This window comes from Narcine bancroftii, chromosome 9 (genome assembly GCF_036971445.1).
Source record: "Narcine bancroftii isolate sNarBan1 chromosome 9, sNarBan1.hap1, whole genome shotgun sequence".
In the NCBI taxonomy this organism is placed as follows: Eukaryota; Metazoa; Chordata; class Chondrichthyes; order Torpediniformes; family Narcinidae; genus Narcine; species Narcine bancroftii.
The window spans coordinates 57,933,242-58,005,330 of record NC_091477.1 but is presented as its reverse complement, the minus strand read 5'-3'; the positions used below and the strand labels follow the sequence as shown (position 1 = coordinate 58,005,330).

General features: G+C 45.4%; 1 long non-coding RNA gene across 2 annotated transcripts; it reads left to right on the top strand.

Annotated features, from left to right (window-relative positions):
• The first annotated feature begins 40,381 nt into the window (after positions 1-40,381).
• LOC138742951 (uncharacterized) lies at positions 40,382-66,188 on the top strand. 2 transcript variants are annotated; one of them, XR_011344538.1, is made up of 3 exons: positions 40,382-40,491; positions 61,309-61,490; positions 66,029-66,188. It is a non-coding gene; the product is annotated as an uncharacterized lncRNA (long non-coding RNA). The 2 variants fall into 2 exon arrangements; XR_011344537.1 differs by lacking the exon at positions 61,309-61,490.
• The last annotated feature ends 5,901 nt before the right edge of the window (positions 66,189-72,089 follow it).

Below are 72,089 nucleotides of genomic sequence, written 5' to 3'. Positions count from 1 at the left end.
TGAGTAGCAGTGAGTAGAAAGTAGCGCAGGTACCAGTTCCCTAGTGGTGGATGGGAAGCAAAGGAACCAGGGATAGAGTGAGTAGAAGGAAAGGAGAGGAACCAAAGTCCCAGTGAGTAGAAGGGAAGTAAAGAAACCAATGTACCTGTGATTAGAAGGGAAGGACAGGGACGAGGGTCCCAGTGAGTAGAAGGGAGCGCAGTGTCCAGGGTTCCAGTGTGTTGCAGGGAAGCACAGCATCCAGGTTCTCAGTGAGTAGAGGTAGGCACAGGGACCAGGGTACCAGTGAGTAGAAGGTAGCGCAGGAACCAGGTTTCTAGTGAGTGCAAGGGAAGTAAAAATATCAGGTTTGCAGTGAGTAGAAGGGAAGCACAAGGACCATGGATCTAGTGAGTAGAAGAGAAGCACAGGGACCAGGGTCGATGTGAGTAGACGGGGAGCACAGAAACCAGGGACAGAGTGAGTAGAAGGAAAGAACAGGACCGAAAGTCCCAGTGAGTAGAAGGGAAGTACAGAAACCAGTGTACCTGTGAGTAGAAGGGAAGGACAGTCACACGGGGCCCCATGAGTAGAAGGGAGCGCAGGTTCAAAGGTTCCAGTGAGAAGAAGGGAACGAACCAACCACATTCGCAGTAAGTCGAAGAGAAGCACAGCAACCAGGGGCCGAGTGAATAAAAGTGAGCACTGGGACTAGTCTATCAGTGAGTAGAAGTGGAGCACAAGGAGCAGGGATACAGTGAGCAGAAGGGAAGCATCGGGACCAGGGAACCATTGAGTAGAAGGGAACCACAGACACATGGGGCCTCATGGATAGAAGGGAGCGCAGGGACCAATGTCCCGGTGAGTAGAAGGGGACACAGGGACTAGTGCCCACAGTGAGTAGCAGTGAGTAGAAAGTAGCGCAGGTACCAGTTCCCTAGTGGTGGATGGGAAGCACAGGAACCAGGGATCGAGTGAGTAGAAGGAAAGGAGAGGAACCAAAGTCCCAGAGAGTAGAAGAGAAGTAAAGAAACCAATGTACCTGTGAGTAGAGGGAAGGACAGGGACGAGGGTCCCAGTGAGTAGAAGGGAGCGCAGGGTCCAGGGTTCCAGTGTGTTGCAGGGAAGCACAGCATCCAGGTTCTCAGTGAGTAGAAGTAGGCACAGGGACCAGGGTACCAGTGAGTAGAAGGGAAGCACAAAAATCAGGGATAGAGTGAGTAGAAGGAAAGCACAGGAACAAGAGTCCCTGTGAGTTGAAGGGAGGTATAGGAATCAGGGTGACAGTGAGTAGAAATGAAGCACAGGAACCAGGCTCCCAGTGAGAAGAAGTGGGTACAGGGAACAGTATTCCAGTGAGTAGATGGCAGCACAAGAGTCAGGGTCCAAGTGAGTGGTAGGGAAGTAAAAACGCCAGGTTTGCGTTGAGCAGAAGGGAAGCATAGGAAACAGGGTCCCAGTGAGTAGAAGGGAAGTACAGCGACCAGGCTCCCAGTTATTAGAAGCGGGCACAGGGACCTGGGTACCAGTGAGTAGAAGGTAGCACAGGAAATAGGGTCTGAGTGAGTGGAAGGTAAGTACAAATATCAGGTTCAAAGTGAGTAGAAGGGAAGCACAGGAACCATGGACCCAGTGAGTAGAAGGCAAGCACACAGACCAGTGTCCCAATGAAGAGAAGGGAAGCACACAATCCAGGGTGATTGTGAGTAGAAGGGAAGATCATGGACCAAGGTCCCAGTGAAAAGAAAGGAAGTACAGGAAATAGGATGCCAGTGAATAGAAGGGAAGCCCAGAAACAAGTCTCCCAGTGAGTAGATGCGGGCACAAGGACCAGGATCCTAGTGAGTAGAAGGGAAGTACAGAAACCAGGGTACCTGTGAGTAGAAGGGAAGCACTGGCACAGTAATCCACTGAGTAAAATGGATGCACTGTGACCAGGGTCCAACTGAGTAGAAGGAAATCAAAGGGACCAGGTTACCAGTCAGTAGAAGGGAAGCACAGGGATCATGGTCCCTGTGAGTAGAAGGGAAGCACAGAAATCAGGGACGGAGTGAAAAAAATGGAGCACAGGGAACATTGTCCCACTGAGAAGAAGTGGAGCACATGGAGCAGGGATACAGTGGGCAGAAGGGAAGCATAGGGACCAGGGAACCAGTGAGTAGAAGGGAACCACAGGCACATGGGGCCTCATGGATAGAAGGGAGCGCAGGGACCAATGTCCCGGTGAGTAGAAGGGGACACAGGGACTAGTGCCCACAGTGAGTAGCAGTGAGTAGAAAGTAGCGCAGGTACCAGTTCCCTAGTGGTGGATGGGAAGCACAGGAACCAGGGATAGAGTGAGTAGAAGGAAAGGAGAGGAACCAAAGTCCCAGTGAGTAGAAGGGAATTAAAGAAACCAATGTACCTGTGAGAAGAAGGGAAGGACAGGGACGAGGGTCCCAGTGAGTACAAGGGAGCGCAGGGTCCAGGGTTCCAGTGTGTTGCAGGGAAGCACAGCATCCAGGTTCTCAGTGAGTAGAAGTAGGCACAGGGACCAGGGTACCAGTGAGTAGAAGGTAGCGCAGGAACCAGGTTTCTAGTGAGTGGAAGGGAAGTAAAAATACCAGGTTTGCAGTGAGTAGAAGGGAAGCATAAGGACCATGGACCTAGTGAGTAGAAGGGAAGCACAGGGACCAGGGTCCATGTGAGTAGACGGGGAGCACAGGAACCAGGGACAGAGTGAGTAGAAGGAAAGCACAGGACCGAAAGTCCCAGTGAGTAGAAGGGAAGTACAGAAACCAGTGTACCTGTGAGTAGAAGGGAAGGACAGTCACACGGGGCCGCATGAGTAGAAGGGAGCGCAGGTTCAAAGGTTCCAGTGAGAAGAAGGGAACGAACCAACCACATTCCCAGTAAATCAGAGAGGCACAGCAACCAGGGGCTGAGTGAATAAAAGGGAGCACGGAGACCAGTGTACCAGTGAGTAGAAGTGGAGCACAAGGAGCAGGGATACAGTGAGCAGAAGGGAAGCATCGGGACCAGGGAACCATTGAGTAGAAGGGAACTACAAACACATGGGGCCTCATGGACAGAAGGGAGTGCAGGGACCAGGGTCCCGGTGAGTAGAAGGGGACACAGGGACTAGTGCCCAAAGTGAGTAGCAGTGAGTAGAATGTCGAGCAGGTACCAAATCTCTAGTGTTGGATGGGAAGCACAGGAAGCAGGGTCGGAGTGAGTAGACAGGAAGCATAGGTACCGGGTCCCAGTGTGAACAAGGGAAGCATAGGCACCGTGTTCCTAGTGAAAGGAAGTGAAGCGCAGGAACCAGAGTTCCAGTGTGTTGCAGGGAAGCACAGCAACCAGGCTCCCAGTGAGGAGAAGTGGGCGCAGGGACCAGGTTAACAGTGAGTAGAAGGTAGTGCAGGAGCCAAGGTCTTAGTGAGTGAAAGGGAAGCACAGGAACCATAGACCGAATGAATAAAAGGGAGCACAGGGACCAGTATCCCAGTTAGTAGAAGAAAAGCACCGGAACGAGAGTCACAGTGAGTAGAAGGAACGGACAGGTAGCAGGGACCCAGTGAGTAGAAGGCAAGTAAAGAAACCAATCTGCCTGTGAGTAGAAGGGAAGGACAGGGACTAGGGTCCCAGTGAGTAGAAGGCAGCGCAGGAACCAGGGTTCCAATGTCTTGCAGGAAAGCACAGCATCCAGGCTCTCAGTGAGTAGAAGTGGGCTCAGGGACCAGGGTACCAGTGTGTAGAAGGTAGCGCAGGACCCAGGGACCTAGTGAGTGGAAGGGAAGTAAAAATACCAGGTTCACAGTGAGTAGAAGGGAAGCACAAGGACCAGAGACCGAGTGAATAAATGGGAGCACAGGGACCAGTGTCCCAGTGAGTAGAAGGGAAGCACAAAAATCAGGGATAGAGTGAGTAGAAGGAAAGCACAGGAACGAGAGTCCCTGTGAGTTGAAGGGAGGTATAGGAATCAGGGTGACAGTGAGTAGAAATGAAGCACAGGAACCCGGCTCCCAGTGAGAAGAAGTGGGTACAGGGAACAGTATTCCAGTGAGTAGATGGCAGCACAAGAGTCAGGGTCCAAGTGAGTGGTAGGGAAGTAAAAACGCCAGGTTTGCGTTGAGCAGAAGGGAAGCATAGGAAACAGGGTCCCAGTGAGTAGAAGGGAAGTACAGCGACCAGGCTCCCAGTTATTAGAAGCGGGCACAGGGACCTGGGTACCAGTCAGTAGAAGGTAGCACAGGAAATAGGGTCTGAGTGAATGGAAGCGAAGTAAAAATACCAGGTTCAAAGTGAGTAGAAGGGAAGCATAGGAACCATGGACCCAGTGAGTAGAAGGCAAGCACACAGACCAGTGTCCCAATGAAGAGAAGGGAAGCACACAATCCAGGGTGATTGTGAGTAGAAGGGAAGAGCATGGACCAAGGGCCCAGTGAAAAGAATGGAAGTACAGGAAATAGGATGCCAGTGAATAGAAGGGATGCACAGAAACAAGTTTCCCAGTGAGTAGATGCGTGCACAAGGACCAGGATCCTAGTGAGTAGAAGGGAAGTTCAGAAACCAGGGTACCTGTGAGTAGAAGGGAAACACAGGCACAGTAATCCACTGAGTAAAATGGATGCACTGTGACCAGGGTCCAACTGAGTAGAAGGAAATCAAAGGGACCAGGTTACCAGTCAGTAGAAGGGAAGCACAGGGATCATGGTCCCAGTGAGTAGAAGGGAAGCACAATGACCAGCGTCCAAGTGAGTGGAAGGGAAGTACAGAATCCAGGGTACCTGTGAGTAGAAGGGAAGGACAGGCAGAGTAACCCAGTCAGTAAAATTGATGCACTGTGACCAGGGTACAACTGAGTAGATGGAAATCACAGTGACCAGATTACCAGTCATTAGCAGGGAAGAACAAGGACAAGGGTCCCATTGAGTAGAAGGGAACAACAGAGACCAGAGTCCCTGTGAGTGGAAGGGTAGCATAGGAGCCAGGATCCCAGTGAGTAGAAGGAGCAAAGCAAACAGAGTCCCAGTGAGTAGAAGGGAAGCACAGAAATCAGGGACAGAGTGAAAAAAATGGAGCACAGGGAACAGTGTCCCACTAAGAAGAAGTGAAGCACAGGGAGCAGGACCCAGTGCGTAGAAGGGAAGCATAGGGACCAGGGAACCAGTAAGTAGAAGGGAACCACAGGCACATGGGGCCTCATGAATAGAAGGGAGTGCTGGAACCAGGTTCCCGGTGAGTAGAAGAAGGCACAGGGACTAGAGTAGCAGTGAGTAGAATGTAGCGCAGGTACCAGTTCTCTAGTGAGTGGAAGGGAAGCACAGGAAGCAGTGTGGGAGTGAGTTGACGGGAAGCACAGGTACGGGGTCCCAGTGTGAACAAGGGAAGCATAGGCACCGGGTTCCCATTGAAAGGAAGTGAAGCACTGGAACCAGAGTCGCATTGAGTGGAAGGAAAGGACAGGAATCAAGGGCTCAGTGAGTAGAAGGGAACTACAGAATCCTGTGTACCTGTGAGTAGAAGGGAAGGACAGTCACACGGGGCCCCATGAGTAGAAGGGAGCGCAGTTTCAAAGGTTCCAGTGAGAAGAAGGGAATGAAGCAACCACATTCCCAGTAAGTCGAAGAGAGGCACAGCAACCAGGGGCCGAGTGAATAAAAGGGAGCACAGGGACCAGTGTCCCAGTGAGTAGAAAGGAAGCATAGGAACCAGAGATTGTGTGAGTAGAAGGAAAGCACAGGAACGAGAGTCACAGTGAGTAGAAGTAACGGACAGGTATCAGGGACCCAGTGAGTAGAAGGCAAGTAAAGAAACCAATCTGCCTGTGAGTAGAAGGGAAGGACAGGGACGAGGGTCCCAGTGAGTAGAAGGGAGCGCAGGGACCAGGGTTCCAGTGTGTTGCAGGGAAGCACAGCATCCAGGCTCTCAGTGAGTAGAAGTGGGCTCAGCGACCAGGGTACCAGTGTGTAGAAGGTAGCGCAGGACCCAGGGACCTAGAGAGTGAAAGGGAAGTAAAAATACCAGGTTCGCAGTGAGTAGAAGGGAAGCACAAGGACCAGAGACCGAGTAAATAAATGGGAGCACAGGGACCAGGGTACCAGTGAGTAGAAAGTAGCGCAGGAACCAGGTTTCTAGTGAGTGGAATGGAAGTAAAAATACCAGATTTGCAGTGAGTAGAAGGGAAGCACAAGGACCATGGACCTAGTGAGTAGAAGGGAAGCACAGGGACCAGGATCCATGTGGGTAGAAAGGAAGCACCGGAACCAGGGACAGAGTGAGTAGTAGGAAAGCACAGGACCGAAAATCCCAGTGAGTAGAAGGGAAGTATAGAAACCAGTGTACCTGTGAGTAGAAGGGAAGGACAGTAACACGGGGCCCCATGAGTAGAAGGGAGCGCAGGTTCAAAAGTTCCAGTGAGAAAAAGGGAACGAAGCTACCAGGTTCCCAGTGAGTCGAAGAGAGGCACAGCAAACAGGGGCCGAGTGAATAAAAAGGAGCACGGGGACCAGTGTCCCAGTGAGTAGATGTGGAGCACAAGGAGCAGGGATACAGTGAGCAGAAGGGAAGCATCGGGACCAAGGAACCATTGAGTAGAAGGAAACCACAGACACATGGGGCCTCATGGATAGAAGGGATTGCAGGGACCAGGGTCCCGGTGAGTAGAAGGGGCCCAAAGTGAGTAGCAGTGAGTAGAATGTCGCGCAGGTACCAATTCTCTAGTGTTGGATGGGAAGCAAAGGAAGCAGAGTCGGAGTGAGTAGACAGGAAGCATAGGTACCGGGTCCCAGTGTGAACAAGGGAAGCATAGGCACCGGGTTCCTAGTGAAAGGAAGTGAAACACAGAAACCAGAGTTCCAGTGTGTAGAAGGAAAGGACAGGAACCAAGGGCCCAGTGAGTAGAAGGGAAGTACAGGGACCTGCGTCCCAGTGAGTAGAAGGGAGCGCAGGGACCAGGGTTCCAGTGTGTTGCAGGGAAGCACAGCAACCAGGCTCCCAGTGAGGAGAAGTGGGCGCAGGGACCAGGGTACCAGTGAGTTGAAGGTAGCACAGGAACCAGGGTGCTAGTGAATGGAAGTAAAAATACCAGGTTCGCAGTGAGTAGAAGGGAAGCACAAGGACCAGGGTCCCAGTGAGTAGAAGGGAAGCACAGGAACCATGGATCGAGTGAGTAGAAGTAAAGCAAAGGAATGAGAGCCACAGTGAGTAGAAGGAAAGGACAGGAACCAGTGTCCCAGTGAGTAGAAGGGAAGTAAAGAAATCAATGTACCTGTGAGAGAAGGGAAGGACAGGAACCAGGGTCCAAGTGAGTTAAAGGGAGCGCAGGGTCCAGGGTTCCAGTGTGTTACAGGGAATCACAGCATCCAGGTTCTAAGTGAGTAGAGGTAGGCACAGGGTCCAGGGTACCAGTGAGTAGAAGGAAGCGCAGGAACCAGGTTTCTCGTGAGTGGAAGGGAAGTAAAAATACCAGGTTTGCAGTGAGTAGAAGGGAAGCACAAGGACCATGGAACTAGTGAGTAGAAGGGAAGCACAGGGACCAGGATCCATGTGAGTAGAAAGGAAGCACCGGAACCAGGGACAGAGTGAGTAGTATGAAAGCACAGGACCGAAAGTCCCAGTGAGTAGAAGGGAAGTACAGAAACCAGTGTACCTGTGAGTAGAAGGGAAGGACAGTCACACGGGGCCCCATGAGTAGAAGGGAGCGCAGGTTCAAAGGTTCCAGTGAGAAGAAGGGAACGAAGCAACCAGGTTCCCAGTGAGTCGAAGAGAGGCACACCAAACATGGGCCGAGTGAATAAAAGGGAGCACGGGGACCAGTGTCCCAGTGAGTAGAAGTGGAGCACAAGGAGCAGGGATACAGTGAGCAGAAGGGAAGCATAGGGACCAGGGAACCATTGAGTAGAAGGGAACCACAGACACATGGGGCCTCATGGGTAGAAGGCAGTGCAGGGACCAGGGTTCCAGTGTGTTGCAGGGAAGCACAGCAACCAGGCTCCCAGTGAGGAGAAGTGGGCGCAGGGACCAGGTTACCAGTGAGTAGAAGGTAGTGCAAGAGCCAAGGTCTTAGTAAGTGAAAGGGAAGCACAGGAACCAGAGACCGAATGAATAAAAGGGAGCACAGGGACCAGTATCCCAGTTAGTAAAAGGAAACCACAGAAACAAGAGTCACAGTGAGTAGAAGGAAAGGACAGGTAGCAGGGACCCAGTGAGTAGAAGGGAAGTAAAGAAACCAATCTACCTGTGAGTAGAAGGGAAGGACAGGGACTATGGTCCCAGAGAGTAGAAGAGAGGGCAGGAACTAGGGTTCCAGTGTGTCGCAGGGAAGCACAGCATCCAGGCTCTCAGTGAGTAGTAGTGGGCTCAGGGACCAGGGTACCAGTGTGCAGAAGGTAGCGCAGGACCCAGGGACCTAGTGAGTGGAATGGAAGTAAAAATACCAGGTTCGCAGTGAGTAGAAGGAAAGCACAGGAACGAGAGTCCCAGTGAGTTGAAGGGAAGTATAGGAATCAGGGTGACATTGAGTAGAAAGGAAGAACAGGAACCAGGCTCCCACTTATTAGAAGCGGGCACAGGGACCTGGGTACCAGTGATTAGAAGGTAGCACAGGAAATAGGGTCTAAGTGAATGGAAGCGAAGTAAAACTACCAGGTTCAAAGTGAGTAGAAGGGAGTAGATGGCAGCACAAGGGTGTAAGGTAAAACATCATGAGATGGGAATGTGTAAGGAGTTACCCTGTACAGGGCTGTAACAAGATGTGAATGCATCCTTGTACTTACAAGATAAGAGAGACATTGATGGATTGAGAGGCAGGAAGCTAGCAGGGAAAGGATAGCAACAGTTTTAGTCATTGGACAAGTAATGATATGATGATGTTCTAAGCATGTATCCAAGGGTATAAAAAATCACCATTTTGCTGATAACGGCAGAATGCATTCTCCGACTAACATGGTTAGTTGCAAGTGTTACAATCCGGTAATAAAGAACAAAGAACCCTGATTTCGACTCAGTCTGGTGTTTGTCTCACTCATTCATGAACAAAGCAGACCTAACAAGGGTCAGGGTCCAAGTGAGTGGTAGGGAAGTAAAAACGCCAGGTTTGCGTTGAGCAGAATGGAAGCATAGGAACCAGGGTCCCTGTGAGTAGAAGGGAAGTACACAGACCAGTGTCCCAATGAAGAGAAGGGAAGCACACAATCCAGGGTGATTGTGAGTAGAAGGGAAGAGCATGGACCAAGGGCCCAGTGAAAAGAATGGAAGTACAGGAAATCGGATGCCAGTGAATAGAAGGGATGCAGAGAAACAAGTCTCCCAGTGAGTAGATGCGGGCACAAGGACCAGGATCCTAGTGAGTAGAAGGGAAGTTCAGAAACCAGGGTACCTGTGAGTAGAAGGGAAGCACAGGCACAGTAATCCACTGAGTAAAATGGATGCACTGTGACCAGGGTCCAACCGAGTAGAAGGAAATCAAAGGGACCAGGTTACTGGTCAGTAGAAGGGAAGCACAGGGATCATGGTCCCAGTGTGTAGAAAGGAAGCACAATGACCAGTGTCCCAGTGAGTGGAAGGTAAGTACAGAAACCAGGGTACCTGTGAGTAGAAGGGAAGGTCAGGCAGAGTAACCCAGTCAGTAAAATGGATGCACTGTGACCAGGGTACAACTGAGTAGATGGAAATCACAGTGACCAGGTTACCAGTAATTAGCAGGGAAGAACAAGGACAAGGGTCCCATTGAGTAGAAGGGAACAACAGAGACCAGGGTCCCAGTGAGTGTAAGGGTAGCATAGGAGCCAGGATCCCAGTGAGTAGAAGGAAAAAGCAACCAGAGTCTCAGTGAGTAGAAGGGAAGCACAGAAATCAGGGATGGAGTGAAAAAAATGGAGCACAGGGAACAGTGTCCCACTAAGAAGAAGTGAAGCACAGGGAGCAGGACCCAGTGCGTAGAAGGGAAGCATAGGGACCAGGGCACCAGGAAGTAGAAGGGAACCACAGGCACATGGGGCCTCATGAATAGAAGGGAGTGCTGGAACCAGGTTCCCGGTGAGTAGAAGAAGGCACAGGGACTAGAGTAGCAGTGAGTAGAAGGTAGCGCAGGTACCAGTTCTCTAGTGAGTGGATGGGAAGCACAGGAAGCAGTGTGGGAGTGAGTAGATGGGAAGCACAGGTACCGGGACCCAGTGTGAACAATGGAAGCATAGGCACCGGGTTCCCATTGAAAGGAAGTGAAGCACTGGAACCAGAGTCCCATTGAGTGGAAGGAAAGGACAGGAACCAAGGGCTCAGTGAGTAGAAGGGAACTACAGAAACCTGTGTACCTGTGAGTAGAAGGGAAGGACAGTCACACGGGGCCCCATGAGTAGAAGGGAGCGCAGTTTCAAAGGTTCCAGGGAGGAGAAGGGAACGAAGCAGCATGTTCCGAGTTAGTCGAAGAGAAACACAGCAACCAGGGGCCGAGTGAATAAAAGGGAGCACAGGGACCAATGTCCCAGTGAGTAGAAGAGGAGCACATGGAGCAGGGATACATTGAGCAGAAGGGAAGCATAGGGATCAGGGAACCAGTGAGTAGAAGGGAACTACAGGCACATGGGGCCTCATGAAAAGAAGGGAGTGCAGGGACCAGGTTCCCGGTGAGTAGAAGAAGGCACAAGGACTAGAGTAGCAGTGAGTAGAATGTAGCGCAGGTACCAGTTCTCTAGTGTTGGATGGGATGCACAGGAAGCAGGGTTGGAGTGAGTAGACAGGAAGCATAGGTACCGGGTCCCTGTGTGAACAAGGGAAACATAGGCACCGGGTTCCTAGTGAAAGGAAGTGAAGCACAGGAACCAAGGGCCCAATGAGTAGAAGGGAAGTACAGGGACCAGCGTCCCAGTGAGTAGAAGGGAGTGCAGGGTCCAGGGTTCCAGTGTGTTGCAGGGAACCACAGCAACCAGGCTCCCAGTGAGGTAAGTGGGCACAGGGACCAGGGAACCAGTGAGTAGAAGGTAGTGCAGGAGCCAGGGTCTTAGTGAGTGAAAGGGAAGCACAGGAACCAGAGACCGAGTGAATAAAAGGGAGCACAGGGACCAGTGTCCCAGTGAGTAGAAGGGAAGCATAGGAACCAGGGATAGAGTGAGTAGAAGGAAAGCACAGGATCGAGAGTCACAGTGAGTAGAAGGAACGGACATGTAGCAGGGATCCAGTGAGTCGAAGGGAAGTAAAGAAACCAATGTACCTGTGAGTAGAAGGGAAGGACAGGAACCAGGGTCCAAGTGAGTGAAAGGGAGCGCAGGGTCCAGGGTTCCAGTGTTTTGCAGGGAAGCACAGCATCCTGATTCTCAGTGACTAGAGGTAGGCACAGGGACCAGGGTACCAGTGAGTAGAAGGAAGCGCAGGAACCAGGTTTCTAGTGAGTGGAAGTGAAGTAAAAATACCAGGTTTGCAGTGAGTAGAAGGGAAGCACAAGGACAATTGACCTAGTGAGTAGAAGGGAAGCACAGGGACCAGGGTCCATGTGAGTAGAAGGGGAGCACAGGAACCAGGGACAGAGTGAGTAGAAGGAAAGCACAGGACCGAAAGTCCCAGTGAGTAGAAGGGAATTACAGAAACCAGTGTACCTGTGAGTAGAAGGGAAGGACAGTCACACGGGGCCCCATGAGTAGAAGGGAGCGCAGGTTCAAAGGTTCCAGTGAGAAGAAGGGAATGAAGCAACCACATTCCCAGTAAGTCGAAGAGAGGCACAGCAACCAGGGGCCGAGTGAATAAAAGGGAGCACGGGGACCAGTGTCCCAGTGAGTAGAAGTGGAGCACAAGGAACAGGGATACAGTGAGCAGAAGGGAAGCATAGGGACCAGGGAACCATTGAGTAGAAGGGACCCACAGACACATGGGGCCTCATGGATAGAAGGGAGTGCAGGGACCAGGGTCCTGGTGAGTAGAAGGGGACACAGGGACTAGTGCCCAAAGTGAGTAGCAATGAGTAGAATGTCGCGCAGGTACCAGTTCTCTAGTGTTGGATGGGAAGCACAGGAAGCAGGGTCGGAGTGAGTAGACAGGAAGCATAGGTACCGGATCCCAGTGTGAACAAGGGAAGCATAGGTACCGTGTTCCTAGTGAAAGGAAGTGAAGCGCAGGAACCAGAGTTCCAGTGTGTAGAAGGAAAGTACAGGAACCAAGGGCCCAGTGAGTTGAAGGGAAGTACAGGGACCAGCGTCCCAGTGAGTAGAAGGGAGCGCAGGGACCAGGGTTCCAGTGTGTTGCAGGGAAGCACAGCAACCAGGCTCCCAGTGAGGAGAAATGGGCACAGGGACCAGGTTACCAGTGAGTAGAAGGTAGTGCAAGAGCCAAGGTCTTAGTAAGTGAAAGGGAAGCACAGGAACCAGAGACCGAATGAATAAAAGGGAGCACAGGGACCAGTATCCCAGTTAGTAGAAGGAAAACACAGAAACGAGAGTCACAGTGAGTAGAAGGAAAGGACAGGTAGCAGGGATCCAGTGAGTAGAAGGGAAGTAAAGAAACCAATCTACCTGTGAGTAGAAGGGAAGGACAGGGACGAGGGTCCCAGTGAGTAGAAGAGAGCGCAGGAACTAGGGTTCCAGTGTGTTGCAGGGAAGCACAGCAACCAGGCTCCCAGTGAGGAGAAGTGGGCGCAGGGACAAGGATACCAGTGAGTAGAAGGTAGTGCAGGACCCAGGGTCTTAGTGAGTGAAAGGGAAGCACAGCAACCAGAGACCGAGTGAATAAAAGGGAGCACAGGGACCAGTGTCCCAGTGAGTAGAAGGGAAGCATAGGAACCAGGGATAGAGTGAGTAGAAGGAAGGCACAGGAACGAGAGTCACAGTGAGAAGAAGGAACGGACAGGTAGCAGGGACCCAGTGAATAGAAGGCAAGTAAAGAAACCAATCTGCCTGTGAGTAGAAGGGAAGGACAGGGACGAGGGTCCCAGTGAGTAGAAGGCAGCGCAGGAACCAGGGTTCCAGTGTGTTGCAGGAAAGCACAGCATCCAGGCTCTCAGTGAGTAGAAGAGGGCTCAGGGACTTGGGTACCAGTTTGTAGAAGGTAGTGCATGACCCAGCAACTTAGTGAGTGAAAGGGAAGTAAAAATACCAGGTTCTCAGTGAGTAGAAGGGAAGCACAAGGACCAGAGACCGAGTGAATAAATGGGAGCACAGGGACCAGTGTCCCAGTGAGTAGAAGGGAAGCACAAAAATCAGGGATAGAGTGATTAGAAGGAAAGCACAGGAACGAGAGTCCCTGTGAGTTGAAGGTATAGGAATCAGGGTGACAGTAAGTAGAAAGGAAGCACAGGAACCAGGCTCCCAGTGAGAAGAAGTGGGCACAGGGAACAGTATTCCAGTGAGTAGATGGCAGCACAAGGGTCAGGGTCCAAGTGAGTGGTAGGGAAGTAAAAACGCCAGGTTGGCGTTGAGCAGAAGCGAAGCTTAGGAAACAGGGTCCCAGTGAGTAGAAGGGAAGTACAGCGACCAGGCTCCCAGTTATTAGAAGCGGGCACAGGGACCTGGGTACCAGTCAGTAGAAGGTAGCACAGGAAATAGGGTCTGAGTGAATGGAAGGTAAGTACAAATACCAGGTTCAAAGTGAGTAGAAGGGAAGCACAGGAACCATGGACCCGGTGAGTAGAAGGCAAGAACACAGACCACTGTCCCAATGAAGAGAAGGGAAGCACACAATCCAGGGTGATTGTGAGTAGAAGGGAAGATCATGGACCAAGGTCCCAGTGAAAAGAAAGGAAGTACAGGAAATAGGATGCCAGTGAATAGAAGGGATGCCCAGAAACAAGTCTCCCAGTGAGTAGATGCGGGCACAAGGACCAGGATCCTGGTGAATAGAAGGGAAGTTCAGAAACCAGGGTACCTGTGAGTAGAAGGGAAGCACAGGCACAGTAATCCACTGAGTAAAATGGATGCACTGTGACCAGGGTCCAACCGAGTAGAAGGAAATCAAAGGGACCAGGTTACTGGTCAGTAGAAGGGAAGCACAGGGATCATGGTCCCAGTGAGTAGAAAGGAAGCACAATGACCAGCGTCCCAGTGAGTGGAAGGTAAGTACAGAAACCAGGGTACCTGTGAGTAGAAGGGAAGGTCAGGCAGAGTAACCCAGTCAGTAAAATGGATGCACTGTGACCAGGGTACAAATGAGTAGATGGAAATCACAGTGACCAGGTTACCAGTAATTAGCAGGGAAGAACAAGGACAAGGGTCCCATTGAGTAGAAGGGAACAACAGAGACCAGGGTCCCAGTGAGTGTAAGGGTAGCATAGGAGCCAGGATCCCAGTGAGTAGAAGGAAAAAGCAACCAGAGTCTCAGTGAGTAGAAGGGAAGCACAGAAATCAGGGATGGAGTGAAAAAAATGGAGCACAGGGAACAGTGTCCCACTAAGAAGAAGTGAAGCACAGGGAGCAGGACCCAGTGCGTAGAAGGGAAGCATAGGGACCAGGGCACCAGGAAGTAGAAGGGAACCACAGGCACATGGGGCCTCATGAATAGAAGGGAGTGCTGGAACCAGGTTCCCGGTGAGTAGAAGAAGGCACAGGGACTAGAGTAGCAGTGAGTAGAAGGTAGCGCAGGTACCAGTTCTCTAGTGAGTGGATGGGAAGCACAGGAAGCAGTGTGGGAGTGAGTAGATGGGAAGCACAGGTACCGGGACCCAGTGTGAACAATGGAAGGATAGGCACCGGGTTCCCATTGAAAGGATGTGAAGCACTGGAACCAGAGTCCCATTGAGTGGAAGGAAAGGACAGGAACCAAGGGCTCAGTGAGTAGAAGGGAACTACAGAAACCTGTGTACCTGTGAGTAGAAGGGAAGGACAGTCACACGGGGCCCCATGAGTAGAAGGGAGCGCAGTTTCAAAGGTTCCAGGGAGGAGAAGGGAACGAAGCAGCATGTTCCGAGTAAGTCGAAGAGAAACACAGCAACCAGGGGCCGAGTGAATAAAAGGGAGCACAGGGACCAATGTCCCAGTGAGTAGAAGAGGAGCACATGGAGCAGGGATACATTGAGCAGAAGGGAAGCATAGGGATCAGGGAACCAGTGAGTAGAAGGGAACTACAGGCACATGGGGCCTCATGAAAAGAAGGGAGTGCAGGGACCAGGTTCCCGGTGAGTAGAAGAAGGCACAAGGACTAGAGTAGCAGTGAGTAGAATGTAGCGCAGGTACCAGTTCTCTAGTGTTGGAAGGGAAGCACAGGAAGCAGGGTTGGAGTGAGTAGACAGGAAGCATAGGTACCGGGTCCCTGTGTGAACAAGGGAAACATAGGCACCGGGTTCCTAGTGAAAGGAAGTGAAGCACAGGAACCAAGGGCCCAATGACTAGAAGGGAAGTACAGGGACCAGCGTCCCAGTGAGTAGAAGGGAGTGCAGGGTCCAGGGTTCCAGTGTGTTGCAGGGAACCACAGCAACCAGGCTCCCAGTGAGGTAAGTGGGCACAGGGACCAGGGAACCAGTGAGTAGAAGGTAGTGCAGGAGCCAGGGTCTTAGTGAGTGAAAGGGAAGCACAGGAACCAGAGACCGAGTGAATAAAAGGGAGCACAGGGACCAGTGTCCCAGTGAGTAGAAGGGAAGCATAGGAACCAGGGATAGAGTGAGTAGAAGGAAAGCACAGGAACGAGAGTCACAGTGAGTAGAAGGAACGGACATGTAGCAGGGATCCAGTGAGTCGAAGGGAAGTAAAGAAACCAATGTACCTGTGAGTAGAAGGGAAGGACAGGAACCAGGGTCCAAGTGAGTGAAAGGGAGCGCAGGGTCCAGGGTTCCAGTGTTTTGCAGGGAAGCACAGCATCCTGATTCTCAGTGACTAGAGGTAGGCACAGGGACCAGGGTACCAGTGAGTAGAAGGAAGCGCAGGAACCAGGTTTCTAGTGAGTGGAAGTGAAATAAAAATACCAGGTTTGCAGTGAGTAGAAGGGAAGCACAAGGACAATTGACCTAGTGAGTAGAAGGGAAGCACAGGGACCAGGGTCCATGTGAGTAGAAGGGGAGCACAGGAACCAGGGACAGAGTGAGTAGAAGGAAAGCACAGGACCGAAAGTCCCAGTGAGTAGAAGGGAATTACAGAAACCAGTGTACCTGTGAGTAGAAGGGAAGGACAGTCACACGGGGCCCCATGAGTAGAAGGGAGCGCAGGTTCAAAGGTTCCAGTGAGAAGAAGGGAATGAAGCAACCACATTCCCAGTAAGTCGAAGAGAGGCACAGCAACCAGGGGCCGAGTGAATAAAAGGGAGCACGGGGACCAGTGTCCCAGTGAGTAGAAGTGGAGCACAAGGAACAGGGATACAGTGAGCAGAAGGGAAGCATAGGGACCAGGGAACCATTGAGTAGAAGGGACCCACAGACACATGGGGCCTCATGGATAGAAGGGAGTGCAGGGACCAGGGTCCTGGTGAGTAGAAGGGGACACAGGGACTAGTGCCCAAAGTGAGTAGCAATGAGTAGAATGTCGCGCAGGTACCAGTTCTCTAGTGTTGGATGGGAAGCACAGGAAGCAGGGTCGGAGTGAGTAGACAGGAAGCATAGGTACCGGATCCCAGTGTGAACAAGGGAAGCATAGGTACCGTGTTCCTAGTGAAAGGAAGTGAAGCGCAGGAACCAGAGTTCCAGTGTGTAGAAGTAAAGGACAGGAACCAAGGGCCCAGTGAGTAGAAGGGAAGTACAGGGACCAGCGTCCCAGTGAGTAGAAGGGAGCGCAGGGACCAGGGTTCCAGTGTGTTGCAGGGAAGCACAGCAACTAGGCTCCCAGTGAGGAGAAATGGGCACAAGGACCAGGTTACCAGTGAGTAGAAGGTAGTGCAAGAGCCAAGGTCTTAGTAAGTGAAAGGGAAGCACAGGAACCAGAGACCGAATGAATAAAAGGGAGCACAGGGACCAGTATCCCAGTTAGTAGAAGGAAAACACAGAAACGAGAGTCACAGTGAGTAGAAGGAAAGGACAGGTAGCAGGGATCCAGTGAGTAGAAGGGAAGTAAAGAAACCAATCTACCTGTGAGTAGAAGGGAAGGACAGGGACGAGGGTCCCAGTGAGTAGAAGAGAGCGCAGGAACTAGGGTTCCAGTGTGTTGCAGGGAAGCACAGCAACCAGGCTCCCAGTGAGGAGAAGTGGGCGCAGGGACAAGGATACCAGTGAGTAGAAGGTAGTGCAGGACCCAGGGTCTTAGTGAGTGAAAGGGAAGCACAGCAACCAGAGACCGAGTGAATAAAAGGGAGCACAGGGACCAGTGTCCCAGTGAGTAGAAGGGAAGCATAGGAACCAGGGATAGAGTGAGTAGAAGGAAGGCACAGGAACGAGAGTCACAGTGAATAGAAGGAACGGACAGGTAGCAGGGACCCAGTGAATAGAAGGCAAGTAAAGAAACCAATCTGCCTGTGAGTAGAAGGGAAGGACAGGGACGAGGGTCCCAGTGAGTAGAAGGCAGCACAGGAACCAGGTTTCCAGTGTGTTGCAGGAAAGCACAGTATCCAGGCTCTCAGTGAGTAGAAGAGGGCTCAGGGACTTGGGTACCAGTTTGTAGAAGGTAGTGCATGACCCAGCAACTTAGTGAGTGAAAGGGAAGTAAAAATACCAGGTTCTCAGTGAGTAGAAGGGAAGCACAAGGACCAGAGACCGAGTGAATAAATGGGAGCACAGGGACCAGTGTCCCAGTGAGTAGAAGGGAAGCACAAAAATCAGGGATAGAGTGATTAGAAGGAAAGCACAGGAACGAGAGTCCCTGTGAGTTGAAGGTATAGGAATCAGGGTGACAGTAAGTAGAAAGGAAGCACAGGAACCAGGCTCCCAGTGAGAAGAAGTGGGCACAGGGAACAGTATTCCAGTGAGTAGATGGCAGCACAAGGGTCAGGGTCCAAGTGAGTGGTAGGGAAGTAAAAACGCCAGGTTGGCGTTGAGCAGAAGCGAAGCTTGGGAAACAGGGTCCCAGTGAGTAGAAGGGAAGTACAGCGACCAGGCTCCCAGTTATTAGAAGCGGGCACAGGGACCTGGGTACCAGTCAGTAGAAGGTAGCACAGGAAATAGGGTCTGAGTGAATGGAAGGTAAGTACAAATACCAGGTTCAAAGTGAGTAGAAGGGAAGCACAGGAACCATGGACCCAGTGAGTAGAAGGCAAGAACACAGACCAGTGTCCCAATGAAGAGAAGGGAAGCACACAATCCAGGGTGATTGTGAGTAGAAGGGAAGATCATGGACCAAGGTCCCAGTGAAAAGAAAGGAAGTACAGGAAATAGGATGCCAGTGAATAGAAGGGATGCCCAGAAACAAGTCTCCCAGTGAGTAGATGCGGGCACAAGGACCAGGATCCTAGTGAGTAGAAGGGAAGTACAGAAACCAGGGTACCTGTGAGTAGAAGGGAAGCACAGGCACAGTAATCCACTGAGTAAAATGGATGCACTGTGACCAGGGTCCAACTAAGTAGAAGGAAATCAAAGGGACCAGGTTACCAGTCAGTAGAAGGGAAGCACAGGGATCATGGTCCCAGTGAGTAGAAGGGAAGCACAATGACCAGCGTCCCAGTGAGTAGAAGGGAAGTATAGAAACCAGGGTACCTGTGAGTAGAAGGGAAGGACAGGCAGAGTAACCCAGTCAGTAAAATGGATGCACAGTGACCAGGGTACAACTGAGTAGATGGAAAACACAGTGACCAGGTTACCAGTAATTAGCAGGGAAGAACAAGGACAAGGGTCCCATTGAGTAGAGGGGAATCACAGAGACCAGGGTCCCAGTGAGTGGAAGGGTAGCATAGGAGCCAGGATCCCAGTGAGTAGAAGGGAGCAAAGCAACCAGAGTCCGAGTGAGTAGAAGGGAAGCACAGGAACCATGGGTAGAGTGGGTAGAAGTAAAGCAAAGGAATGAAAGCCACAGTGAGTAGAAAGAAGGGATAGGAACCAGAGTCCCAGTGAGTGGAAGGGTAGTAAAGAAACCAATGTACCTGTGAGTAGAAGTGAAGGAAAGGAACCAGGGTCCCAGTGAGTGAAAGGGAGCGCAGGGTCCAGGGTTCCAGTGTGTTGCCGGGAAGCACAGCATCCAGGTTCTCAGTGAGTAGAGGTAGGCACAGGGACCAGGGTACCAGTGAGAGGAAGGTAGCGCAGGAACCAGGTTTCTAGTGAGTGGAATGGAAGTAAAAATACCAGGTTTGCAGTGTGTAGAAGGGAAGCAGAAGGACCATGGACCCAGTGAGTAGAAGGGAAGCACAATGACCAGCGTCCCAGTGAGTAGAAGGGAAGTATAGAAACCAGGGTACCTGTGAGTAGAAGGGAAGGACAGGCAGAGTAACCCAGTCAGTAAAATGGATGCACAGTGACCAGGGTACAACTGAGTAGATGGAAAACACAGTGACCAGGTTACCAGTAATTAGCAGGGAAGAACAAGGACAAGGGTCCCATTGAGTAGAGGGGAAGCACAGAGACCAGGGTCCCAGTGAGTGGAAGGGTAGCATAGGAGCCAGGATCCCAGTGAGTAGAAAGGAGCAAAGCAACCAGAGTCCGAGTGAGTAGAAGGGAGCAAAGCAACCAGAGTCCGTGTGAGTAGAAGGGAAGCACAGGAACCATGGGTAGAGTGGGTAGAAGTAAAGCAAAGGAATGAAAGCCACAGTGAGTAGAAAGAAGGGATAGGAACCAGAGTCCCAGTGAGTGGAAGGGTAGTAAAGAAACCAATGTACCTGTGAGTAGAAGTGAAGGAAAGGAACCAGGGTCCCAGTGAGTGAAAGGGAGCGCAGGGTCCAGGGTTCCAGTGTGTTGCCGGGAAGCACAGCATCCAGGTTCTCAGTGAGTAGAGGTAGGCACAGGGACCAGGGTACCAGTGAGAGGAAGGTAGCGCAGGAACCAGGTTTCTAGTGAGTGGAATGGAAGTAAAAATACCAGGTTTGCAGTGTGTAGAAGGGAAGCAGGACCATGGACCCAGTGAGTAGAAGGGAAGCACAGGGACCAGGGTCCCAGTGAGTAGAATGGAAGCATAGGAACCAGGGACAGAGTGTGTAGAAGGAAAGCACAGGAACGAGAGTCCCAATGTGTAGAAGGGAAGTACAGGAACCTGGGTGTCAGTCAGTAGAATGGAAGCACAGGAACCTAGCTCCCAGTGAAAAGAAGCGGGCACAGTGAACCATATTCCAGTGAGTAGATGGCAGCGCAGGAGCCAGGGTCCGATTGAGAGGTTAGGAAGTAAAAATGCCAGGTTTGCATTGCAGAAGGGAAGCACTGGATCCAGGGTCCCAGTGAGTAGAAGGGAAGTTCAGAAACCAGGGTACCTGTGAGTAGAAGGGAAAACAGGCAGAGAATCCCAGTGAGTAAAATGGATGCACTGTGACCAGGGTACACCTGAGTAGAAGGAAATCACAGGGACCAGGTTACCAGTCAGTAGCAGGGAAGCACAGGGATCAGGGTCCCAGTGAGTAGAAGGGATCGCAGGGACCAGGGTTCCTTTGTGTTGCAGGGAAGCACCACAACCAGGCTCCGAGTGAGGTGAAGAGGGCACAGGGACCAGAGTACCAGTGAGTAGGAGGTAGCACAGGAACCAGGGTTCTAGTGACTGGAAGGGAAGTAAAAATACCAGGTTCGCAGTGAGTAGAAGGGAAGCACAAGGACCATGGACCGAGTGAGTAGAAGGGAAGCACAGGAACGAGCGTCCCAGTGAGTAGAAGGATAGTAGAGGAACCAGGGTGCCAGTGAGTAGAAAGGAATCACAGGAACCAGGCTCCTAGTGAGAAGAAGCGGGCACAGGGAACAGTAATCCAGTGAGTAGAAGGCAGTGCAAGAGTCAGTGTCCGAGTGAGTGGTAGGGAAGTAAAAATGCCAGGTTTGCATTGAGCAGAAGGGAAGCACAGGAACCAGGGTCTCAGTGAGTAGAAGGAAAGTACAGAAACCAGGGTACCTGTGAGTAGAAGGGAAGCACAGGCACAGTAACCCAGTGAGTAAAATAGATGCACTGTGACCAGGGTCCAACTGAGTAGAAAGGAATTACAGGGACCAGGTTAACAGTCAGTAGAAGGTAAGCACAGAGTCCAGGGTCCCAATGAGTGGAAGGGTAGCATAGGAGCCAGGATCCCAGTGAGTAGAAGGGAACAAAGCAACCAGGGTCCCAGTGAATAGAAGGGAAGCACAGGAATCAGGGTCGGAGTGAATAAAATTGAGCACAAGGACTAGTGTCCCACTGAGAAGAAGTGAAGCACATGGAGCAGGGACCCAGTGCGTAGAAGGGATGCATAGGGACCAGGGAACCAGTGAGTAGAAGGGAAGCACAGGCACACGGGGCTCCATGAGTAGAAGGGAGCGCAGGTTCAAAGGTTCCAGTGAGTGGAAGGGAACGAAGCAACCAGAGACACAGTGAGTAGAAGGAAAGGACAGGAACCAAGGTCCCAGTCAGTGGAAAGGAAGTACAGAAACCAGTGTACCTGTGAGTAGAGGGAAGGACAGGGACCAGACTCCCAGTGAGTAGAAGAAGGCACAGGGACCAGAGTAGCAGTGAGTAGAATGTAGCGCTGGAACCAGGGCCCGAGTGAGTAGACGGGAAGTGCAGTAACCAGGAACCAGTGAGTAGAAGGGAAGTACAGGAATCAGGTTGCAAGTGATTAGAAGGAATGCACAGGAACCAGGCTCCCAGTGATTAGAATGGGGCACAGGGACTAGAGTATCAATGAGTAGAATGTAGCGCAGGTTCCAGTGCTCTAGTGAGTGGATGGGAAGCAGAGGAACCACAGTCGGAGAGAGTAAACGGGAAGTACAGGAACCGGGGTCCCAGGGAGTAGAAGGGAAGAACGGGGATAAGGGTCCCTGTGAGTAAAAGGGAAGCAGAGGGCCAAGGTTCCAGTGAATAGAAGGGAGCACAGAGATCAGGGTCCCAGTGAGTAGAAAGGAAGCACAGGAATAAGGCTCCCAGTGAGAAGAGCGGGCACAGGGACCAGTATTCCAGTGAGTAGATGGTAGCGCAGGAGCCAGGGTCCTAATGATTGGTAGTGAAGTACAACTACCAGGTTCACAGTGAGTAGAAGGGAAGTACAAGTACCAGGCTCGCAGTGAGTAGAAGGGAAGTACAAGTACCAGGCTCGCAGTGAGTAGAAGGGAAGCATAGGGACCAGGCTCCCAGTGAGTAGAATCGAAGCACAGGAACCATGGTCCCAGTGTGTTGCAGGGAAGCACAGGATCCAGGGACCCAGTGAGAACAAGGGAAGCACAGGGACCAGGGTCCAAGAGTGCAGAAGTGAGTGCAGGAACCAGGGTCACAGTGAGTAGAAGGGAGGCACACCATCAATGCTCCCAGTGAGAAGAAGCGGGCACTGGGACCAGGGTACCAGTGAGTAGAATGTAACGCAGGAACCAGCGTCCTAGTGAGTGGAAGGGAAGTACAAATACCAGGTTCGTAGTGAGTAGAAGGGAAGTACAAGAACCATGGACGCAGTGAGTAGAAGGGAAGCACAGGAACCAAGGCTGCATGAGTAGAAGGAAAGCACAGGAATGAGAGTCCCAGTGACTAGAAAGAAAATACAGTAACCAGGGTGCCAGTGAATAGAAATAAAGCACAGGAACCAGGATCCCTGTGAGAAGAAGCGGGCACAGGGACCAGTATTCCAATGAGTAGATGCTAGCGCAGCAACCATGGAACCAGTGTGTTGGTTGGAAGCATAGGATCCAGGGTCCCAGTGAGAAGAAGGGAAGCACAGACACCAGGCTCCCTGTGAGAAGAAGCGGGCACAGGGACCAGTATTCCAGTGAATAGATGGTAGCACAGGGACCAGGGCAATAGTGAGTGGAAGGGAAGTACAAATACCAGGTTCGCAGTGAGTAGAAGCGAAGCACAAGAACCTTGGAGGCAGTGAGTAGAAGGGAAGCACAGGGACCAGAGACCCAGTGAGTAGAAGGGAAGAATGGGGATAAGGGTCTCTGTGAGTAGAAGGAAAGCACAGTGAGCAGCATCCCAGTAAGAAGAAGGGATGCACTGTGACCAGGGTCCAACTGAGTAGAAGGGAAGCAGAGGGAACAGATTACCAGTCAGTAGAGCAGCGTCCCATTGAGCAGAAGGGAAACACAGGGAACAGGTTACCAGTGAGTAGAAGGGAAGCACAGGGACCAGGATCCCAGTGTGTAGGAGGGAAGCACAGGAACCAGGGTCCTAGTGAATAGAAGGGAAGGACCAGGCGATCAGTGAGTACAAGGGGGAAAAGTGACCAGTGTCCAAATGAATAGAAGGGTAGCAGAGGAACCAGTGTCCCAGTGAGTGGAACGGAAGCACAGTGACCAGTGTACCAGTGAGGAGAAGGGAAGTACGGAAACCAAGGTACCTGTGAGTAAAAGGGAGCAGAGGGACCAGTGTCCCAGTGAGTAGAAGTGAATCACATGCAGCATGGTCCCAGTGCGTAGAAGGGATGCATAGGGACCGGTGTAACAGTGAGTGGAAGCAAAGCACAGGAACCATGGACCTCGTGGGTAGAAGGTAAGCACAGGGACTAGAGTCCCAGTGAGTAGAAGGGAAGAATGGGGATAAGGGTCTCTGCGAGTAGAAGGAAAGCAGAGTGAGCAGCGTCCCATTGAGCAGAAGGGAAACACAGGGAACAGGTTACCAGTGAGTAGAAGGGTACCACAGGGACCAGGGTCCCAGTGTGTAGGAGGGAAGCATAGAGACCAGGGTCCCAGTGAGTAGAAGTGTAGCATAGGAGCCAGGATCCCAGTGAACAGAAGGGAAGCACAGGAACTAGGGTCCCAGTGAGTCGAAAGATAGCACAGGAAGCAGGGACGCAGTGAGCAGAAGGGAAGCACAGGTGCGTGGGTCCAGAGTTAGTAGAAGGGAGCAAAGCAACCAGGGTCCCAGTGAGTAGAAGGAAAGCACAGGAACAAGAGTCCCAGTGAGTCGAAGGGAAGCACAGAGCCGAGGGTCCCAGTGAGTAGAAAGGAGCAAAGCAACCAGGGTCCCAATAAGTAGAAGGAAAGCACAGGAACAAGAGTCCCAGTGAGTAGAAGGGAAGCACAGAGCTGAGGGGCCCAGTGAGTCAAAGGGAGCGAAGCAACCAGGATCCCAGTGAGTAGAAGGGAAGCACAGGAACCAGAAACCAAGTGAATATAAGGAAGCACAGGGACCAGGGTCCCAGTGAGTAAAAGTGAAGCACAAGGAGCAGGGACATATTGAGCAGAAGGAAAGCATAGGGACCAGGCTCCCAGTGAGTAGAATCGAAGCACAGGAACCATGGTCCCAGTGTGTTGCAGGGAAGCACAGGATCCAGGGTCCCAATGAGAACAAGGGAAGCTCACGGACCAGGGTCCAAGTGAGCAGAAGTGAGTGCAGGAACCAGGGTCACAGTGAGTAGCAGGGAGGCACACCAACCATGCTCCCAGTGAGAAAAAGCAGGCACAGGGACCAAAGTACCAGTGAGTAGAACGTAACGCAAGAACCAGCATCCTAGTGAGTGGAAGGGAAGTACAAATACCAGGTTCGTAGTGAGTAGAAGGGAAGTACAAGAACCATGGATGCAGTGAGTAGAAGGGAAGCACAGGGACTAGGGTGCCAGTGAGTAGAAGGGAAGCACAGGAACCAAGGCTGCGTGAGTAGAAGGAAAGCACAGGAACGAGAGTCCCAGTGAGTAGAAGGAAATTACAGGAACCAGGGTGCCAGTGAATAGAAATAAAGCACAGGAACCAGGATCCCTGTGAGAAGAAGCGGGCACAGGGACCAGTATTCCAATGAGTAGATGCTAGCGCAGCAACCATGGAACCAGTGTGTTGCATGGAAGCACAGGATCCAGGGTCCCAGTGAGAAGAAGAGAAGCACAGACACCAGGCTCCCTGTGAGAAGAAGCGGGCACAGGGACCAGTATTCCAGTGAATAGATGGTAGCACAGGAACGAGGCAATCAGTGAGTACAAGGGGGAAAAGTGACCAGTGTCCAAATGAGTAGAAGGGTAGCAGAGGAACCAGGGTCCCAGAGTGGAAGTGAAGCACAGTGACCAGGGACCACTTTGGAGAAGGGAAGTACAGATACCAGGGTACCTGTGAGTAGAAAGGAGCAGAGGGACCAGTGTCCCAGTGAGTAGAAGTGAAGCACATGCAGCAGGTTCCCAGTGTGTAGAAGGGATGCATAGGAACCATGGACCCAGTGTGTTGCACGGAAGAACAGGATCCAGGGTCCCAGTGAGAAGAATGGAAGCACAGGCACCAGGGACCAAGTGAGTAGAAGTGAGTGCAAGAACCAGGGTTACATTGTGTAGAAGGGAAGCACAGCAAACATGCTCCCAGTGAAAAGAAGCGGGCATAGAGACCAGGGTACCAGTGAGTATAATGTAACAGTGGAACCAGGGTCCAAGTGAGTGGAAGGGAAGTACAAACACAAGGTTCGCAGTGAGTAGAAGGGAAGGACAAGGACCATGGATGCAGTGAGTAGAAGGGAAGCACAGGGACCAGGGTCCCAGTGAGTAGAAGTGAAGCACAGCAACCAGGGATGGAGTGAGGAGAAGGAAAGCACAGGAACGAAGGTCCCAGTGAGTAGAAGGAAAGTACAGGAACCAAGGTGGGAGTGAATAGAAAGGAAGCACAGGGACCAGGCTCCCTGTGAGAAGAAGCGGGTACAGGGACCAGTATTCATGGAGTAGATGGTAGCGCAGGAACCAGGGTAATAGTGAGTGGAAGGTAAGTACAAATACCAGGTTCTCAGTGAGTAGAAGGGAAGCACAAGAACCATGGACGCAGTGAGTAGAAGGGAAGCACAGGGACCAGGTTCCTAGTGAGTAGAAGGGAAGTACAGGAACCAGGGACCGATCAGTAGAAGGAAAGCACAGGAACAAGAGTCCGAGTGAGTAGAAGAGAGGTATGGGAACCAGGGTGCCAGTGAATAGAAAGGAAGCACAGGAACCAGGCTCCCTGTGAGAAGAAGAGGGCAAAGGGAACAGTATTCCAGTGAGTAGATGGTAGCGCAGGAACCAGGGTCATAGTGAGAGGAAGGGAAGTACAAGTTCCAGTCTGCCAGTGTGTAGAAGGGAAGTACAGGAACCAAGGCTGAGTGAGTAGAAGGAAATCACAGGAACGAGAGTCCCAGTGAGTAGAAGGAAATTACAGGAACCAGGGTGCCAGTGAATAGAAATAAAGCACAGGAACCAGGATCCCTGTGAGAAGAAGCGGGCACAGGGACCAGTATTCCAATGAGTAGATGCTAGCGCAGCAACCATGGAACCAGTGTGTTGCATGGAAGCACAAGATCCAGGGTCCCAGTGAGAAGAAGAGAAGCACAGACACCAGGCTCCCTGTGAGAAGAAGCGGGCACAGGGACCAGTATTCCAGTGAATAGATGGTAGCACAGGAACGAGGCAATCAGTGAGTACAAGGGGGAAAAGTGACCAGTGTCCAAATGAGTAGAAGGGTAGCAGAGGAACCAGGGTCCCAGTGAGTGGAAGTGAAGCACAGTGACCAGGGACTAGTTTGGAGAAGGGAAGTACAGATACCAGGGTACCTGTGAGTAGAAAGGAGCAGAGGGACCAGTGTCCCAGTGAGTAGAAGTGAAGCACATGCAGCAGGTTCCCAGTGCGTAGAAGGGATACATAGGGAAGAACAGGATCCAGGGTCCCAGTGAGAAGAATGGAAGCACAGGGACCAGGGACCAAGTGAGTAGAAGTGAGTGCAGGATCCAGGGTCACATTGTGTAGAAGGGAAGCACAGCAAACATGCTCCCAGTGAAAAGAAGAGGGCATAGATCCAGGGTACCAGAGTAACAGTGGAACCAGGGTCCAAGTGAGTGGAAGGGAAGCACAAGAACCATGGACGCAGTGAGTAGAAGGGAAGCACAGGGACCAGGGTCCCAGTGAGTAGAAGGGAAGTACAGGAACCAGGCTCCCTGTGAGAAGAAGCGGGCAAAGGGATCAGTATTCCAGTGAGTAGATGGTAGCGCAGGAACCAGGGTCATAGTGAGAGGAAGGGAAGTACAATTTCCAGTCTGCCAGTGTGTAGAAGGGAAGTACAGGAACGGTAGACGCGTGTGTTCCAATGAATCACAGGATCCAGGGTCCCAGTGAGAAGAAGGGAAGCACAGGGACCAGGGTCCAAGAGAGTAGAAGTGAGTGCAGGAACCAGGGTCTCAGTGAGTGGAAGGGAAGCACAGTAACCATTGTCCCAGTGAGAAGAAGCAGGCACAGGTACCAGGGTACTAGTGAGTAGAAGGTAGCGCAGGTACCAGGGGCTTAGTGAGTGGAAGGGAATTACAAATACGAGGTTCGCAGTGAGTAGAAGGAAGCACAAAGAACCATGTACCAAGTGAGTAGAAGGGAAGCACAGGGACCAGGGTCCCAGTGAGTAGAAGGGAAGCACAGGAACCAGGGACTGAGTGAGTAGAACGAAAGCACAGGAACGAGAGTCCCAGTGAGTAGAAGGGAAGTACAGGAACCATGGAGCCAGTGAGTAGAATGGAAGCACAGTAACCAAGCTCGCAGTGAGTAGAAGCGGACACAGGGACCAGTATTCCAGTGCGTAGATGGTAGCGCAGTAGCCAGGGTCCTAGTGAGTATAGGGAAGTACAAATACCAGGTTTGCAGCGAGTAGAAGGAAAGCACGGGAACCAGGGTCCCAGTGAGTAGATGTAGGCACAGGGACCGGTATTCGAGTGAGTAGATTGTGGCGCAGGAACCAGTGTCATGGTGAGTGGAAGGGAAGTACAAGTACACGGCTCCCGGTGTGTAGAGGGGAAGCACAGGAACCAGGGTCCCAGTGAGTAGAAGCGAAGCACATTGACCAAGCGATCAGTGAGTACAAGTGGGAAAAGTGACGAGTGTCCAAATGAGTAGAAGGGTAGCAGAGGAACCAGGGTCCCAGTGAGTGGAAGGGAAGCACAATGACCAGTGTACCAGTGAGGAGAAGGGAATACCCCCTCACCTGCCTGACTCACACTGCTGGTTTCCCCCCCTCACCTGCCCGATTCACACTGCTGGTCTCTCGCTTGCCAAACTCGCACTTCCGGTCTCTCCCCCTCGCCCGCCCGACTCGCGCTGCCAGCAGCGCCAGTTGGGCGGGCGAAGGGGGAGACCGGCAGCACAAGTTGAATGGGCAATGGGGTGAGACCAGAAGCGCGAGCTGGGCGAGCGAGAGACCAGCAGCACGAGTCGGGCAGGCGAGAGACCGGCAGCACGTTGAGTGGGCAAAAAGGGGATACATACCGGCAGTGCAAGTAGGGTGGGTGAGGATGGGAGACACCGGCAGTGTGAGTCGGGCGAGCGACGGGAAGTGGAGGAGGGAGAGAGACGGTAGCACAATTCTGGTGGGCTTAAATTTGGCTTTCTGAAATCCGGGAAAATCCAAGATTTGGAACACACTGTCCCCCAAAGGATCTAGATAAAGAATTGTGTAACTGTAATACCTTCATTATTGTTATACAGACAAAGAACATTCTTTTAGAAGCATTTACGACTAATAAGTTTCTTTTTCCTGTGAAACATTTGCATCTGGAAAGGCAATCAGCAATCACATTATCTTTGCCTTTAATATAAGTTATATTAAATTATATTCTTGCAGAATTAAACTCCAGTTTAATAATCTTCAATTTTTGTTTTTCATCTTACTGAAGAATACCAAGTATACCATCAGTCTACATAATAATTGATCCCTGAGCTGTGCAGATATAAGCATCGAACTGATGCAAAGCCAGTACAAGGGACAATAGTATGGTTGAATAAATTTTTTTGATGATCAATACAATCACAATCATTCTTCTGGAATAACACTACTACTTCCACAGCCTCTTCACTTGCATCCACAGCTAAAGAAAATGGTTTGTCCAAATCAGGAGATTTTAAAACAGGGTTATGGCACAATATCTCCTTTAAATTTTCTAAAGCTCTCTGACAAGATTTTGTCCACACAAATTTCTCCCCTTCATAAGCCTGGTTAAAGGAAGTCCAATTTCAGCAAAATTCTTGCAAAATTTCCTATAATATCCAGTCATTCCTAAAAACCTTCTCACTGTTTTCTTGTCATTGGGAATAGGGAATTCAGAAATCACCTGAACTTTCACTTGAATAGGTGCAACTTTGCCCTGACCAACTATATGTCCTAGATATGTCACAGTAGCATGTCCAAATTCACTTTTAGCTAAATTAACAGTTAAATTTGCTTTGGATAATTTTGCAAACAATTTTTTAAATTCCATCAGATATTCTTCCCATGTGTAACTTTTAGTGACCTGGTCGTCAATATATATATCTCTATATATATAGAGATATATATATCTTTTCTTTGGCTTGGCTTCGCGGACGAAGATTTATGGAGGGGGTAAAAGTCCACGTCAGCTGCAGGCTCGTTTGTGGCTGACCAGTCCGATGCGGGACAGGCAGACACGGTTGCAGCGGCTGCAGGGGAAAATTGGTTGGTTGGGGTTGGGTGTTGGGTTTTTCCTCCTTTGCCTTTTGTCAGTGAGGTGGGCTCTGCGGTCTTCTTCAAAGGAGGTTACTGCCCGCCAAATTGTGAGGCGCCAAGATGCACGGTATCAGCCCACTGGCGGTGGTCAATGTGGCAGGCACCAAGAGATTTCTTTAGGCAGTCCTTGTACCTTTTCTTTGGTGCACCTCTGTCACGGTGGCCAGTGGAGAGCTCGCCATATAACACGATCTTGGGAAGGCGATGGTCCTCCATTCTGGAGACGTGACCCACCCAGCGCAGCTGGATCTTCAGCAGCGTGGACTCGATGCTGTCGACCACTGCCATCTCGAGTACTTCGACGTTAGGGATGAAAGCGCTCCAATGGATGTTGAGGATGGAGCGGAGACAACGCTGGTGGAAGCGTTCTAGGAGCCATAGGTGATGCCGGTAGAGGACCCTTGATTCGGAGCCGAACAGGAGTGTGGGTATGACAACGGCTCTGTATATGCTTATCTTTGTGAGGTTTTTCAGTTGGGTGTTTTTCCAGACTCTTTTGTGTAGTCTTCCAAAGGCGCTATTTGCCTTGGCGAGTCTGTTGTCTATCTCATTGTCGATCCTTGCATCTGATGAAATGGTGCAGCCGAGATAGGTAAACTGGTTGACCGTTTTGAGTTTTGTGTGCCCGATGGAGATGTGGGGGGGCTGGTAGTCATGGTGGGGAGCTGGCTGATGGAGGACCTCAGTTTTCTTCAGGCTGACTTCCAGGCCAAACATTTTGGCAGATTCCGCAAAGCAGGACATCAAGCGCTGAAGAGCTGGCTCTGAATGGTCAACTAAAGCGGCGTCGTCTGCAAAGAGTAGTTCACGGACAAGTTTCTCTTTTGTCTTGGTGTGAGCTTGCAGGCGCCTCAGATATATATATAGATATATATAAACTCCGGAAGATCCAAAATGAGTGGTGGACTAGCCTCGCCAAACGAACCCAGCTCAGCGCGGACATTGGCGACTTCAGGGGTTTTTACGAGGCTCTAAAGGCTGTGTACGGCCCCTCACCCCAAGTCCAAAGCCCGCTGCGCAGCTCAGATGGCAAATTCCTCCTCAGTGACAAGATCTCCATCCTCAACCGATGGTCAGAACACTTCCAATCTCTTTTCAGTGCCAACCACTCAGTCCAAGAATCTGCTCAGTCCAAGAATCCGCCCTGATCCAGCTCCCTCAACAGCCCTTAAGGCTAGAGCTGGATGAGGTCCTCACCCGGAAAGAGACATATAAGGCAATTGAACAACTGAAAAGTGGCAAAGCAGCAGGTATGGATGGAATTCCCCCAGAGGTCTGGAAGGCTGGCGGCAAAACTCTGCAAGCCAAACTGCATGAGTTTTTCAAGCTCTGCTGGGACCAAGGAAAGCTGCCTCAGGATCTTCGTGATTCCATCATCATCACCCTGTACAAAAACAAAGGCGAGAAATCAGACTGCTCAAACTACAGGGGAATCACGCTGCTCTCCATTGCAAGCAAAATCTTCGCTAGGATTCTCCTAAATAGAATAATACCTAATGTTGCCGAAAATGTTCTCCCAGAATCACAGTGCGGCTTTCGCGCAAACAGAGGAACTACTGACATGGTCTTTGCCCTCAGACAACTCCAAGAAAAGTGCAGAGAACAAAACAAAGGACTCTACATCACCTTTGTTGACCTCACCAAAGCCTTCGACCGTGAGTAGGAAAGGGCTTTGGCAAATACTAGAGCACCTCGATGCCCCCCAAAGTTCCTCAACATGGTTATCCAACTGCACGAAAACCAACAAGGTCGGGTCAGATACAGCAATGAGCTCTCTGAACCCTTCTCCATTAACAATGGCGTGAAGCAAGGCTGCGTTCTCGCACCAACCCTCTTTTCAATCTTCTTCAGCATGATGCTGAACCTAGCCATGAAAGACCTCAACAATGAAGACGCTGTTTACATCCGGTACCGCACGGATGGCAGTCTCTTCAATCTGAGGCGCCTGCAAGCTCACACCAAGACACAAGAGCAACTTGTCCGTGAACTACTCTTTGAAGACGATGCCACTTTAGTTGCCCATTCAGAGCCAGCTCTTCAGCGCTTGACATCCTGTTTTGCGGAAACTGCCAAAATGTTTGGCCTGGAAGTCAGCTTGAAGAAAACTGAGCTCCTCCATCAGCCAGCTCCCCACCATGACTACCATCCCCCCCACATATCCATCAGGCACACAAAACTCAAAACGGTCAACCAGTTTACCTATTTCGGCTGCACCATTTCATCGGATGCAAGGATTGACAACGAGATAGACAACAGACTTGCCAAGTCAAATAGCGCCTTTGGAAGACTACACAAAATAGTCTGGAAAAACAACCAACTGAAAAACCTCACAAAGATTAGCATATACAGAGCCGTTGTCATACCCACACTCCTGTTAGGCTCCGAATCATGGGTCCTTTACCGGCATCACCTATGGCTCCTAGAACGCTTCCACCAGCATTGTCTCCGTTCCATCCTCAACATTCATTGGAGCGACTTCATCTCCAACACTGAAGTACTCGAGATGTCAGAAGCCGACAGCATCGAATCCATGCTGCTGATAATCCAACTGTGCTGGGTAGGTCATGTCTCCAGAATGGAGGACCATCGCCTTCCCAAGATCGTGTTATATGGCAAGCTCTCCACTGGCCACCGAGACAGAGGTGCACAAAAGAAAAGGTACAAGGACTGCCTAAAGAAAGCTCTTGGTGCCTGCCACATTGACCACTGCCAGTGGGCTGATATCACCTCAAACCGTGCATCTTGGTGCCTCACAGTTTGGCGGGCAGCAACCTCCTTGTAAGAAGACCGCAGAGCCCACCTCACTGTCAAAAGACAAAGGAGGAAAAACCTAACACCCAACCCCAACCAACCAATTTTCCCTTGCAACCGCTGCAACCGTGTCTGCCTGTCCCGCATCGGACTTGTCAGCCACAAATGAGCCTGCAGCTGACGTGGACTTTACCTTCTCCATAAATCTTCGTCCGCGAAGCCAAGCCAAAGAAAAGAATATATATATATATATATATATGTTTTAAACCTTGGATTATAAAACTTATCATCCTTTAGAACATCACTGAGGCATTTTTCATACCAAAAGGTAGCACATTATATTCGTAAAAAGTCTGATAGTGCTACAAATGTGGAAATATCCCTTTCTCTTTTGATTAGTGGCACACACCAGTAACTCTTCTACAGATCCACCTTCATAAGAAATTTAGCTTTCCCAATTTTATCAATATAATCATCAATTCTAGGAATGGGATAAGCATCTATTTTGGTTACTGCATTAACCTTTCTGTAATCAAATTGAACAGTTCTTCCACCTTGTGATCCATTATTTTACTCTTTTCAATGTTTATTCGATAGGGATGTTGTTTTATTGGACTTCCTTCTACATCCATGTCCTGACAAATCACCCATGTTCTTGGAGATACATCTGGAAACAATTTTAAAAGTAGCTGTTTCAATTGTTCCTTTACCTGGGGCTGGAGATGATCTAACATCATCCAGATTCTGGAAAATGGTCAAATTAGACAATTGAACTGGAACAATGTTTTGTTTAAAGTGACCCTCACTAGAGTCAGCTTGTACATGATCCATAGATTCCTTAATCTTGTCAACAACCAATAACTGTGGGGAAGATTGTTCCTTACTAACATCTGAAGTCCAAAAATATGGCTTCAACATACTTACGTGACAATTTTGTGTTTCTGATTAGGTGTTTTAACTACATAATCCACTTTATCAATCTTTGATTCTATTTCACACAGTCCTGAAAATCTAGTCCAAAGTGGATGAGAGTTTGTCTATTTATATCCCTTATTAAATTCCTCACTCTAGTTTTCCTATCATACCAGGTTTTCATCTTTCCTTGAGCCATCTTCAAATTTTTGTAGTAATCTCATAACCAAACTCTAAAACACTGTTCAACACAAGTGCCTGGGTAGCCACAATATCTCAAAGTATGTTCACTGGCACTTATGATGTTCCTTCCTTTACCGAAACCAAATCTGTATTTAAACTCATCCCTAATGTTGTCAGCAGATCTGAAACTTTCTTTGTTTCCAGGTCTCTCATCTTCTTGAATACCAGCATCTGGTGCTGCCTCTTTCTTTTTCTTCAGCTTATAATAATTTTCCACCACATGACCAGAATTTCAACAATAATGACAAAAGGGACCAAAAGGTTTTTCCCTTTCCTGCTTCCCTTCATCTTTAATTCTCATATTATTTCCTGATTTATTTTCAAATTTACTGGAATAAACCACATTAACCTTTTTAAAGGTCTCATTGGGTATAAATTTAACCTTGTGGGTCAGAACATACTCATCAGCTAACTTAGCAGATTCTTGCCAAGTTCCTACTTCTCTTTCATCTAAATATAATTTTATATCATTAAGAACACATCTTTTGATTTCTTCAATTAACATCAGTTCTCTTAATCCATTATAATCATTCTTTATTTCTTTTGACATGCACCATTGGTCAAAACACACAGCGTTTTCATAGGCAAAATCCATACAAGATTGATTCATTGATTTCCTCAAAGTCCTGAATTTTTGTCTATGAGCTCAGGAACCAATTCTTGAGTGTTAAGCATGACTTTCTTTACTCTCTCATAATGACCAGCTTGTTCTGCAGTAAGGGCAGAGTGTAAAGGTTAAAACCTTGTGCTTTTGATTCTTAGTTAATTTTGTGCTTGTCTCTTTAAGAAGGAGTATTGTTTGTAGTGTCACCATAGTGACTATGACATAATATGTCATAATATCCATGCAGACTAGGAGCTTGCATCTCATTCTTCAATGAACCTATAAGGGAACATGAGCTCGAGATAATTTTCTTTGAATTTGTCTTATTTCTTCTTGTGCATCTCTTTAAACTAGAATATCATTATATTTTTAAGTTCAGTAAATGCATTGTTTATTCATCATTATGAAAATATTAATGCGAAGTTATGCAAAATGTTTATCCGTCTTATCAATGAATTAAAGCTGCATAAAGCTGAATCTACAAATTTGATTTATTGGATTAATAAGAGAGTAATTCAGAATATATAATCCTCATGTTTCCTTGGAGATGACATGTTTTGAAATTAGGAAATACTAGAACCTGGAAAGTGTCGTCTATATTTTGATTTTTTTAAAAATATTATTGTGAACTTTGTTTGGAAGAAAGGCTCATAAAATTTGTTTGAAAGAACTTAACTTGTTAAAAGCAAAGAGACATTCTTGCTATAACAATAGAATATTCCAAACCATCACAAAAGAACATGTCTGTGAATTGTGCTGTTTAAAATTGGAAGACACCTATGACCTTGGAAATATAAGATACAGCTCTGGTTTGAAGAATTTGGCAAGAAGCCCAGAAGAATGTGTTCTTAAAAGTTATAAACAACCAGAGATGAAGAAAATATTTGTGCATATTCAGATTCAAGACAATTCATAGAAATTCTCTTAAAGGGACCACACAAGATACAAATTTGTTTACAGTTCCCAGGAATCAGGAGAAGCAAGGTTGGAGTATGAAGAACCCAAGATAGATAAGAAGAAGTCTCGTCAGGCTAAAGACCTTGAGCAAACAACTCCTCTCAAAGAACTGTTTGGTTGTGAGTGGAGCCAGCAAGGTGGACCAACAATGCTTGGCAGAAAGTTGGAGCCAGCCACTATAGAAGAAGTAGATGCAATGACCAAGCAAGAAGAGGACATCATCAAGGCACTGCAGGCCTAATTAGCTAACTTAAAGGTTAGTGGAACTGGAACAGATGAATGTTTGTTGCAAAGCCCCACTGGTGCTGTACCAGATGAAATGCAGAAGATAGTCAATCAGTGATATCTGAAAGTTCAGATGTCAATCCTGATTATAGTATTTCCAAGGTTATGAGTGCAGTAAGATTTATTCTTAGTCAACAATAAAGGCATCTAAAGCAAGTACACCTTTGCATGCTTCAAGCATATCAGCTATGCGTGCTAAGGCACAAGCAGACTTGGCTACTGTCTGTGCACAACAACAGTGGTTGAAGAAAAAATATGCTTTAGAGGATATGGAAGCTGAAATTAAAAATCAGCAACTGAGACAAGAAACTGAAATGAAGAAACAACAACTGGAGCAAGAAGAGCAACTTATAAGGTTACAAAGAGCTAATGAAGAACAAAATAGATTATTGAATAGAGAATAGATTAGAGCTTGAGGAACAACGTGCTACAAATATGGCCCAAGTAAAAGCATTAGGTCAGGCTTCTTCATGATCTATCACTCAAAGTGAAATGCTCAAAGGGCTCGCCCCTAACCTTCCAGCAGATCAATGGGTAATGCAGTCACAAGAAAAGAGTCAACTCAAGCAAGGAGCCATGGGTGTCATTGGTAGTGCTCCAATGACAAGGACCAATCCTATGGAAAGAGCCAACAGTATTCAATCTCTTCAGAGCGCACAATATATGAGATCATACTCAACCATTGAGGTCTCATGGTGTTGCTGGAGAACCAGCGATGAGGCAAGGATCCCCACCAATCCCATCACTTACAAGGATCCCCATCAATGCCATCATTTACATATCAAGGTCCTACACCTATGACACTAGTTCAAGATCCATTCACAAGACAACCAGTCGCAAGCCTTGGTGGACAAAACAATATATCACTCCTGGCAAAAGAAAATGAAATTTCTGCTATGTTATCACAGCAACAAGGTTAATGTGGTTTACCCAAGAAGGAATTTCCAGTTTTTAATGGAGATCCATTACAATATCTGACATTCATAAAATCCTTTGAACATCACATTGAAAGTAATACTAAAAGATCATCTGTATTACCTGGAACATTATACTGGAGGACAGATGAAGGAGTTAGTCAAAAGTTACCAAATTATGAATCCAGAACAAGGTTTTAAAAGGGCAAAAGAATTATTGTATCATCATTATGGCGAAGAACATAAAATCACAAGGGCCTACATATACAAGATTTATTCTTAGTCAGCAATAAAATCAGAGGATGCAAAAGATTTACAAGCATTTGCATTCTTTCTGAGAGGATGTGGTAACACAATGGGAAGTAGTATACATTTGCAAGAGCTGAATTTGCTTGCTAATTTGTCAATTATTATAAATAAAATACCTTATAAGCTGAGGGAATTATAGAGAACCAAAGTTGCAGATCTTAAGATGATTCCTGGAAGGGACGTCACTTCTGAGGATTTGTACAATTCTTGGAACGGCATGCCAGCATTTGGAAATATTAAGGATAGTTCAATAGTTCCAAAAAATGTAAAGAACTCTAAATCATTGTCTCAACAAAAACCAAAGGGAAGTATCTTTGTTACTGCTGTGTCAGATTTGTGTCAGATTTGCACAAGAAAGAAAAAAGGAAGATCAGACTGTTCAGGAAAGCTGTTTGTATTGCAAAGATAAGCAAACTTTAGAAAGATGATCACAACTGGAGAAAAAGTCATATGACAAGAAATTAACCTATTTAAAGAAAATAATATGTTTTGATTCCTTGTGTAAAGGACGCATCAGCAAAACTTGTGATAAATGACTCAGTTGTGATATATGCAGTCTAAAACATCACAAGTTACTGCATACTCAACAAAGTAAAGTTGAGAAGGATGTCAAACAATCTGAATCCAAGACTAGCGTGGCAGTCAAAGAGGATGCATCAGCTTCAGTTCAGACAAACAATCTTACAGGTGCCAGTGACAAAGCTCTCTCAATAGTTCTGTGCAGGTTAAACCTAAAAAAGGAAGTTTCATACTGAAGACCTACATATTTCTTGATCCAGGAAGTACCACTTCATTTTGTACTGTTGAATTAATGAATAAACAATCTTCATGGTAAAGATCACAGATCTTGTTGAAGACAATGAATGATGAAAAGAACATTGAAACTAATATAGTTTCAGCTTTACAGATTGCTGGATTGAATAGCAATGAATGTTGTGATCTTCCAAGTGTATATACTCAGAAGACTATGCCTGTGAATAAGGAGAATATTCCCTATCAGGATTATATCAAACAGTGGGATCATCTAAAAGATGCTTACTTACCCAAGATTGATGCCAAAATCAAAATGTTAATTGGATTAGATGCAGCAAAAGCTCTCGAACCTCAAGAAGTAATATGGGGTCAAAATGACAGACCTTATGCCATGAGATCATTGCTTGAATGGACAATTAATGGACCATTAGGAAGAAAAATGAATAATGATCAGGATACATTAGACATGAATGTCAACAGAATTTCAGTTGTAAAACTTAATGATCCGTGGGAACAACAGTTGAAAATTGATTTCCCAGAGATATTCAAGAACCTTCGAAGGAGGACAAGCAGCTTCTGGATTTAGGTTTAAATTCTGTTACCTTAGAGAAATTTGTATGTCTGACAATAAAATAATTGCAGAACAGCGTATGCTGAATTTGAAGAGAAAATTCAAGAGAAATTCTTCCTTTCATTTGGAATATACCAATGTCACGTTGGACATGATATCCAAGGGTTATGTAGAAAAAGTATCTGAAGATATCTTGGTAAAGATGGTAGAAAATAGTATTTACCTCATCATGGAGAAATGAGAAATTATGCATAGTATTTGATTGTGGAACAAAATTTCTAGGGGTTTCATAGAATTCTCAACTTTTACAAGGTCCAGACTTAACCAGTACTTTAATAGGTGTCCTGATAATATTTTGTAGAGACGATTGTAATTGCTGCAAATGCTTCAGCAAGTGAAAGTATCATCAGAAGATCGTGATTTTCTATGATTGTTATGGTGGCCTCATGGTGATTACAGTAAAGATATGACTGAATACAGAATGAAAGTTCATCTATTTGGAGCAACTTCATCACCAAGTTGTACAGATTTTGCTTTCAGGAAATGTGCTGAAGATAATGAAGAACAATTTAATTCTCAAGCTATAAGCATCATCAGAAATAATTTCTGTGTTGATGATTGTCTTACTTCAGTGGATTCAGAAAAAGAAGCAATAGATCTTTATCATGAGTTAAAAGAGATCTGTAATAAATGAAGTTTTTTCCTTACGAAAAGGATTAGCAACAGTCGGGATGTGTTGGCTGTTATTCCTGAGACAGAAAGTGCAAAAGAGATAAAACATCTTGTCTTGGATTGTGTTGTTCTACCTGTCGAAAAAATCCTAGGAGTGCAATGATGTGTTCATTCTGATGTTTTCAAATTCAAAATTGTTTGAAATGTGAAAGAGCGACCTTTAACAAGAAGAGGTATTCTTTTGATCATAAGCTCAATATATGATACATTGGGAATATTGGCATCAGTAATATTAATAGCCAAGAAAATTCTGCGAGAATTATGCAGAAGAAAATTTGGATGGGGTGAAACTATACCATCATACAAGATTGGATAAATTGGATTGAGAGTCTTAAAATATTGGAGAATTTTGAAGTCAACAGATGTTTTAAACCTACAGACTTTGGAATTGCCACATTTGCTTAGTTACACCATTTTACTGATGTAAGTGATGCACTGTCAGTTATTTAGTACTGCAAAATAACCAAGAGCAAATACATTGTAGATTTATAATGGGAAAAGCCAGAGAGGATCCATTAAAACCAGTCACCATAACTCGAATGGAATTGACTGCTGCTACTATGGTGAGCAAAATGGACACTGTGTTAAGAAGAGAATTACAGATAGAATTTGCTGACTCTATGTTTGGGAATGATAGTACATCAGTGCTTAAATATATTAATAACAAAACCATGAGGTTTCATATCTTTGTGACTAACAGAATTAATTAGATCGAGAAGATTAACATTTTGCATGTCAATCAATGGAGATGTGTTAAAACAGTGGATAATCCAGCTGATATGGCTTCGCAAGAATCTGAAGTCTCAAAGGAGCCGTTACCTTAACAGTTGATGATTTAGTGAATACTGAATTGGAGATAATTCATTTTTGTCAGAAAAAGCCGTTTGATAATGAGATAGAAAAATTGAAGAAGAATCTGAATGTTCTAAAGCAAATCATGTTTACAAGCTAAATCCTAAATGATATATTGAGAGTAGGAGGAAGATTGGAAAAAAGCAATAATGCTAGAAGTGAAATATTCAATTATATTAGCTAAGAAATTTCATATTTCTGAATTGATTGTTCGACATACACATGAAAAAAAGGTCATGGTGGTTGTAATCATGTTATCAGAATTACGCCAGAAATATTTTATACTTGGTGCTTCATCATTTATCAAAAAATTATATCAAAATGTGTTAATTGTCAACTTGAAAATGCTAAACCTGGACAACAACAAATGGTGGATTTGCCACAAGACAGGGTTTCACCTGATGAACCCTAATTTACATATGTGGGAGTTGATTATTTTGGTCCTTTGCAAGTAAAGCGAGGAAGAAGTGTTGAAAAACGATACAGAGCATTTTTACATGTTTGACTACGAGAGCAAATCATATTGATCAATGTTCTTCAACGTTTTATCGACAGATGTGGTCAAATAAAGGAATTATGTTCTAATAATGGATCTAACTTTACAGAAGCTCAATTAGTTATGAAAAACAATTCAAAATTGGAACAACATCAATTTCATGATGCATTACTTCATAAAGAAATTAGTTGGATATTTCACCCATCCACTGGATCACATCATGGAGGTGTTTGAAAAAGAAAGATCAGATCAAACAAGAAAATTCTTAATTCCATTTTGAATAGGTAAATACTCAATGATGACAATCTTCAGACAGTATTGTGCAAAATTGAAGCTACTTTAAATAATTATCGAATAATGAAAATTTCTGTCCATTAAAATGACATCAAGGCTCTTACACCAACTCATCTCTTACTTGTAGATCTGAACCTTTAATACCTCAGGGTCTATTTCAGAAAGAGGATATTTATGTAAGATGCAGATGGAGACAAGTGCAGTTTATTGCAGATTTATTTTGGAAAAGATGGGTTTGTGGCGATTGCAGGAGCTGAAGGAAATCACTGCTCGCACACCAATGGTCATTAATGACAGTTTTTATTCAAATTCAGCGTGCCGCTATAAGGGCAGCATGAGCTCAGTCACCTGGTGCATTGTGACATCATAATCACTGCCCTAGGGTGGGCACTGGAAGGGATGCTGGAGTCAGAGAGAAACCTCTGACGATCCCATTTCCCCATGGCTGCCCCGCCACGTGGCAATACAAGCGGGGCCAGTTCACCATGAGGATGTGCATCACCACAGGTTAAAGAATATTTTTCATTATTACAAGAGAGACAAAAATGGTCTAAACCTAAACATAATTTTATATGTGGAGACACTAAATCTCCTGGATGGTTCAGCACCAAGAAAATTTTGATTGCGAGAGAAAATTGTGGATACAGTTCCGGACAAGAAAGGTTTTGTTTGGCAAGTGCATATTAAAACCAAGACTGGTTACTTAAATCGACTTATTACGAAAATCTGTCTTTTACAAGAAGCAGAAAGTTTTGATTTCTAATCTTATACTTACCATATTTACTTTTGTATCTGTAATAGTAATTATATATTAGTCATTAATATCAATTATAATAATTAGTGGTCAGAATATAAAGGTTAAAATGTTATGTTTTTACTTCTTAGTTAATTTTGTGCTTGTCTCTTAAAGAAGTATTGTTTGAAGTGTTTCTATAGTGACTATGACATAAAAATATGTCATAATATCCGTGCAGATTGGGAGTTTGCATCTCATTCTATGTAACATGAAGGGAATGTCAGCTTGAGATCATTTTCTTTGAATTCGCCTTATTTCTTCTTGTGTATCTCTTTAAAGTTGAATATCTTTAAATATAGTTGAATCCTTGTTTATTCATCATTATGAAAACCTGTGAGTTTATAGGGAATGCAGAAACCCTGCGGGCCTGTCAGTTTCCGGGGAGTGCAGAAACCCTGTGGGGGGCCTGTGAGTTTACAGGGAGCGCAGAAACCCTGGGGCCTGTGAGTTTATAGGTGTAGTGTCGATAAAAGCTCTCACGACTGGAGGGACAACAAATGCTTTTATTAGCTTATAACAATGAGTAGGGTCTCACAGTAGTCTTCAGAAGGGTTTTGGGATTAGGCAGGAAACCAGGGTTATAAGTGAGCAAATGGGGACAGAGCCGGGAGGCGGAGCCAGCCATCAGCACAACACACTACCAGTGAATCCCAGTTCACTACATTCACACCTTCCTACAAGATTTAGGGTCTATGAATGAAGACAGAGAACATGGATTCAGAACAAAATGGATGAAAAATATACAGTTATTTACAAATTTACAGATTTAAGCAGTCTTGGGGTCTGGAGATCCTAGTGGAGTGCTTTAGCACCATGGGGCCTTGGACTCCTTGGGTCCTCTGGTACTCTTGTGAGGGAGGAGAGGCAGGCTGGGTCTCCGGCTCAACTTTCCTTCTGAACTGGATCCCTCGAGACCCTGACTGGGGGTGGCGAGAATGAGCTTCGAGACTTGCAGGGCACCTGAGGCAACAGATCCTTTGTTTTTGCGGGTGCCAGGTCCCTGATGGAGACGGTGTCCACCCTGCTATCCGGGTACTCCACATGGGCATATACTTTACTTTGGCTTGGCTTCGCGGACGAAGATTTATGGAGGGGGTAAAAAGTCCACGTCAGCTGCAGGCTCGTTTGTGGCTGACCAGTCCGATGCGGGACAGGCAGACACGATTGCAGCGGTTGCAAGGGAAAATTGGTTGGTTGGGGTTGGGTGTTGGGTTTTTCCTCCTTTGCCTTTTGTCAGTGAGGTGGGCTCTGCGGTCTTCTTCAAAGGAGGCTGCTGCCCGCCAAACTGGGTTTGGCATTGCGCAGTTTCACCCTTTCCACAAGGGGGTCAGTCTTGTTTCTCCTCAAGTGCTTCCTGAGAAGGATGGGACCAGGCGTGCTGAGCCAGGTTGGAAGTGTTGGAGTGTTTCCCAATGCTGACCTTCTCTCGAAAGTGAATAGGAGCTCATGAGGAGTAGCATTGGTCGCGGTACATAGTAGTGACCGGATGGAATGGAGTGCCATAGGGAGGACTTCCTGCCAGCATGAGTCTGGAAGGCCTTTTGACTTCAGGGTCAATTTGACAGCCTTCCAGACCATGGTGTTCTCCTTTTCAACCTGTCTGTTCCCCGGGGGTTGTAGCTAGTAGTCCTGCTGGACGTGGTGCCCCTCGCCAGCAGGTACTGACATAGCTCATCACTCATGAAGGCTGAGCCCTGGTCGCTATGAATATAGCTGGGATACCAAACAGGGCAAAAATGGAGTCTAGGGTGATTATGACTGACATAGTGGACATGTCTGGATATGGAATAGTGAACAGGAAGTGGGAGTACTCGTCAATGTAGGGAGGAAGAAGGTGTACCTGCTCGTGGCAGGGAGAGGTCCCTTAAAATCGACACTGAGCCGTTCAAAGGGACTGGATGACTTGATCAGGTGCACATTCGAGTGTGGTAGAAGTACGTCTTGTACTCCACATTTCCCTGACGTCCTCCATGGAGTAGCTTTGACAAAATGACCCATGCGGGTGACCCCTGGACGGCAGAGCTCATTATGCAGAGACCGCAGTTGGCCGGTGTGTGGATAAGACATCTGGAGGGTCATTAAGGGCTCCTGGCAGATAGGCAATGTCATAATTGCCTCTCTTGACATAATTAAACATGAATGTGACCGAGCGCTAGTCAGTGAGGAGCGTAAATCTTCTACCAGCCAGGTAGTGTCACCAGTGCCTTATGGCTTCTACAATGGCTTGAACCTCCTTTTCCACAGATGGGTTCCAGAGCTCGTGGCTTTGTAATGTCCATGAAAAAAATTCAACCAGCCTGCCCACCTGGTTGAGGGTATCAATCAGGGCTACACCCGAAGCATCGCTTTCCACTTAGAAAAGTACATTCTCATCCACCACGTGCATGGTGCAATGTGGTTCCAGAGGTAGTTAAAAGCTATTTGGACTTCAGCCGAGAGGGGGAAATTAATGGCTTTTAAGAGAGGGCAAACCTTATCACCGTATTGAGGAATCCACTGGGCGTAATATGAGAAAAACCCCAGGAATCTCCTCAAAGCCTTTGTGATCCTGTGGAGCTGTAGCAGGGATCGGGGCCAATGAAAGCCACCTGTCAGAGTTATAAGTGAGGTTCAGAGCTTTCACTGCATGGAGAAAACTCTGGAGGTTGGTGTCATGGTCTTCTAAGGTGTGGCCACAGATGGTGTCATTATTGAGATAGGGGAAGGTAGCCTTCAACCTATACTAATCCACTATTCTGTCTATCTGCCTCTGGAAGCTATAAATCCTGTTAGCAATACTGAAAGGGACACTCGGAATTTATAGAGACAACCATTAGCCTCAAATGCCATATATGGACGGTCCACAGACAGCTGGTGATAGGCAGTTTTCAGGTCGAATAGACCTGATACTAAGCAATATCATTCACCATGTATGAAATTCGAGGGAGGAGGTATACGTCCAGGAATGTGTACCGATTAATAGTTTGGCTATAGTCAATTACTAACCTGGACTTGTTTTCCCCGTTTACCACGATCACTTGTGCTCTCCACAGGGATGAATCTCGATGAATCATCATCGAGAAGACGTTGTGTCTCAAACTTTATGAAATCTTGTTCTGCTGTGCTGTACCTCTTGCTCTTGGTAGCAATGGATTTGCAGTCTGAGGATAGATTCAGGAAGAGAGGTAGGGGGTTCTGATTTTAGGGGCCCTCCATTCCAAACTGTTTCAGGGGTGAGATCATGCTTTTAAGGTGGCACGGTAAGTTCAGACCCAACAACACCAGAGCAAACAAAATTTACAGAATTTCCCCCCTTCAAACAACAGATGTACAACAATGTTGTTGAACACGCATAGAATGCCAATGAAATGTGAGAAATATGCTGTAATTAGAAGGATATATCTTCAGGTTGTATTTTTGCACAGTCCTTGAGTCAATGAAGCTTTCAGTAGAGCCTGTGTCAATTAGGCATTTTGTGGAATGTCTGCTTACCTTCACAGTCTCTATGGAGTTGGTGAGCTGGTGAGATCTATAATGATCTAGGTAACTCATTCAAGTGGCTCCCACCATCCTGGGTTGCCCTGTATTGGTAAGATGGTGTCGACCTCGTGTTGCAGCAATATGGCCGCCCTCCTTCTTCCTCCGATAATAAAGGTAGTTCATCTAGTTTGAATTTGGGTTGCAGCAAGATGGCCAGCGAGCCTTTTTACACCATTTCTTCACTGCCACTGCCACCCTCCATTGGCATGTAGCACAGAAAGTGGGTTCAGGTGAATTTGGGGCAGACAGCTTGGGGCTGGAATCGGATCCGGAAGCAGTGCAGGCCGCAGACCTCCTTGGGCTTCTCCTCGCGCAATGCCCTTTCTTGCCACAACTGGAACACACTGAGTCTTTTGCCGGGCAACGAGTTCAGGAATGATGGCTGTTGCCGCAGAAAAAGCACTCCCTAATGCCAGAGCACACCCTAGCAGAGGAAGTGGCAGCCATTAGGGCAGGTGTAGTGGGATCAGCTGGTTCTTGGAAGGGGCCATCTGGGTGCACGAACTTACTGACTTTGAGGCCGTCATTCTCAAGCTTAGCCTGTTCCAGCGATTTGGTCAGTTGAACATGGCTACCAAGGTCCTTCTTTCCCGATTCAAGCAGTCACTGTCACAAGTACCTCGAGTGGACCCCCGCGACTAGAGTGTCCTTGATCTGTTCTTCCTCATGAACGTGGCCTATAGCTGCTTAATACCTGCACTTCTTGGTAAGCATCCACAGATCCAGCAGGTAGACATCAATGGTCTCTCCTGATCACTGCGACATAGAGCAAGTCGGTGCCTCACTAGGACCTCGTTCTGCAACTTCAGGTACCAAACCTTCAATGCCTCGATAGCAGCATCATTTGTTCCTACCCTCAAAATGAGTGTGGACCTCCTGAGTTCAACAGTGTGGAAGACAACTCTGGTCGTGTTCAGACAGGCCTGGATGCAGTCTAGCCAATACGTGACAGAGGGTCTGTACCTAGCTTGAGTAGCGCTTCCATTGTTAGGGAACAAGCTAATAAAATTGTAGCATGAATAAAAGCTCTCAAGACTGGAGGAAGAACAAATGCTTTTATTAGTTTATAACTAATGGTTAGGGTCTCAGTAGTTTTCAGAAAGGTTTTGGGTTTAGGCGGGAAACCAAGGTTATAAGTGTGCAGTTGGGAGCGGAGCCAGGAGGCAGGGCCAGCCCTCAACACAATACACTACCAGTGAATCCCAGTTCACTGAAATAGGAAGCATAGAAAATCTGGGGCCCTGTGAGCTTCTAGGCAGTGCAGAAAATCTGGGGCCCTGTGAGTTTCTAGGCAGTGCAGAAACCCTGGAGCTCAGCTGGTTTATTCTTTCTTTGGCTTGGCTTCGCGGACGAAGATTTATGGAGGGGGTAAAAAAAGTCCACGTCAGCTGCAGGCTCGTTTGTGGCTGACCAGTCCGATGCGGGACAGGCAGTCACGATTGCAGCGGTTGCAAGGGAAAATTGGTTGGTTGGGGTTGGGTGTTGGGTTTTTCCTCCTTTGCCTTTTGTCAGTGAGGTGGGCTCTGCGGTCTTCTTCAAAGGAGGCTGCTGCCCGCCAAACTGTGAGGCGCCAAGATGCACGGTTTGAGGCGTTATCAGCCCACTGGCGGTGGTCAATGTGGCAGGCACCAAGAGATTTCTTTAGGCAGTCCTTGTACCTTTTCTTTGGTGCACCTCTGTCACGGTGGCCAGTGGAGAGCTCGCCATATAATACGATCTTGGGAAGGCGATGGTCCTCCATTCTGGAGACGTGACCCATCCAGCGCAGCTGGATCTTCAGCAGCGTGGACTCGATGCTGTCGACCTCTGCCATCTCGAGTACCTCGACGTTAGGGGTGTGAGCGCTCCAATGGATGTTGAGGATGGAGCGGAGACAACGCTGGTGGAAGCGTTCTAGGAGCCGTAGGTGGTGCCGGTAGAGGACCCATGATTCGGAGCCGAACAGGAGTGTGGGTATGACAACGGCTCTGTATACGCTTATCTTTGTGAGGTTTTTCAGTTGGTTGTTTTTCCAGACTCTTTTGTGTAGTCTTCCAAAGGCGCTATTTGCCTTGGCGAGTCTGTTGTCTATCTCATTGTCGATCCTTGCATCTGATGAAATGGTGCAGCCGAGATAGGTAAACTGGTTGACCGTTTTGAGTTTTGTGTGCCCGATGGAGATGTGGGGGGGCTGGTAGTCATGGTGGGGAGCTGGCTGATGGAGGACCTCAGTTTTCTTCAGGCTGACTTCCAGGCCAAACATTTTGGCAGTTTCCGCAAAGCAGGACGTCAAGCGCTGAAGAGCTGGCTCTGAATGGGCAACTAAAGTGGCATCATCTGCAAAGAGTAGTTCACGGACAAGTTTCTCTTGTGTCTTGGTGTGAGCTTGCAGGCGCCTCAGATTGAAGAGACTGCCATCCGTGCGGTACCGGATGTAAACAGCGTCTTCATTGTTGGGGTCTTTCATGGCTTGGTTCAGCATCATGCTGAAGAAGATTGAAAAGAGGGTTGGTGCGAGAACACAGCCTTGCTTCACGCCATTGTTAATGGAGAAGGGTTCAGAGAGCTCATTGCTGTATCTGACCCGACCTTGTTGGTTTTCGTGCAGTTGGATAATCATGTTGAGGAACTTTGGGGGACATCCGATGCGCTCTAGTATTTGCCAAAGCCCTTTCCTGCTCACGGTGTCGAAGGCTTTGGTGAGGTCAACAAAGGTGATATAGAGTCCTTTGTTTTGTTCTCTACACTTTTCTTGGAGCTGTCTGAGGGCAAAGACCATGTCAGTGGTTCCTCTGTTAGCGCGAAAGCCGCACTGTGATTCTGGGAGAATATTCTCAGCGACACTAGGTATTATTCTATTTAGTAGAATCCTAGCGAAGATTTTGCCTGCAATGGAGAGCAACGTGATTCCCCTGTAGTTTGAGCCTTCCGTCGCGCATGCAGCCATCTTCAGCGCAAACTCCGGGAGATCCAAAATGAGTGGTGGACTAGCCTCGCCAAACGAACACAGCTCAGCGCGGACATTGGCGACTTCAGGGGTTTCTACGAGGCTCTAAAGGCTGTGTACGGCCCCTCACCCCAAGTCCAAAGCCCGCTGCGCAGCTCAGACGGCAAAGTCCTCCTCAGCAACAAGATCTCCATCCTCAACCGATGGTCAGAACACTTCCAATCTCTTTTCAGTACCAACCGCTCAGTCCAAGATTCCGCCCTGCTCCAGCTCCCTCAACAGCCCCTAAGGCGAGAGCTGGATGAGGTTCCCACCCTGGATGAGACATATAAGGCAATCGAACAACTGAAAAGTGGCAAAGCAGCAGGTATGGATGGAATCCCCCCAGAAGTCTGGAAGGCTGGCGGCAAAACTCTGCATGCCAAACTGCATGAGTTTTTCAAGCTTTGTTGGGACCAAGGTAAACTGCCTCAGGATCTTCGTGATGCCACCATCATCACCCTGTACAAAAACAAAGCTGGTTTATAGGAGGTGCAGAAACCACAGTCCCTGTGAGTTTATAGGGAGCGCAGAAATCCTGGGGCTTTGTGAGTTTATAGAGAGTGCAGAAACTGTGTGAAGTGCGAGTTGATGAAGTAGACAAAACAATGTGGTCAAACAATAATCATGGCTTTTATTAGCAGAAACTCATGGTACAATAATGAAAGACAATAGGTGCAAGGGGAGTGTCCTTAACAGTAGAGATAATGCACAACCAATGTTAGTACAGACAGGCAGATTGACTGACATTCACCACACTGTGGTCTCTGGGAGTTTATGGGGAGATGCAGAAACCCTGGGACCCTGAGAGTTTATAGGAAGCACAGAAACCCTGGAAGCCTGTGAGTTTATAGGGAGCACAGAACCCTGGGACCCTGTGAGTTTGTAGGGAGTGCAGAAACCCTGGGGCCTGTGTTTATAAGGAGTGCAGAAACCCTGCACTGTGAGTTTATAAGAAGAGAAACCCTAGTCCCTGTGAGTTTCTAGGGAGTGCAGAAACCTGGGGGACTGTGAGTTTAAAGGGAGTACAGAAACCCTGTGGCCTGTGGTTATAGGGAGTGCAGAAATCCTGGGGCCCTGGGAGTTTATAGGGAGTGCAGAAACCCTGGGGGCCTGTGAGTTAATAGGAAGTGCAGAAACCATGGTCCCTGTGAGTTTATAGGTAGGGCAGAAACCCTAGTCCCTCTGAGTTTATAGGGAGTCCGGAAACTCTAGGGCTCTGAGAGTTTATAGGGTGCGCAGAAACCCTGGGGCTCTATGAGTTTATAGGGAGTACAGAACCCCTGGGGCTCTCTGAGTTTATAGGGAGTGCAGAAACCCTGGGGCTTGTGTTTATAGGGAGAACAGAAACCTTAGGACCCTGTGAGTTAATTGGGAGCGCAGAAACGCTGGGTTTCTGTAAGTTTAAAGGGAGTCCAGAAACCCTGTGTCCCTGGGAGTTTATAGGGAGCTCAGACACCCTGGGGCCCTGAGAGTTTATATGGAGCACAGAAACATTTTTCAATAAAGGTACCTAATTTAACTTATATAAAGATCGATAATTTGCTTTCACAGTTACCCCTAAATATTTAATTTTATCAGACCATCTTAATTTTATAATATTTTGGCACCCTTCAATATTGGCAATATTTCACTCTTATCCCAATTCACCTTATACCCAGTTAACTCCCCAAATTGAACTAAACATTCTTGTAAATATTTCAAAGAATGTTCTGGATGTGTCAAATAAATCAATACATCATCAGCAAATAAATTAATCTTATATTCATCATCTGCAATTCTTATCCCTTTAACCTTGTGGTTCTGTCAAATTGCCTGAGCTAATGGTTCAATGACCAATGCAAACAAGACTGGTGACACTGGACAACCTTGATGAGTTGATCACGATAATTTAAATGGCAAAGAAGTTTGGCCATTCGTCACCACCCTTGCAATCAGTTTTCTATGCAATGCCTTAACCCAACCAGTAAAAAGAGGGCCGGAATTAAACTTCTCCAGCACCTTAAATAAAAAATTCAGTTCAACCCTATCAAATGCTTTTTCCACATCAAGCGCAACCACCATTGGTTGTTGGGATGCTGTCTCAATGTTATCAATCTAAGAATATTGTCAGACACACATCTATTCTTAATAAAACCTGTTTGATCTGTATGTACCAACTGAGGTTAATATTTAGCAAGTCCATTTGCCAATACTTTAGCCACTATTTTATAATCCACATTTAATAAAGAAATTGGATGGTACAAAGCTTTCTTTGGAATCACTGTAATTATGACACTTGAACAAGATTCTGGTAATGACTGATCTTCAGTTATTTGTTGCAACACATCCATAAATATAGAAGATAAATCTTCATAAAACACTTTATAAAATTCCACTGAAAATCCGTCATCACCTGGTGACTTTCCATTTGGCATCTCTTGTATAGCTTCTTTAATCTCAAAATCTGTAAACAGAGCTTCCAATTTCTTTACCTCTTCCTCCCCCAAAACTGGTAAATTTAACTTAGATAAAAAGGATTCAATAGAACCATCATCTTGATTTCCCTCAGAAGTATACAATTTCTGATAAAATGAATAAAATTGGTCATTGATTTCCTGAGGTTTATAGGTAACTATTGAATTCTTTTTAACAGCTTTAATAGTTCTCAATACTTGTTCCATATTTAATTGCCTAGCTAATAATACGTTATGAGCCCTCTCACCCAACTCATAATTAAAATGGATTTGATTAAATGGAAGGATCTTCCATTAACATTAATAGGTCGAGTAAATTGTATTAAAATGAATACTTTTCCTCGTATTCAATACTTATTTCAGTCAATTCCATGTTTACTTTCAAAGGTTTTTTTCAGGATTTGAATAAGGTGGTGAGGAAATTTTAATGGAAGGGAAAATTAGCTTGAGTAGCTTTACAGAAATTGACATGGAACTAGGCACTAGGTGGACTTCAGTTGCCTCATTTTCAAAATTATTATGAAGCTGCACAGTTGAAGTTTGTAAGTAGAATGATGGATATTAATCAGCCTCCTAGTTGGGTCAAGGTGGAGTTAGCCTGTATTTTTGAATTTGGTGTTCACCAGTTTATTCACAAGTGGAATTTGAATTTATTGCAAGGATATGATATGCTGGTATTAAAACCTTTGTTAAAGATATGGGTGAAAAGAAATGATGTTATAGGAACAAAGGGTAAATAATCAATCCAAACTCCATGATATCAAAATCAGTTATATTTGACTGCTGAGAAATAGAAAAAATACGGATTTAGTCATTTGGATCTTTGTTTTAGATGTGGGTTAAGTACTGGAACTTTTTTGCATGTAGGTTGGTCCTGTGATAGCATACAACTATTTTGGGAAAAAGTTAGACTGGTTTGAGAAAAATTATTTAAAATTAAGTTACTATTAGATCCAGAGATTTTTTTTGTTGCATTATATGGTTTCTTTGACTGGTTTGGGGTTGGATAAGTTTCAAATAGCATTTGTATGTTTGGTGTTATCTGTGGCACGAAAATGTATAGCAATTACTTGGAAAGATAATGTAGAGATTAATATAGCTCATTGGCTTGAGATCTTGTATTTATATGGACTAAATAACATATCATTTACATGATAATTACACATTTTTTGTTAAAATGTGTTCATCTTATTTTCTTCTTCTTTGGCTTGGCTTCGCGGATGAAGATTTATGGAGGGGGTAAATGTCCACTTCAGCTGCAGGCTCGTTTGTGGCTGACAAGTCCAATGCGGGACAGGCAGACATGGTTGCAGCGGTTGCAGGGGAAAATTGGTTGGTTGGGGTTGGGTGTTGGGTTTTTCCTCCTTTGTCTTTTGTCAGTGAGGTGGGCTCTGCAGTCTTCTTCAAAGAAGGTTGCTGCCCGCCGAAATGTGAGGCGCCAAGATGCACAGTTGGCAGCCCACTGACGGTGGTCAATGTGGCAGGCACCAAGAGATTTCTTTAGGCAGTCCTTGTACCTCTTCTTTGGTGCACCTCTGTCAGGTGGCCAGTGGAGAGCTCGCCATATAACACAATCTTGGGAAGGCGATGGTCCTCCATTCTGGAGATGTGACCCACCCAGCGCAGCTAGATCTTCAGCAGCGTGGACTCGATGCTGTCGGCCTCTGCCATCTCGAGTACTTCGACGTTAGGGATGAAGGTGCTCCAATGAATGTTGAGGATGGAGCGGAGACAACGCTGGTGCAAGCGTTCTAGGACCCGTAGGTGATGCCGATAGAGGACCCATGATTCGGAGCCGAACAGGAGTGTGGGTATGACAACGGCTCTGTATACGCTAATCTTTGTGAGGTTTTTCAGTTGGTTGTTTTTCCAGACTCTTTTGTGTAGTCTTCCAAAGGCGCTTTTTGCCTTGGCGAGTTTGTTGTCTATCTCGTTGTCGATCCTTGCATCTGATGAAATGGTGCAGCCGAGATAGGTAAACTGGTTGACCGTTTTGAGTTTTGTGTGCCCGATGGAGATGTGGGGGGGCTGGTAGTCATGGTGGGGAGCTGGCTGATGGAGGAATTATTTGTATTGTATAAAAACATTTTTTTTCGTTGCAATTGATTTTATGTTGTTTTTAAAAGATGTAAGTAAAGTTTAAAGAAAAAGTGGAGTGCAGAAAGGGGGCTCTGTGTGTTTATAGGGAGCGCAGAAATCCTGGGGCCTGTGTTTATCTTTGGCTTGGCTTCGCGGACGAAGACTTATGGAGGGGTAATGTCCACGTCAGCTGCAGGCTCGTTTGTGGCTGACAAGTCTGATGCGGGAAAGGCAGACACGGTTGCAGCGGTTGCAAGGGAAAATTGGTTGGTTGGGGTTGGTGATGGGTTTTTCCTCCTTTGTCTTTTGACAGTGAGGTGGGCTCTGCGGTCTTCTTCAAAGGAGGTTGCTGCCCGCCAAACTGTGAGGCACCAAGATGCACGGTTTGAGGCGATATCATCCCACTGGCAGTGGTCAATGTGGCAGGCACCAAGAGATTTCTTTAGGCAGTCCTTGTACCCCTTCTTTGGTGCACCTCTGTCTCGGTGGCCAGTGGAGAGCTCACCATATAACACGATCTTGGGAAGGCGATGGTCCTCCATTCTGGAGACGTGAACTACCCAGCGCAGTTGGATCTTCAGCAGCGTGGATTCGATGCTGTCGGCCTCTGCCATCTCGAGTACTTCGATGTTGGAGATGAAGTCGCTCCAATGAATATTGAGGATGGAGCGGAGACAACGCTGGTGGAAGCATTCTAGGAGCCGTAGGTGATGCCGGTAAAGGACTCATGATTCGGAGCCGAACAGGAGTGTGGGTATGACAACGGCTCTGTATACGCTTATCTTTGTGAGGTTTTTCAGTTGGTTATTCCTCCAGACTCTTTTGTGTAGTCTTCCAAAGGCGCTATTTGCCTTAGCGAGTCTGTTGTCTATCTCGTTGTCAATCCTTGCATCCTATGAAATGGTGCAGCTGAGATAGGTAAACTGGTTGACCGTTTTGAGTTTTGTGTGCCCGATGGTTTATAGGGAGCGCAGAAACCCTGCACTGTGAGTTTATAGGGAGAGTAGAAACCCTAGTCCCTGTGAGTTTCTAGGGAGCGCAGAAACCCTGGAGCTCTGTGAATTTATAGGGAGCGCAGAAACCCTGGGGCCTGTGTTTATAGGGAGCGCATAAACCCTGCACTGTGAGTTATAGGGAGAGTAGAAACCCTAGTCCCTGTGAGTTTCTAGGGAGCGCAGAAACTCTGGAGCTCTGTGAATTTATAGGGAGCGCAGAAACCCTGGGGCCTGTGTTTATAGGGAGCGCAGAAACCCTGCACTGTGAGTTTCTAGGGAGCGCAGAAACCCTGTGGCCCTGTGAGTTGATAGGGAGTACAGAAACCGTGTGGCCTGTCTTTATAGGGAGAGTAGAAACCCTAGTCCCTGTGAGTTTCTAGGGAGCGCAGAAACCCTGGGGCTCTGTGAATTTATAGGGAGCGCAGTAACCCTGGGGCCCTGGGAGTTTATAGGGAGTGCAGTAATTAAGCCGAGTGAGTTTGAAGGAAGAGTAGGAAGGAGGGCTGTTGAGAGTTTAAAGAAGTTCACAAATTCAGGGGCACAGTGAGTTTATAGGGAGTATGGGAGCCATATCCAGTTGTTATGTCTCTGGAGTTACTTGGGAGGCTTCCTAAATAATTTAGAGATGCAAGATTCAAATAACAAAAGAGACCCTACTTACTGATGCCTTCAACCATCTCAGGAAACTGTTCGCACACACACACACACACACACACACACACACACACACACACACACACACACACACACACACACACACACACACACACACACACACAGTGGTGCACTACATTTACTACAGTGAGTAGGGTGTATACTTACGCAGTTTCAAAATAATTCACATTATCCTAACTATATAACACCCCTCCTTCTCAAGATAAAGAAAAAATTAGTGCTCTTTATCACTTTCTATTTTTAAATAGTTTTTACTGATATCACACTGGCGGCAGTATGTTGCTTCACCATCTTGTGGATTGGCTGTGACTGTTGGGCTCTGTGTAGCTTGTTGGGCTTCACCTGACAACTGCTGTGTTGATGTTTCAGTATTAGTGGTTGTGGTCTCTTCGCTTGATACCTCACTTGATATTGGTGTTGCAGGCTTTGTTGGTATTAAAACTTTCTGTTTCATCACATCTTGTGTCGGATGGATGTGAATTCTGTTCCTCCTCAGCTGATTGCCAGAATCTGTTTCGACAATGTATAATCTTGGTGTCCCTGCTTCTCTGATGACCTTTGCTGGGGTCCATGTTTTCAACATAGGCTCTTTAATATGCATATGCTGCCCTCTGAAAAGTTCTGGCAATGTTTGTGCATATTTGTCATAATGCTGGTGTCCTTGTGTGTTTCTTTCCTTCTGGTCTTCTGGAGGGTGCATTTTGCTTGGCAGAGTTGTTTTATATCTCTGCCATTTAGATGTTTTTGCGGGGACTTCATGTCAGCCCTTAAATGTGTTGCTCATATTGATAGAAGAGCTCGGTATGGATTCTATGTCCAGTATGTCCACACCGGTTCTTTTGTTTTCCGACATTTAACTAGTGTGTGTTTCACAGTTTGCACTTTTCTTTCAATGAACCCCTGACCTTTGGGGTAGTGTGGGGATGATGTAGTGATAACAAATCCATACTCTGCAGCCAGCATTCTAAATCCTTGTGACATAAACTGTGTTTCATTGTCGCATATTACTTGCTCAGGTATTCATTGTTCAGCAAGGAGCGCTCTCATTTCTGAGGTGATTGTTGATGCTCTCAGGTCTTTCACCCTTTTGATGAATGGAAACTTATTAAATACAACTCTTGATTCTCGGTGAACAAGTCTGCTCCCACTGTGTGCCATGGCCTGGCATGGCACACATATAAGCATATAACCATATAACCATTTACGGAGCGGAAACAGGCCATTGCTTTGTGATCCAGTATCCAGCTTCACCTTTAGGTTAAATATCATAGGCTTGTTCTGGATTATCCTCTGTATTTGGATCCTTGTGTTCAATTCACTTCCTTCTTTCATCTCACCCGACATCACATGAAGGTGTATGGATTCTATGTCCAGTATGTCCACACCGGTTCACTGATTTTGTGCGCCCTCTTCAGGCATTGGTCCCGGTAGATCTTCATTCAATAACGATGGGTGAATTCAATGCAGGTGGAATCAGATAATAGCAAAACTATGAGCAAACAGATTGGCTGTCTATGTACCAAAATTAGTAAAACTTGACGAAACTGGATTTATTAAGAAAAGACAAACAATGGACAATATCTCTAAGTTCATTAACTTAATCCATGCAGTACAAGGAAAGAAGACTCCAACAGTGGCGGTTGCTTTTGATGCAGAGAAAGCCGTTGACAGGGTAGAATGGAATTATTTATTTAAAGTACTACAGCGGTTCAACCTACCAGAGAAATATATTAATTGGATTAAAGCATTATATACTTCTGTGGAAATTATTTCCTATTTTTGTTGTCTGTTTCTGTGCTTTTGGTATATCTTCTTCATCTAGATCTCATAATTGACAAAGGTCAACTGCAACTCCCAGAAGCTATCCAGACCTAGAATTGCTGGCCTGTTGGCATCTACCTCATAGAAAATACAGAGGATGTTCTTTCCTTTAAGGCAGCCATTGATCTTAGCTCTCCCTAACTGCTTGATCATGGGTCCAATATAGGCCGTTAATATGACATTTGCTGTTCCCAATGCACCGTCTTTTTAATATCCTTTTATTATGTTCTCTGGGAACATATGGCAGTAGAGTCTGAGTGGACGGACGTTGCTTTGTGATCCAGTATCCAGCTTCACCTTTAGGTTAAATATCGTAGGCTTGTTCTGGATTATCCTCTGTATTTGGATCCTTGTGTTCAATTCACTTCCTTCTTTCATCTCACCCGACATCACATGAAGGTGTATGGATTCTATGTCCAGTATCTGGGTGTCGGAGTCCTCATTGTTGTTTTCTTTTATGTGGTGGATCTTCTTCTTGTCTTTTGTCTACACTGGTATTACAATTTTCTTCATACCAGACTTGCACATCTTCACCCAGTCGTTTGCTTTACCACAGGCTCTACATTCAGAACCGTACATGGTGCATTTGTTTTGGTCATCAAAAGGGGGTTGTCTGCCACACTTCATGCAGGTCTTGGGGGGTTTGCACTTTTCTGAATGTGTTCTTTATTGCATCAACCCTTCCTTCTCTTTGCTGTGGGTGGATCTGCATAGATAGGGATTTTATTTGCGTCCTCATGGTTCGAAGGCTCTGGCTGTGTCTATATCTTCAGCCGGCGTCAAGTTATCCTTCCTTAGAAGAGACTTTTGCACTTTGGGATGGGCACTCCCTCATATTAGTTGATCGACTAATCTTTCCTCTATAATCCTTCAATCTGCACTATGCAGCAACAATTTTTAGTCAAGTGAGCAAGTTATCAACAATTTCATCAGTCTCTTGCATTAAGCCTTGAAATTCAGTATTTAATTCTATGATTAGACCTGGGTTCAAGGTGAGAAGCAAACTTTGTAAATATCTACTCTGGATCATTTTTCTCCACCTCTGTAAGCTCCCAGCTATTAAATAAGTCAAGGCCTTGCTTCCCTGTCCCAGAGAAGTATAGAACTGACCTTCTCCTCTGCTGTTGCATTTTAAAAATGGCTTTTGAATGTTAAATCGCACTTGTGCTGAAACTTTTTAAATTATTCAACAATGTCTTCAGCTTCCTTGTCATCACTGGTTGAACTGCTGTTGCTCCAGCCATTTTTTTCAGTAATTTATTTTTCTTTTCTTCCCCTTCATATTTCAGTGAGATGCAATCAATATTATGGCTTTATTCCTGTTCTCTTATACTGCTGCCACTATGTTATGTCTCTGGAGATACTTGGGAGGCTTCTTAAATAACTTAGAGATGCAAGATTCAAATAACAAAAGAGACTTTACTTACTGATGCCTTTCATCATCTCAGGAAACCATTTACACACACACACACATGTACATACACCCCACAGTGGTGCACTACAGTTACTACAGTGAGAAGGATGTACTCTTACATGGTTCACATGATCCTGACTATATAACACCAGTGTGCGCAGGATCCATGACGCAGGTAATTTTAAAGGAAGCACAGCACCAGGGCCCCAGTGAGCTTAAAGGAAGACCCACTAACTTTAAAGGAAGAATGGGATCCACTGCTCAGTGACTTTAAAGGAGGTGCAGGAACCCACAACCCCAATGACTTTATAGAAAGTGTGGGAACCAGGGCTCCAGTGAGGTTAATAGTATCCAGGATAGAGTGTTTAAAAGAAGTACAGGGACCAGAGCCCCAATGAATTTACAGGAAGTGCAGGAAAAAAGGACACCAGAGAGTTGAAAAGAAGAGCAGGAACAGTGGCTCAGTGAGTTTAAAGGAAGCACAGCAACAAAGGCCCCAATGAGATTAAAAGAAGCATGGGAACCCTGGGCCCCAGAGAGCTCATGGGAATGCAGGAACTAGTCCCCCTGTGTGCTCATGTAAAGGCAGGAACCAGCGTGCCAGTGTTTTTATCCATGGAACCTCAGTAATTGGATTATTTCACAATAGCAAGCTTTAGATTTCTGCATTTTCAGGGTATCAAGAGCAAGAAAATGGGTCTGAGATAGAAGATCAACCATTATTCAGGCTAATATCTGAGCAAGCACAAAGGCATACACCTACTCTTATTTCTTGTCTTCAAGTTATTCCCATTGTTCTGTAGTTGTTCTATATTTTTCATTCTTTTTTTTTGGTAAATGCATGTCTCAGAATTTCTTTAGCGTGCTGATGAATTGGTTTTCCTCTGGGTGTTACAGTTTTCTCCCACCATTCAAAACTTACTGGCGGTTGTTGGTCATTTGACTGTAATTGGGCAACATGAGCTCTTGGGCCAAAATAGCCTGTCACCACTCCGTATGTCTATACTCAAATTTAAATTTTTTAAAATTCAGAATTTTAAAGTGTTTTCCATCAAAACCACCTCAGATGTAATAAATGCAGACCTATTTCTTCATTTTTTTATCATAACCATATCATCTCAATGCCAGATTGTGCCATTAGAACTATGATAATATTCTCACCCTATCTCTTTTGAGATGCTCCATTTCAGTAAAATCTGGTTGAGATCCCAGGAAGTAGTCAGACTGGCAGCTGTTGATGTTCAGTTGACTACCTATTACCATTGGGACATTAAACCACCAAGAGCTTGTTGTAAAATTAGTATGTTAATAAGATGTGTTCAACAAGATCATTTATTTCATTCCTTACAGATGAAACCATTGTCAATGGTAGTCCTCATTTGGAAGGTTTATGTTGCATGAACTCCACACAATGACCTCTCTGCCATATTTTACTGTACACCCCCTTTCCTTATTTAACTTGGTCTCAGCTGTTGGAAACTAAGGTGTTTCTTCGAAAAGCAGCCCCAGTCATTTGTGCACAGGCAAATCATTAGACCAGCCAGCCAACCTCAGGGGGCCCTGAACACTGATGCTGATAAATGTAGTTGTGAAATGATGACAAATTAGCTCAAGGGGTGTGTTACAGGATTCAGCCATCCAAGTATCTTGTTAACCTACCAGACAGCTGGCTACTTGACAAATAATTGTACAACCAGTTAACATTGATTTCAAAGACACTCTCCTCCCAAGATATCAGAAGAACTACTCAGATTAAGACTTGAAGCATCCATTCTCACTGGATTTCTCTTGGTCAGTTTGCATCTCCAACAAACATAAAGGGCATATCTTAACTAAATTGCTATCACACACTAAACTGTTGCTTTCAGGACTGAGATCAAGGACTCAACATCTGGAGTTTCAAATTCAATTTCCTCAATGGTGTAAGGACATGGCAATACCTGGTTTTCTGCTTGGTTCACTGCATTGTTGATTATGTTAATGTACACTCCATCAGTTCCTTTCCTGCACCAATTCCCAGAAATGAAAAGATGTATTAGAATCATCAAGTCATTGAGAGCACCAAGTCCATGTTCACTATCAACCATTCATTATCATTTCATTATCATTCATACATTAATCCCATCTTTTTTCTCACCACATTCTCATCAACTGGAACTAGTTATTGCCCTGTTCACCATAACAAAATATCTCTCATCAACTCCTTCAGATTCTACCAACTTCCAATCTAAGGCAATTTATCATGGCAACTAACCTTCAGTTATAGGATGAAACTGAAGCAACCAGAGGAAACCCATGCAGACGTAGGGAGAACTTTAAAACTCTATATAAACAGCACCCAAGGCTGGTATTAAACTGTAAATGGTTTACATGACAACTTACATTCAACAATACACTGAGACACTGGAATAATTTTGTAAATCTACACATATAAAGAAACACTCAATTATCATTATGGCAGCACATGGATTACATAACTGTTGGCAATAGTGTGGAGATGAGGGTAGGTACAGAATGTTTTAAGTGGTTCAACTTGGGGTAGACATCCTCTTTGAATAAGTGAAGGTATTTTGCCTCCAGAATCTCATTCATTTATTAATCATTTGAAGGTGAATTGAGACATTGATCCAAAATATACACTGTTTTGATATGTCTCAACCTCCTTTTCCTTTCCTCACATTTAAATTTAATTTTCTAGATATACTTTTTCAACCTTGTATACCTTTGTGAGGTCTTTTATACTGTCAAATAATTAATGGAAAAAGTCATTGTCAATATTTAGTTAAGCATCATAATATTGGATTTGATTTTAATTTAGAGACACAGCAGTGAAAGGACCTGGTAGCCCGTGGGCCCACATTGCCCAAATACACAAATGAACTTTTGAACCCCATACATCTTTGAACGTGGAAAGAAACTGGAGTACCCGTAGGAAACCCATGCAGGTCAAGGGGAGAACGAACAAACTCCTTACAGATGGCACTGCATTCAAACCTGAGTTTCTGGCAATGTGATAGCATCGAGCTAACCACTACACTAACTGTGCCACCCTAGGAGATTAATTCTAAAGCTATCGCTCCTATCTTTATATATATTTCACTTCTGAGGATTGTGGGAAAGTTAAGTTTCCCTTTAAATATAATTCTTCTGACAGAAATGACATGAGAACAATCACAGAAGTAATTCCCTTCAACTGTGACTCTTTGACAGTTCCACAGAAAGCTCAAGGAGAATCAAGGCAGGCAGATTACAGCATGCTTGTGACAGCTGGGGAAGTGTGCAGTATCCCAGTGGGCTTTGCTGTCTGTCTTCGCCGCGTTAGCACCACAGCTGCGGATCTTGTAGTCTCAGGAAAGGTGTGGGTGAGATTCGATAATTAATGTGCAGCCTTGGTCGTCAGCACAGATTGTTGCTGGCCTTCTGAATCACCGCATCTTGTTGTCACTGAAACAGCGACAACACGTTGCAGAGCCAAACTTTTAGGGACAGAGGGGAGCTGTTATTGGGGGAGAAAAATTAGTTCACATTGTTAAAATCCATCAGGACCCTTAAAATTATATGGAGAAAGTAAAATATATCCTGTGCATAAAACTGCACTTGCTACCAAAGTTGCACATTAAAGGTTCTGAGATTGCAACAAAAGAAAGATTAATCATTCTGCAACCTTTTTCAAACCTGCTCTGCATACAAATGACCTGAACAAAAAATGCAATTATCATTATAATGTTATGATTTTTACTTCTAATTATTGTTTTCAGGCTGTCATGATTATGAAGAGATCCTCCCATGCAGTTATCTTTCTAATATGGAACAACACAAACCAAATTTTTCTGATCGCAACTTCCACTTTGCTCTCAAGATCCAAATCACTGCACCCTAGTTAATACAGGTGTGGGAACCAGTGGAACGTGGTTGAGAAGAAGCAGAGTAGTTGAATAATTCCTGCTACTTTCATTGTTCATTGCACCCGAAAGCACAAAATATGTTTCTATCATACCAAATGGATTTACTCCAATAATTAATTATATTTGATTATTTCCATTACAACTGTACAAAATGCTGGTGAGACTGCACTTGGAGTATTGTAAGCAGTTGCAGTTACCCAGCTAAAGGAAAGATATCATTAAGCTGGAAACAATACAAAAATGTCACTGGGACTGGTAGGCTTTAATTATAAGGAGGGGCTGAATAGCTTGGGGCTTTTATCTCTGGAACTGAAAAAGAAGTGGCATCATGAAGAACATTACAAAATCAGGAGGGACATGGATCAAATAAACAGTCCTAGTTGTAGGGGAATCCATAGTTTAATTAACATTTTAGGTGAGAGGAGAAAGGTTTAAGAGGAATCTGAGGGGTATCTTCTTCAGAGGGTGCAAGGTATATGAAATAAGCTGCCCAAAGAAGTGGGAGGGGCAGAGACAATTTTCACATTATTTAAATAGATATTTGGAAAGGGTCATGGATAGGACAGGTTTTGAGTGATAGGGGCCAAATGTAGGCAAATAGAAATAGCTTGGTCAACATGGACAATATAACGATTAAGTTGTTAGATTATTAACTTTGAATTTTAACATTATTGCTGTTAACATTTTTCTTTTCCTAAGCATAGAACAGAAGACTTGCTTCAACTCCAGTTTTATGGTAGCTCATGAGACTAAAATAGATCAGCAAATTCCAAAACAAATGGGACAGGGGTTGCTCGAGGAGAAGTTGGGAAGTTGATGTGACAGTGGTGTGCTCTTTCCCTTATACTTCCAAGGCTTCCACATGCTTTTGACAAAGAAAAGTAAGGATCCCAGTGCCATTCATGTGTAATTTTTCCAATGTGATCCCACTTGGTGGCGACATCATGTTTTATCAGAGGCACTGAGAAAATTCTTGACACATTTTCAGACCTTTTAGTAATCTTCTGCTTTGAGTACAATTTTTGCTTTTGGAATTTCCTGTCAAACACACAAGTGACACAGCATGTCCATTGGAGCTAAGTGTAATTAAGGCTTTGAAACTGAAAATGTTGGCCTGAGAAATAATGCTGACTTTAGCTTGCTTAGACTATAGGGTTTCTGAATTTCCGTTCATAATACCTTTCTAGTGCTTTGAGATGCTTGCTTTAAATTGGTATAAAAGTTGAGATCTTGATCTTCCCCAAAGAGCCTAAAGCTGTGCTGGCACACTGGAGATAGTTATGAATTTTATCAGGGATACCCACCTTCACATGGAAGTGGCTTCAGCATATTTTTGTGGACCTTACTCGGTTGAGGAGGGAGTTGAAGACTGGCAGTACAGCAGAGTAAGTTGGTAGCCTCATGTACAGCACCTTATTAAAGGCCTTTTGAAAAAAATCCAAATACACATCCACTGCATCTCCTTTATCTAGTCTGCTTGCCTCTTCAAAAAAATTTCAATATATTTGTCAAAGCAAGATTTTTCCTAAAGGAAACCATGTTCACTCTGGCCTATCTTGTCAAGTGCCTCCAAGTATTCCATATCCTCATCTTTGACAATTAACTCCAACATATTCCAAAGATGTAGGTGGCTGACAGTCAGGAGAGGGAAAGGGTTCAGGTTAGACAGTGCTCGATAATCCTGTGACCATTCCCCTCAACAACAAGTTATCCCTTTGGATACTGTTGAGGGGGTTGACCTATCAAGCCCAGACCAAGAGCAATGTGCTCAGCTCTGAGCCTCAGAAGGGAAGGGTGAAGTCAGGTAGAGCGATAGTCAGAAGAGACTCGACAGTCAGGGTAACAGATAGGAGATTCTGCAGCTGCAAAAGGGACTCCAGGATAGTTGTTGCCTCCCAGGTGCTGGGGTCCAGGATAACTCTGAGTGGATGTAGAATATTCTTAAAAGGGAGGATGATCAGGCAGAGGTCGTGGTACACATTGGTACCAATGACATTAACAGGTATGGGGTAGAGGTCCTGCAAAGTAGGTTTAGGGAGTTGGGAAAGATCAGGACCTCCAAAGTATAATATCTGCATTATTCCTATTGCCATGAGCTACGGAGGGTCAGAATAGGAAGATAGCACAGACAAACGTGGCTGAGGAGATAGTGCAACAGGCAAGGTTTGAAGTTCTTGCATCATTGGAACCTTTTCTGAGGAAGGGATAACCTGTACCAGTGGGATGGGTTGCACCTGAAGTGGAGGGGAGCCAATATCCTGGCAGGGAGGTTTGCTAATGCTGTCGGACAGAGTTTAAACTAGATTTGTGGGGGGTGGGAACCAAAATGAAGAGGCAGAGGAAGAGGCAGTTGACCCACAACTAGGGTCAGCTGATAGCGAGTTTGTGTGGAAGGACGGGCAGAGAGAGCAAAATTGCAGCCAGTGGGATGAGTTGCAATGCAACAGAGATGGAGTTGAATGCATCAAATAGAGGGCTGATTTTGTATTTTTTCACTCAACCCACAATGATTCTATATCTCCTGTTCTATGTCACCTCTTTCAAATCAAAAGAGCTCTTCTGCTTACCTGCCTATCCTTTCGATACACCGTGTATCCTTGCTCACTCAGCTTCCAATGACAATCCATCCTTTAGCATAAGAAATAAAGTGGATGACCTTGTAGTACAGCTACACATTGGCAGATATAATGTTGTGGTCATCATAGAACATGGAGACAAGTATGAGATGTTGCATTTTGGAAGGACAAACCAAGAAAGGACATACATGGTGAATGGTAGGGCCCTGAGCAGTGCAGTCGAACAGAAGGATCTGGGTATACAGATACATAATTCCCTGAAAGTGGCATCACAGGTGGATAGGGTTGTAAAGAGAGCTTTTGGCATATTACCCTTCTAAAATCAAAGTATTGAGTATAGGACTTGGGATGTTATGGTAAAGTTGTATAAGACATTGGTGAGGCCAAATTTGGAGTATTGTGTGCAGTTTTGATTACCTAACTACAGGAAAGATATCAATAAGTTAGAAAAAGTGCAGAGATTTACTAGGATGTTGGCCAGACCCAAGTACTGAGTTACAGTGAAAGGTTAAACAGATTAGGACTTTATTCCCTGGAGCATAGAAGAATGAGGGGAGATTTGATAGAGGTATTTAAAATTATGAGGGGGATAGACAGAGTAAAGTAGATAAACTTTTTCCACTGAGGGTAGGTGAGATACAAACCAGAGGTCATGGGTTAAGAGTGAAAGGGGAAAACTTTAGGGGGAGCATGATGTGGAACTTCTTCACATGGAGAGTGGTGGGAGTGTGGAATGAACTACCAGCTGAGGTGGTGAATGAGGGCTCAATTTTAACATTTAAGAAGAATTTGGACAGCTACATGGATGGGAGAGGTATGGAGGGCTATGGACTGGGTGCAGATCAATGGGACTAGGCAAAAAAAATGGTTTAGCTCAGATTAGAAGGGCCAAAGGAGCCTATTTCTATGCTGTAGTCTTCTATGGTTTTATGATACAAAATGAGGTGGCAAAGGTTGAATGGAGATTTTCACAATGCCATTGCAGAGCCAGGGACACGGGTTCAAATCTGGTGCTGTCTGTAAAGAGTTTGTATATTTTCCCCATGACTGCTTCAATTTCCTGACTGATTGTAGTTTAATTGGGTGTAATTGGGCAGCATGGGCTCATAGTCCAAAAGGACCTGTTACCGTGCTCTATGTCTAAATTTAAACTTTAAAAATGTTTAATTTTTTAAGTACATAAATTGTAGATACAGAACCACTACAAAATGATGCTAGAGAAATAATGATGGGAGACAAGGAGATAGTATATTGCATTAATCTTCACTGTGGAAGACTCTAGCGGTGTGAAGGGTATGATGGAAGGGAAGTGAGTTACAATTTCAAGGGAGAAGGTGCTCAGAAAACTGAATGATTGGATGTCTTCCAGACCAGATGGAGTGCACCCTTAGGCTTTCAAAGAAGTAGCGGAAAAGACCATTGAGGCATTGGTCGTGATCTTTCAGGAATCGATAGATTCTGGATTGGTCCCAGAGGACTAGAAAAATCACAAATGTCATCGCACTATTAAAGAAGGGAGTGAAGCAGCAAAATGGACTGATTACCCTGACGTCAGTGATTGGGAAGATGTTGGAGATTATTGTAAAGGATGAGGTTACAGAGTATTTAGAGGCACATGACAAACTAGGTTAAAGCCAGCATGGTTTCCTTCAGGGAAAATCTTGTGTGACCAACCTATTGGAATTCTTTGAGGAAGTGACAAGCAGGCTGGATAAGGGAGATGCAGTGGATAATGTTTATTTCAATTTTCAGAAGGCCATTGACAAGGTGCTGCTCATGAGGCTACTTTACAAGTTAAGAGCCCATGATATAACTGGAAACATTTAAGCATGGGTAGAGCTTTGGCTGATTGGCAAGAAGCAGAGAGTTGGAATATAGGGATCATATTCTGGTTGGCTGCCAGTTGCTAGTTGATGTTAGGGGCTGCTTCTTTTTATGTTGTATTTTAATGATTTAAGATGATGGAATGAATAGATTTGTGACCAAGTTTTCAGATGATACGAAGGTATGTGGAGGAGAAGGTGGTGTTGAGGAAATGGAAGGCTGCAGAAGGACTTGGACAGATTAGGAGAATGGGTAGAGAAGTGACAAATGAAATATAATGTCGGAAAGTGGAGGGTCAAGCACTTTGGTGTGTGAAAAAAGTAGATGGATAAATAAAATACAGACTATTTTCTAAATAGGGAGAAAATTTTTAAAAATCAGATGCAAAGGGACTTGGGAATCCTCGTGCAGGATAACCTGAAGGTAAACTTACATGTTGAGTTGATGGTGAAGAAGGCAATGCTGGCGTTCATTTTAAGAGTAATAGAACACGGGTAAAATCATTTTCCAAAACTAGAGCATTCCTACGGAACCTTTTGTAAGCTGAAATGGATAAAGCAAAGAAGCAATTACCATTGATTTCTATGGGAAAAATGTTTGAGGATTCCCGGACCCAAAAAAATAACCTGCCAAATTACATACATAAACCTGAAATAACACTAACATTTATTAAAAGCAAGAATGTACACAGCCTAGAAAGTAGGCTCATATTTGAACCTTCTAATATGAGCCCTCCACCCCACACCGCTCAGTGTCACCACCACCGTCCAGGACATACAAGGAATACAGGAATACACATCTGTTTCTTCTCGGTACACTCATGTACTTAGTCCATGGTTGGTGGGGGGGGGGGGGGGGGGTGGGGAGGGTGGTGTATGACACTAAACTCGTGACGCCAACCCTTGTGATGCCAATGGGCGGGAGGTACAGGACACTGAGATGTAGGGGAGAGGGAAAGGAAGAAGAAGATTTGGCCTTACACAACTATACTAATGTGTATGTGTGGTTTCTCTAAACAGGAAATCTTAAGCCTATAAGTTGAACAATATCAGAAAGCCAAGAACTTTAAACGGAGACTTTAAAAGAAAATTCTACAAAGTATGCTGAGAACTTAACACTGCCTCCTACACAGCAGGGTGTTTCAACATCTGTTTGATTCAACAAGGATGAAGGACATCATATCTGCTTGCATTGAATATTTCATTTGATACTCGAGAATCTAAGTTATTGTCCCTATAAGCTATGGTTTTTGTCAACAGCAATCAGTTCCAGCTCTGACCCTCAGTGAAGATGTACACCCAGCACAGCCATTCATCATGTTCTCCTTCAATACTTTTATTAGTTTCATCATATAAATGTTACATAGGTACATGAGAATAAAATAGAATATTAACAAATCTTATAGAATAATACAGATGGTATAGTAACCTATGTTACATTAAAAAGAAGTTGAATAAAACCATAAAACTACTATTCTACTTATCTAACCCCATCCGACAGAAGCTATTGACTTAACACGGACAGACCACTACTGATATAAAAAAATAAGGCAACCAATGGGGTTATAAACCAAAAAAATAGTTAATCTTACAAATTTTGAAAATAATTGAAAAAAGAACCCCATAAAAAACAAAATTAAGGTTCATTTCAGTCGTGAAATATCTAATTTTTTACAAAGTCAGACATGCCATCATATCAGACAACTATTGAGTGTGAGAAGGAGGGACAGCATCTTTCCATCTCATTAATATGGCCCTTCTAGCGATAAGGGAGGCGCGAACATCTACATGGGATTGTGAAGCAGTCAATATCAGACCTGTGGTCCCATTTGTTCCAAAGAAACCGAGAAAAGGATTTGGAGTCAAAGTAATGTTAAAAACTAGAGACAAGGTACAAAATACCCCTTCCCAAAAATTGGAAGGAGAAGAACATAACCAGAGCATATAATGCAGTGAATCTTCTTCAGTTATATATTTGTCACATTTAAAGAGAGATTAGATAGAATTTAGCCAATTGGACTTTGGAATAGTGTCGAGCACAGGTTTCAAAATCGAATTCCATGTAGTTTCAGAAAATGGCTGTGAAAATCCTGTTCGCATAGTTTTTTAATTCTCTCTAGGGCACTATCCTAGAATTTAGAAGTAATTCATAAATATCACCTCTTTATGATTAGGTTGAAAATTATAAATCATCCCTATCATATTAGGTTCGAGGTCTTCTGGGAGTTTCAAAGCCATTCATCATTACAATGCTTCTTGCACTTACACATTTAGCCGTCAGCTCTATTCAACACTGTTACCTTCGCAGCCTTCACCTGGTTTAAGCTAACTCTGATGGACTGATCTGTATGCTCAGAATATATTCACAAACCTGCAAGGTGACAATGAAAACATTTGAGTGCCATCCAACTTTTAAAAATTCCAAAAGTAAAATACTGCAGGCGTTGTAAATCCCAAATGAAAACAGAAAAAGGTGGAAACACTTATCAGGTCACACTCATCTGTGGAGCGACAAAGACAGTCAAGAGTTCAGGTTCAATGTTCCTTTTATTGTCATGAAATAATACATTTAAAATGTAACATACATGATTAACTTTTGTCTGCTGTAAGGCAAACAAAGAGCCACCTGCGCCTATCAATAGGAGAAAGAGAAGCAAAAGAGACTCCCTCAGAGTTCCTGAGTGTCCATATATCTCACTCCAGCACTCCCACAGACCCTGCAGCCACAAAGACTCCTGTTCGATTCATCAGCAACACAAGTTCCAGATCCAAACCTCTGACATGATCAGGAAGCCTTCAGCACCTAAGGCCCTTCTGGAGCCCTTCTTGCCCTCAGCACCCTCTCAAGTCCCAGCTCTGATACCAAGTTCCAATGAGCAAATCTCCAACTCGCAGAAGTCCCCTGACCCGCAGCCCTGTGTGGGTCCCTCAGCCGTTAAGCCCCTCACTGGTTCACTGCCATGGTCAGTGTCCTGTCGGGTTGTCTCACATGCTTCTCCTTTTCAATAGGGCATGCTCTCCCCATTTGTGGTGCCCTGCACCAGTCTGGTGCTCCCCCAGAGTCTGTAATCCCTTATGGCTGCTGCCAAGCACAGGCGCTGCCATCCTGGGCACACCTTGTGATTGCTGCATTTTACTTACAAACATCGATGGCTCCCTTTTCGCTAACACTTTCGCTATAATTTTATAATCTACATTTAATAAAGAAATAGATCTATACGAAGATACTTTCAATGGATCCCTATCTTTCTTAGGAATCACAGTAATTATAGGACTTGAACAAGATTCTGGCAACAACTGCTCCTCTGTTACTTGCTGCAACACATCTCCATAAAATAAATCTTCATAAAATTCAAAAGAAAATCCATCATCTCCTGGCAACTTACCATTTGGCATCTCTTGTATAGCCTCTTTAATCTCAAAATCCATAAATGAAGCTTCCAATTCTTTAACCTCATCCTCCCCTAAAACAGGTAAGTTTAATTTAGATAAATAGGATTCGATAGAACCAGTGTCCTGCTTTCCCTCAGAAGTATATAATTTTTGATAAAATGAATAAAATTGATCATTAATTTCCTGAGGTTTATAGGTAACTATTGAATTCTTTTTCACAGTATTAATAGTTCATGATGTCTGTTCTGTTTTTAATTGCCATTCTAATACCTTATGAGCTCGCTCACCCAGTTCGTAATAATGTTGAAGTAGACGGTCATACTGATAAGTTTAAGTATTATAACATAATTTCAACTTCATTAAAGCAGCATTTTTGTCTTCTGTAGTATCTTTCTGAAATTCTTTTTCAAATTCAGCAATTTGTTTCTCTAACATTAAGCTTTACGCCGCATTTTGCTTTTTAACTTTCGTAGTATAACTAATAATTTGCCCTCGTAAATATACTTTCAAAGCATCCCACAATACAAAATTACTACGAACTGAATTGACATTCTCAACCAAAAACAAGGTAATCTGCTCCTTAACAAAAGTAATAAACTCCAGTTTCTTCAATAGCATTTTATTAAACCTCCATCTATAAGACGATTGTACTACTTCTGAACCTACACAGGAAAAAAAAATGGAATGATTCGCTATAACCTGACTTTTATACTCAACCTGTAATTCTCTACCTTGCAGATGTGCCGAAACCAACAAAAAAAAAATCTATTTTTGAAAAGGAATCATGTCCAGAGGAATAATAAGTCTTTCTCTGTAGGATTTACTCTCCTCCAAATATCAACCAAATTCAAATCCTTCATCAAAGCTCCTATTTGTATTGCCGCCTTTGATTTCCTTATAATTTTTGGAGATCTATCCAATAAAGGATCCAAAACACAATTAAAATCTCCCCCGACCAAAATATTATTATTGGCCTGATTAAGCAATAAAAAAGCCTCCAACATAAACTGTTCATCATCTAAATTAGGTGCATAAATATTTAACGAAGTCCACGATTCAGCAAAAATTTTACAATTAACCATTGAAACCCTCCCAGCATTTCCTTCAAACAATTCCAATTCAAACAGTAATTTCTTATGAATTTAAATTGCCACACCCTTCGCTTTAGAATTAAAAGAAGAAGAAAATACATGACCAACCCTCCCTCTTCAATTTCACATGTTTTTTTTCAGTCAAATTTGTTTCTTGCAAAAAAGCAATATCACCTTTCATTTTTCTTATATAAGCCACAACTCGTTTACGCTTAATTGGGTTATTCAAACCCTGAACATTAAAAGTTGCAAAATTCAAATTAGACATTTCTTAATCTAATAATATATTCCACTACTATGAAATAATGCTCCCCTTCTAATTCGCTTAATATTCTAACCCCCACTTATGTAAAATTTCCAAAAAAAGGAAAAAAAAACTAACAGTCCCCAAAATAAACTAGTGGCAGATGACTAAAGGTCTCAGTATCATCCATCCCCCCCTCCCCCATCAGACTTTCACAAAGTACTGAAACAAAAATAATCAACCCAATGGTTCCAGTCCCAATGATTGTTCCGGATCTTCAATATCAAGAAGACTTTGTGTCAATTCACTTTCTTCCCATTCTTTCCATGTTTTCCATTCTTCCCATTTCCATTTCCATTTCCCTGCCTCTTGGGTGACAATGATGACAATCATCCATTTCCTCGTAAATCTGGCAATGAATTCGCAAAAATTAATGCATCATGATCATTTTCAAAGAATTAAGATTGAAAGTTCCCATAAAAAACTTTCAACACGGCCGGATAACAAAAGGCAAATTTATATCCCTTTCACCACAATACTTGTTTAGCTGCATTAAATTCTCAGTGCCTTCTAATAATTTCTTGACTCAAATCCGCATAAAAAAACTCCCTATTATTCTGGACCATCATTGGAGCCTGATTCTGTCATGCTTTCTGCACCGCCATTCATAATATAATTTCTCTGTCCTGGTATTTCAAACAGCGAATCAAAACTGCTCGTGGTGGTTGGCCTGGAAACAGTTTCTTCCTTAATGCTGCTCAATGTGCTCGATCTAACTCCAGACCATCCGGAAAAAATTCCTTCCCCAATACCTCAGGAATCCATTTCTTAAAAAACTTTACCGGATCAGAACTTTCTATATCTTCTGGAAGACCTACTATTTTTACGCTATTTCGTCGACCCTGATTTTCTGATGAATCAATCTTCTTCAATAATTCCTTCTTCTGGATCCCCCCAATCCACGAACGAATCCTCCACTTTTTAAATTTTTTTTTCTCTATTACGCTCCACTTGGTTCTTCCATTCAAAAAAATCTTCTTCAATATTTTTAGTTATCTTGTACAATGTCCACTGATTTTATACATCTACTAACATCACTACATTAATATCTTGTGATATGAGATACAAGTGATTTTTTTCATATATAGTAGTCATTTTAGTTTTCACTTCCATAAATCCTTGAGTCATCTGAGAAGACATCTGTATTGACATATTTTCCATTTGATGAGCAATCCCTTCCAAAATTGTGAACAGAGAATCCAGTCCAGGTTCCATCACCTCCCTTTGAGGCCTACCTTCTCTGGTCTCAGTCCCCATTTCTTCTTGTGTAAGTTCCTGTAATGTTGATCTTTCTTCCTCCTCTAACATCATCAGCCCACCACTGTTCAGGCTCCCCCACAGCCCACACCTTGTCCAATAGTTCCCGGACCCGTGACGCTCTGTGCATGTCCAGCAAAGTCACTGATCGCATAGGTGCATCTTCTGACGCTACACTGCATGCTCCCAGACTGAAAGGCAATATTGTGGGCTCGCGGGTCTGTCTTCACTCGGCCGATCCGCCTTCACCCCCGGACACACGGGGGCGCAAGTCAGGGCCAGCTGAGACCATCACTGAGCCGGCACCATCTTGCGGTTGCGTGATTGGCGTCGGCGTAATACTTAACTGAGCAGGAGTCCTCTGAGGCTTGGGGACTCCAGTCGACGACTCCGTGGCTTCAATTTGGTAAGTAGGCCTCAGTTCTTCAACACTTTTGTAAGGTAATTTCTTTTGCAATTGAGCTTTTGATTTTTTCATGTTTGCAGCCATTGCAATCCTCCAATATTCCAAAGTCTGTAAATACTATTTTTAACCACTTTTACAAATTTTAAATTCGGGAATTTAGAAGTCTAACTGGGGGAAGGTGGAACCACACGTCTTCCCACTACGCCATCTTTCCACGCCCCCTTGATGGCTCCCTTAACACATTGTTTAAAGCCAGTATGGGGCCATCAGCATTCGGACTTAGTGGTTAAACTCTTTGGAGTAGCTCTGTGTCTCTGGTCTACACCAGCAGCAACGTTGCCATTACAACAGTTCCAACAGTGCTGCCTTTATTTAAACCCTGTTATGTTATTTTTTGCAATTTATCTGAAAGATCAAGCAGTTCTTCCTGATGGCATCAGACCCTCTTCATATATTGTCTGGTTTCCATGTAAACTAATCCTAAGTGACCACTACAATTTAAATTAACTGTTTGGGCCAACAATGCTCCTGGCTCAATGGTAGACAACTGAAAAGTCAAAATCAATTCATTACTGCAGGCTGGAGATTAACACAATCATTGTCACATGTAACACAAAGTGAGGTTTGTAG